The 72,089-nt window shown below is 39.5% G+C and overlaps 2 protein-coding genes across 2 annotated transcripts; one reads left to right on the top strand and one right to left on the bottom strand.

Moving 5' to 3' along the window:
* Nucleotides 1-21,220: 21,220 nt before the first annotated feature.
* BRD7 (bromodomain containing 7) lies at nt 21,221-36,750 on the top strand. Its single transcript, XM_084270118.1, has 17 exons — nt 21,221-21,362; nt 21,747-21,955; nt 22,722-22,851; nt 23,234-23,291; nt 24,697-24,841; nt 26,108-26,218; nt 27,175-27,359; nt 28,198-28,321; nt 28,950-29,025; nt 29,928-30,035; nt 30,589-30,721; nt 31,636-31,747; nt 32,890-32,946; nt 33,722-33,830; nt 33,974-34,117; nt 35,161-35,304; nt 36,241-36,750. Exons 1-17 carry the CDS (start codon nt 21,314-21,316, stop codon nt 36,303-36,305), a joined length of 1,959 nt encoding a protein of 652 aa, XP_084126244.1. The 5' UTR covers nt 21,221-21,313; the 3' UTR covers nt 36,306-36,750.
* A 3,886-nt stretch (nt 36,751-40,636) lies between these two features.
* On the bottom strand, nt 40,637-71,338 carry ADCY7 (adenylate cyclase 7; the record flags this gene model as incomplete). The annotated part of the gene is made up of 25 exons (XM_084270055.1): nt 40,637-40,783; nt 40,900-41,024; nt 41,600-41,714; nt 42,361-42,468; nt 42,851-42,997; nt 43,683-43,838; nt 44,415-44,496; nt 45,699-45,862; nt 47,855-47,926; nt 49,109-49,246; nt 50,673-50,757; nt 51,363-51,460; nt 52,230-52,302; nt 53,306-53,386; nt 54,175-54,218; nt 55,122-55,307; nt 56,498-56,630; nt 60,611-60,769; nt 61,019-61,146; nt 63,863-63,974; nt 64,284-64,432; nt 66,620-66,769; nt 67,511-67,675; nt 69,722-69,922; nt 71,168-71,338. The coding sequence occupies 25 exons, from the start codon at nt 71,336-71,338 to the stop codon at nt 40,637-40,639; spliced, it is 3,189 nt and encodes a 1,062-aa protein (XP_084126181.1).
* Nucleotides 71,339-72,089: the final 751 nt, after the last annotated feature.

Below are 72,089 nucleotides of genomic sequence, written 5' to 3'. Positions count from 1 at the left end.
AAGTCTCTACCTATTCATCATTATAATAATGACAACTGAATAACATTACTTTATGCTTTGTCATATTTTTGCAGTTAATACAAGAGTGCTTTTAGCAGATTTCTAAAAACTGGAGGAGGAAAATTTCCAGATGTTTATGGGGCATACATTTTCCCTATTCACAAGGCAGCTTAGAAGAAATTCAGATTCACTTAATTTCTTTCTTTTATGAAGTGGAAGTACAGACATAAGAGACTTCCATTGCTGTAAGACCTTTGAAGAATAACTGCACTTAATTTCAATTAAAAATTACTAAGAAAAAACCCAGGCAAACATAAATTAATTAAAACCAGAATTATTATTAAGGCAAGATGAATCTGTGGTCAGTGATGTTTCATGTTTTCAACAGTGGCAAAGAAGAAAAAATATAAATATTGATAAAGTTTGCAGGTAACAATTGATGGAGACCTGAATCATAGCAAGAAATTACGTTCAACTAAAACCCAAATAAATTAAGAAAAGAAAGCCAAGTGTGAGATTTTATAGCTGAACAAATACAGATGGCGATATTTATAGGATGAACTACTCTGGAAAGCAGTAACTCTGAAAAGAACCTTAGGGTCAAACAGGTAGTAGATAAGCCAATAAGCATGGGCTCCCAGAGCCACGCCGCGGCTACAAAAGCTGTGGAGATAGCTCTTCTGGTGTATAGCAAGGAATAATGTGGTAGGCTCATTTATTTTTTAGATCACTAGTGGAATACAGATCTTGAGGACCTCCTTTTCAAATGGATTAAATACTCAATCACTCATCTCTTCTTTTTTTTTCTTCCAGAGGATAGCTGAGTGTTCCTATTTTGAAGAAAGCAAATGAAAACGCTCTATAAAAGGACAATCGTATTTACAAGAGAAATACATGTGATTACATGCTTGAAAGCATTGAGGAATTCTGTCTTTTTGGCTATTTAAAAAAATCAACATACTTTCACCAGTAAAATTGGTAAAATAGAGCTTAGGATGTGCTTTCTTTAAATAAGAGCAAAACAAGTGAACCAACTTATTTCTCACATCTCCAGTGCAGACCAGGAAGTGTAAGAGTCTGCTGGGCAGTCATAGAACACCTGATATGTTCGTCTACACAGAATACTGTTGGGCAGGGAGGTTACTACTATATACAGATCTAGAGGCTTCCCTGTTGTCAGGCAGATTGTTGTTGAGAATTTTAGGATGCTTAGAGTAGTTAATTAAAGAGAAGTGCTGGGAGCATTGCAAGGCTATAAATTCCTCCCTCATAGCTTATGGGGCTCAGTGCTGGAACTTTCCATATGTCTGTTTTTAACTGTCATAAACTTGTTTTGACCTTAATCAGCATTTTAGGCTAACATTAAACAGGAAGGGCAGAGAGAGAAAAGCGGGAGAGAAGTTAGTAGTCAGAGGCTTGCTATAAGATATATATAAAGCAGATCAGCACTCCTGATTTATACATTGCTGTGCTAAAAGATTCAAAGCAAAGACCACATGACATTTTATAATCTAACTGTTCTACAAGAACATAAATTAATACACATTTTGCAATCAAATCAGCATGCACTTGAAGAACAGGTTTGTTGTATCTGTAGGTATCAAATATCATAAAACACATAAATTAACGAGTCTGTAGATTATTAAATGACAGTTGAGATGCCAGCTTTCCTTTTTTTATCATGGAAGATATTCCCAGGATCTGTGACATCTGTGGTGGCTAATCCCCCATAGAGAAACTGACATTAAAAGGAATTCACACTGTGGTAAAGCCATACACCATTACAATGTCAGCTATGGTTTCCCAGAGCTCTCCTGGATTCTAGGCTGTGGAGTAGAACAGGAGTGAAAAAAATGACAAGGTTGGTTTCTATATCTGCATTGCAAACAATGCTTTATAAACTGTAACTTCAAACTACTTCACTATGATGAAGATTTCAACGTCTTTCACAAGAAAAATAAAAAGAGATTTCTACATGCCACTCTTCTCACCTGGTATCCTGAATGCCTTTCATCTTTCAAGAAATATTTCCTTCCAATTCCTATCCAAACCATTTTTGGCATGTGAACTATATGAGATTTTTATAATGTGATAAAATGGGAATATATTGCTATGAATATCACTGCAATCTCTCAAAAAAAATTGTGGACTTGACAAATGTATATATCATTCACAACTTTTCAGAGGAAAAAAATTACAAAGAACAAGGAATGAACAAGTATGCTTCATCCCAGGTAGTTGAGAAGTATGGACTTGCTTCCATTTCAAAACCATGTTCTGCTGGTCTTCCACTCCTGACCTTATTCCTGTTCTTGGTTCCTCTCACAAAACCCTCCAATTTAATCACTTGTTTCATTCCATTTCTGATAATGACACTATCATGGTTTTTCTTTACCTATCTCATGCTTTTGGGTTGCAAATCTTATATCTCTGCCTTGCCTCATTCTGGCTTCATCAGATCTTTGCTGAACTTTAAGTCTTTCAGTACAAACTAGCTCAAAGAGTGACTCTTCTTTTTGGAAAGAAAGTTCATGTCATTCACTGATTCTATCATCAGTGTCCCAGAAATACATTCTATATAATCAGTGTAGTCCACATTATTTTTCACTATGACAGGACCAAAGAGAATAAACCCAGAAACTATCTGATCACTTGATAAAGGAGCACTGTTGCAAACTGCAACTTCATTTATCATTTTTTCACATCAGCTGTATATAGCACCTGCTTGTAAGTAGCTGGGGTAGCAGTTGTAAGCAAGCAACTATATGGGACAGACATGGTGAAGAAAACACACAAGTACACCCGAACAAACTGTCAGTAAAAGCAGAACTCCTAAACAACCCAACTGAATTTGCATTCAACATTTGCCTCTGCTAGAAAGATTTCAAATAGGAAGCTATTTCTACTCCATTACTCTTAGAAATAAAACTCCTAAGAGAGATGTGACCTTTAATCATCTCATACAAGGAACCGTAGGGCTCAGGTTCCTTTACAACCTGTCTTTATAGTGGTATGGCAGTAACACCACATATAAAACCATCCAAAATACTTAATTTCTCAAGCATTGCTCATACTTTCCACTAGCACTGAAACACAGCATTCTTGCATCCAAAATAGCATCCCAAAAGTAATACTGCGTATTTTTACTTTGTTGCTTTGAGAATAGGAATTACTGAATATGCACATAGTTTGCACTTAGTCAAAATTACTCTTTTAGAAAAAAAGTGTTTATACTAGACTATATGATAGCAAAGATATAAGAACATTCTATACCATAATATTTACCTCTTATATAAGTTAAATCACCCATTACATTCATCTGAATTGCAACACTGTCCTATCATTATATATTCATATCTCACTAGACCTTCATCTTCCCTTCAGCACGTCAAAATCTTTCAATGACTGCTTCACCGTGCACTGTATAATATCTAGGATAAAAGCATGATTAATTAGCACTGGGGAGAGAGAAGAAACCAATAAAAAAAATCCAAGATAATTAAATACTTAAAAGTTCAAGTTACATCAAAAGAAAGGCTACATTTAATGGAAGGCTGACATGTCATTCTAAAAAAAAAAATCAATGATGTAAATAAAAGACTGACACAATTTCCACTCCCATAATAACCTAAGAAAGGAGACACCTAGTCATTGGTGGTGAATGCTGCAACAACATCAGAACTACAGCTCAGTCCTAGCAATCTCTTTTTTTCCGTATCCTTAGGTGCAACCTACTTCAACAATACTCTGTCCCATTACCCTGAACACTTTAAGCTGTACAAACACAAAATGAACATACTCAATGCTTCTCAGAAATACTGGATCTGTTGAGCAGTGACAGTCACAGTGGATCAGTGGTCCCCGAAAGAACCTGGTCTTACTTCACATAAACACAACAGCAACCCCACACAGAAATACAGGTTCTATCTTCCCTCTGTGTTTTGCTCATTTTTAATGCAGGCACATGATAGACCGCACAAGTACAAACCTGTGAACAAATGAAACTGAAATCAAACACTTCAGCTCCATGTAGAAGCAGTAGTTCCTATATTATCAGATATGAAATCATGTCAGATATCCTTGCACTTATACCCAAATCTCAATTCTATGCAGTATTCCTGGAAAAGCAATACTGACCTAAATGCTGAATGATATGCTTAAATAAAATGAGTCAAAAAGGAGGTAGCACAACACTAACATTCCAAGCTGTACACAAAAGCCTTCCCAAGTTGCCTTCCCAAGTTCTTCAGGGGCATGTAACAGGCATGTATTCAAGCTCTTCAGTGGCTTAATGACTAAAATATTATACTGAAGATCAGGCTGATCCCTAGGAATGGGTTTTTAACCTGCTGGTAGTCTTCTAACTTGCTAGCAGGTAGTAGCAGGTAATTCAGGCTAGCAGGTACCACAGCCATGTGCCATCACGAGAGCAGCTTAACAAAGATTTTTTTCATAGCAACATCTGAACCAGGCAGCAACAATTCCCAACACAGTTTCTGCAAACCTAAAGTTCTAAAAGTTGGGCCAGGTGGAGTGAGGTTTCCTTCAGATTTCAATGTTAACATCAGCCTGAAGATTTTTGGATGAGTCATTTACAACTATATAAAGACAACTTGAGGCAGCCAGAGGCCAAAAAAGAAAGCAGGCGGAGGAGAGTCAAGGACACAGAAAGGAAGGCATGGTAATACAACCCAGAGAGAAAGCTGAAAGAGAAAGGAAGAGAGCATGTGTACTTTTTAAAACAAAGGACCAAGAAAAACAAGCCATGAAATTATCTGCTGCCATTTGATCCCAACCACGTTTACATAAGCAATACTTTATGTATTGTCTGTGAATAAGAAGCCTCTTTTATGTCATACCACATGAAAATTTCTTGTCTAAAAAGAAACAACCTGTAAACTTCTAAATAAGTAGTAGAGCTCTTATACTATTAATATTCTGCGCTTATAAAGTACCAGTTGTCATAAAGAATACTCAGTGTACCAGCAACTCCCAGAGAAACATACCCATTGTAAACCATTCATCAAGTCATTGCATGAAGGATAGCAAGACAGAAATCTACATTTAGCTACAAATAAATAGAGAAGAAAGAAAGAATACAACCAAATTTGCCATGGACACCAGAGATATTGTTTCAAAGCACCCATGTAAGTGCCAAACAATCTACTTCTAAAATATTTAGATAATTCATTAAAAAGAGCAATCTGATCCATCACTGCACCTGCAGTATCTAACACAGAATTCACACTGAGAGGTCACTTTAGCATTCTCCTTCAAGAAAACTCTGTTACCCAAAAGATATAATATGCTCACTCGAAAAATTCAGGTATTTTAGGAACTGCTCACTATCCAGACCTGCCTCTTCCATGCAAACACTATGCAACCTTCCTTCCTGTGCCTTCACATTACATTGAGCCCTAAACAATGGCCTCATCAGAAAATTCCTTCTTTGGTGAACATCTTTACAGCCTCTGCATCATAGGGTTTGGAGTGGCTGGAACTGTTCTCGTAACCTGCAGTGTTATCTTGCATTTAGTTAAACTGAGTGTGTTCTGTATTCTTAGGGAACCGTATTCCACTGGTCAAATAAACAAGATCCAGTACTTCTAGTTACACTGAGCTCTACAGAAGCAGTCCTCATTAATAAATATCTTTCCACTCAAATAATAATCAGCGGGACTAACCTGAGAAGGAAAACTGATGTTATTCAAAACTATTAAGTAGAATCTGTGTTAAAATTAAAAAGGAACACAACAACCCAGAGGTCCAATACAGTTGCCAACATTTTTCCCTTTTGAGTGTCCTCTAGAGAAGGAATCAAAACTGAACTGTAACCAGGAAACCAACATAATAGCATGAACTGAAGTTTCTTTCATCTAAAATGACCCAAAATGCCCTGCTAGAAGAAAAAAAAAAAAAGGGGGGGGGGTGTAAAAGCTAAAAAAGCTTGCCTTCCCACACTATTGCTAAACCTCTGGGTTAAAAATCCATGCGAATCTAATGCAAGGAAGAAATGTGATGAAAATTAAATTAATGTACTTTTGTACATTTGAGGATTTGGAAGAATCCCCCTTTCTTTTGAACATATAAAATGAAAAGATCCACAACACCCAGAAGGCTGTGAATAATTATTTTTACTAACAGGACTGCCAGAAATTTTTAAACACTTACTAAGCACAAGATTTCAAGATTAAAAAAAAAATTAACTTTTAAGTTTTTTCCCCAGATTCTTTTCCTCAACAGACTTCACATAAAGAACTTATTTCAATTTTCCCCTCTATTAAAAATAAATGACATTAATAAAGCCAAAGAGAAGGCATTTCTATTCATCTAAATCTGCAAGGAAGCATATTTATGCAGATGGATGTGGTAACGAACAGTACAAATCATTCAGAAGTGTGGCTGCAGCACTTCAGTTTTGGCCTTCCTTGTGAAGTAAATATGCTTGATTCTGCCCTGTTGACTTGCTGATTGCATAGGTGTCACTCAGTGGCATATTTTCACAGCTGATACAGAATACATGTTCATCTTATTTCTGGTGGACTTTCAGTTACTGAAGCTCTGCATCAGTCAGTGGCAAATGAAGGGTTATGGAACAGAACTTGGAATTATTTATAATGAAAGCCAACAGAGAGCTTAAATTCTTCTGTTGTTTGCAGTGAAATAAACCTAAAGTAACTTGATTTCTAGAATAAATTTGAGTTCTGAATGAATTCTGGCTAAAAAACTCCAGAAGTTTTGCTAACAAATAACTGGAAAAGAGTGTTTTTCCCCTTGTGGGCTAAGTTAAACTCTTCCAAGGAGGCAGCTTTTAACTGCTCATAAACTAGAGCATTCCTGAGAAGAAATGGGCATCCTGTCCATTTCTGGTTTTTTCTCTACCAGTCAGCAAATAATACTATTGAACTCAGATCTCGAGAACATGTCAGTGTGAATTGTGAAATCCCCACCTAAAGACTGACACAAGAATACAAGTATTGGTTTGTAAAACTTGCTCTCAGAGTATTAAAAAACCAGAAGCTCAGAAGCTTGGCTGCAGTTCACAGAATAAGGTTTCTTGGTTTAAGAAAAATAGCATAAAGGATATGGTCAACGCATGTCATGATATGTTTCTAATACAAAATGGTTTGAAATCTACTAACAGAGCCTATGAGAAGTCTACCCTTATCTCAAGGTGTGAATAATCATGCATTTAACTGAAAAGTTTCTTATTTAATTGGCTGCCTGCTAGCTAAAAGTCAACGCACTGACACCCTTACTTACTTACTAAGCACACCCTAGCCCAGTGCAATATGTATTTTTTTTTCCTTTGGTTATAAATGTAAAGGTTCCAGATATCTAGCTTATTTATACAGTAAAACATGCAGAACTGTCAGTGAAGTTACCAAAGAATTAAAGAAAAAATGCTTGTAGTCAAGAATAGCCCATGCAACTCCTTCACTATAAAATGAAAAGTACTTGAAGGACATTCAGGCCAACTATTCACCTGTGTAAACCAGATAAAAATATTGGCACTCTCATCTGGATTTCAATTCCAAATTTACCCTAGAAAAACAATTACTCTTTTTTTTTTTTTAATCAGTTTGTGAAGATGTATAAAGAAGCATCCTTGATAAAATGATACAGTTCTAATAGAAGTCTGAAATAGCCTGGGGAGGCTGCTAAATATGTCCTTGTGCTAAAGAAGTGCTGTATTTTTGTGAAATGCTTCAACACTACAGAGGTATTGACAGGACCACAAGAGCCTAAGGTAAATAAATATTATTTTCTTTTTGAGAAAGCTGTTTGCTTCGTGTTATCTTCATCCTTAATAAATGCTCAGACTCACTTTATGCATTACACCTTTTTTCACAAAACAGTGCTTATTTTAATCACTTCAGGGGAATACACCATGACACTTCCAAGCAGGCAGGTAGCAAGGTGTTCAGGCACCACCGAGTCAAGCATCAACAAGCAGCTGTAGAACATCTGAATGTTAGTTTTAAAGAGCCATATGTAATCTTCACATATACAAAGAACAGGATAAAACAAGAAACAGTGATTTGTGAATCTAGCATTTCTTCCTGCAGCTGTCCTGAACAGAGTATTTGCCTAAGCAGGAAATAGCAGCAAGAGCAGAAAATGATTTTAAACCAACTGGAATAAAGCTATTCTGCTTCACATTCTTCAGGTTTGTCGCCGTTCTTAACATTTCACAGAACAGACTGTTACTTTTTGTTTATTTTTAGTGTTAGAAGTCTTTCAAGATTATGTACTGAGCAACAATCTAAAATAAATTAATATATTCAGCAAGAGATGACAGAGGAAACATGGTGTAATAAGAGTTTGTGAGATTGGAAGGAGAAAAAAAAATCAGTGTAATTAAAGGTTTCTGTGAGATTTGGGGTCAGACTACACCTTGAACTGCTTTTTTCTCAACAGACCTGCAGCCCCACCATATAGTGTGTGCTTAACTGAAGCAATGTCTGCAATTAGAGGCATTCTAGTCCACCCTGGCTCCCCATCCATGGGGGGCCCCTGACCCTTAGCTCTAACCATAAATCCTCATTCCGCCACTGCTTGATGAAGTTCATCTTCATGGACTACTGCATAAGTACTAACCTCATTTTTATTGTATAGCATACAAAAATACGAATCAAAATACCTAAACAGTATTTACTTATGTAGAAAACATCATTTAATATTGCAGTACACAGAAACCATTAAGAATTCCATGTAAGAAATCTCAAAAATTGCACAGCAAAACTGCACATGCTCCTTTCTCCTCCTGTCCCAAGAAAATAACAGCAAACATCATAGCCAATGTTGCATGTACAATTCTCCTTTTGAATTCTGAACCCCCATGATTAATGTCATGCTAAAGAGTTGAGAGTAGAGGATCTAAATTAGATATTATTATTTTTGTCTGTGGTCCTTTACTGTTTATCCCCAAAGCAGCATGTCAGTTTGTAGTTGACCATCGGGGGATGAGATAGGAAGCTGTTAAAACAGAAGCTGTTGTAAATCTTAGCGGCTCCTACTGTTACTGTGGTTATTCAGTAAAATAGAGATGTGACTGCAACACAGACCAACAAAAAAAATCTGTAGAAACTACAGTTAAATGGTGCCCACAATTTCTGCCTTCATTGCTGCCCTAGTTAGCTGTACCAATACAGGGGACAAACACAACTTCATTTTGGTTCGGATATTTATAGATACATAATATCATTTCAACATTTATCATCTATGCATCCACCAACTGCATAGCTTTTGATTCCTATTCCTTTCTGGCCATGAGGTTGGCTTAGCAATACACCTCTGGAAAACATAGTGTCAGTTTTCACCACATTGCTTATTGCTGTACTAGCATTATTCCCTTCCCATGTTTTACACCATCAATTATGTCAGAATAATAATGAACCAAATCAAAACACAGAATGGCACTGTTTACCTGATGTGAACATGCTCTGAGAGTAAATTAGATGTGCTATAATGCACCTGCATAAAATTCTCAGCATTTATACACATCATTTCGTATTCTTAAAAATATGTAAGTATATAAATGAAGTGTAGTTCACAACAAATTAAATACTGTTGGATAACAGTTCAGTATCCAACAAGAATGAGTTTTTACTTGCTGTGGGAACACCTCTTCTATCATTACTTAAACCTTAATCAATGTTTTGCTACTTTGTCTCATCCTTTCTCATCGAGTTTTGCTCACTGATTTTCTCACAACTGTAACAGAACTTCAGAATTTCCAATTATGTGTGGGTTTTTTCCCCTATTTGTTCCACATACAACAACATACTCAGCTATGGTCCTTCTTCCTAAGCAATTTCAACTTAATACCTTGCAATTTTCCTCCTTTTTTTTTTCCTGGACAAAGTTTGTGAACCAAAATAATTTTAAGCATACTACGCGTCAAGTTTCAGTTGTTATATGCAAACGTGTATCTTTATTTTTATGGTTGCTCAAATGAGTGGTAAATTTAGTCAGGTACAACTGAGATCCTAGTATGTCCTAACAACCACAATGAGATTGATGAAAATTTTATGATCTTGCAGCCTACTGACTAAAGCACTCATTTAAAATAGTCTTATAGATTTTTGTTCTTTCACCCTATTAAAAGCCAAGCATATAAATGGGAGGAAGAAACTGAAGTAATACAAATTAAATAGGAACATCTTAAAATTGTATTCATTAGCACTTCACTTAAATATCACCTAAATGATCTCATTCAAAGTGTTTTTGATGTTAACACCTTTAATCATTTTGCACATCCAGCATAGATTCTATGACATTTTGATTTCTGTGTTCTTAAAAACAGCAACAAGACAAAAAAAATTTAGTAAATATTATAATAAGATATTGATTTTAATGTAAACAGAAAAATTAGTAACCTGATTAGTAATCAAAACATTAAGACTAATAAAAGCACTATAAACTATATCTTATTTTATCCTGTAATTCTTCCAAATAATGTTGGTTTATAGCAGTAAAAATAAGTATCACAATGTGCTAGATAAGGACCTTTTAGGCTGATTAAATAGAACCGGTGCTATTTTATCTTTAAAACGCCATCAGACTCACAAAGAAAATACTCATTAGCAATTTGAAAACCATGTTATGCTACACTTGCATTTAATAAGGTAACAATTTACATTTATGTAGTACCTTTTATCCCAAAGCAATTTACAACTTACTGCCAGAGATTATCACTTCATCTCCAGTGAAACCTGGCAACTGTGAAGTGTTGCTCTGTACTATAAAGCAAGAATTCTGGTAGGTAACAATAAATATATGGTTTTGGTTGAGTAAGTATGGCTCTTATATTTATGCCTCCAATTAAATCAAGCAAAAATGTTAAATTATTTTTCTGAAGTTCCATTGCCCTTTTTATCTAGCAGCAACTTGCAAAGTGAGAAAAGGTTTATAAAATGCAGTAAAAGATTTGTAACACCCCCTTACAGATTATCTGAAACAAACATTTCCAGCAATATCACTGGTCCAGCCAGGACTCTGAAAGTGCCATCTGATGGTTAAAACTTCCTGAACTGTTTCCAATGTATGTCTCTGGCAACAGTACTTAGGAGTAGCTTGAGATCAGAAGCTACATTTGGAAATATCTCTAACAGTCAGATATTCAATAAATACAAGTTTTAAGAGGGAAAAAAAAAAAAAGCTACACCAAGCGTGAAAAAAAGGCAAGAGTCAGGCTCTTTCCACTAGAAAACTCATATTACCCTAAAATGAATCTAAGTTGCATGCTTCCATTATCTGTTCATTTACTCTCAGAAATATTTATTTTCAACTTTACCCTGCATCAACAAAGATGAAAAACTGTTCCTTAAAAAGAAAAAAACAGCCAAAACCCACTCAAAACCCCCCCCAAAAAAAACCCCCAAAACCCTGAAAGCAGGGTAAAAAGCAAAACATAAGCTTAAAACTCCAAATGATATTGTATTATTCCATCCTCAACACCCAAGACAATGTCCTTCAGAGAAAAAAGTGCTCAACGTCAAGATGTAACAACTTCATGTAAACTTCATGTAACCTGTTAACATACGCAATTTTTAGAATCAGTAGTCTACTTTGGAGACAAGAAGACCACAGAAGGGAAAAGAGAGTTTACAAAAACCTACAAAGTCCATTGCAGTTCCAAGATCAGAATCTGATTCTTGCCACTGGGTCTAGAAAGTGCTGTAATTCAGTTAACCTTCTACTGAAGGAGGAAACAAGCAAATCCATGCAACAAGAGGCAGATCTCCTAAGAACCTGTTGATGACAGAACCAGAAAGATCTCTGATCTGATTGATTTCATTTCATAATAATAATTACGTAAGGATCCTATGAATAGCAGCCATATGGTTGTTTTCATGTTTCAAATTAATAGAAAAAAATTAGTAAAGCACTAATTGATCATCTACTGTGAAAAGATTTGGAGAAATAATTCAAGCAGCAATGTGAAAACCCTGTCAGAATAAATCATAAAGCATGCATTTCCATATATAGCTCAGAGTGAGTTCTTCACACAGTCTGACAAGGCCAGTTTGAATTGATCACATCCAGTTCTTCACAGACACTCATGCATAAATACTTGGTACAACAACACTAATGAGCAATGACATAAGGAATTCAGGTCTAACTAGACTCCATCAGAACAGTTACTTGCTTAAATCCTTAAACTCCTTCCCCCAAACCCATGAGCAAATGAGGGTTGTTTTTTTTTTTGTTGTTAATGGTGATAAAAAAAGTTATCATATAGTTGCCATTTAGTGCATTTTGGGGTTTGTTTTTTTTTTTTTAAATCTCCTTATAGAAGAGCAGCATAATAAAGAGAAACATAATAGGAGTACAGGGGAGCTATGTTCCTCCCCACAGATTGCATCCATCTCGCTTCTCATTCCACATCAAGCTAGTTATTTGCAAAGACTTCAGAACTAAAATATGGTGCAGAGTACCAGTAATCCAGTTTAGCCAGATGAATCTCTCACGGTTTTAATGTAATTTCATTTCCTTTCTGCAACTTTCTGATCCCAGCCAATCTCTTCTAAAGACTCTGTATTCTACTGAGTGGGTTTTGAATTTAAAAACAAACCAACAACAACAACAAAAAAACCCAAACCCAAAACTCCACAAAAACAAACCCAGAAGCTTAAACCAAAAATTCTTAGTGATTATGAAGTAGTAATTTCTAGGGGATTAGAAACAGGTCCTTAATATTGAAATAGTATTATTGTGGTCATGTATAATTAGCCATCTTAAAGGTCAAGAGACCTTACAGTACAATCTGTTTATACTGCCCTCCTCCAAGCTTTCACATAGAGAACAAAATTGTGGAGGTTATCACTGGAGCTATAAAGTATGCTACAAGTTGTGTGTTCCCCATCCATACTACATCTTTAGTCTTTGGTACCATTTGGAAGTTTTGGGAGATAATTTGTACAACATAAGGTGATCAATTATCTGCCACTTGACTTGTTATGGGAAAGTTTAAAATAGTCCAGGTCTAATTTATGTAAAAATCTGTGGAGTCTGAAGGTGTTCTGGGAGAACAAGATCCAGGTTATCATCACCCATACCAACAAACATGTTCAACAACAGATCAACCATCACTGATGTTGCCTGTCTTCTGAAGCACAGGAGTAAACAGGAGTTACTTAAAGTGTAAGTCCCTCCTTACGGCTCTTAACAGTCAACATGTGAAGTTCTCATTTCAACTCTACATTCTGAACTGACAGGGGAACATAACAATATGGTACAGACAAATTCACTTAAACCAAGATCCTGGTAGGTTAGTACCCACTCAGACACCACCCTGGTAACATCTTGTTAAAAATTAGCAAGCACCTACCGCTTCTTTTAGTACTTAGATTTAGTACAATTGTCAAGGACAAGGCTAAATCCTATCTTCAGTTTAAACAGCCCAAGCTTAAATTGTTCTTACATTTAGCTTGATTTCTAGCCTGTAGACTAAAAGAGCCAAACCAAACTCAAGCCAAATACCAGTCAAAACATCTTTATTTTTTCCTTCCTCAATCTGAAAATGAAACTTAACTGTTATTTTGATGTTTCTGTCAAACAAGAATGGAAACTTCCTCTTTTTTCCCTTCATTTTTTCCTTCTCCCAGAAAAGAAAATTCTGAATAACATTTCAGAATAGTTTGACTAAAACTGACATTGCTTAGCAGGCCCCACTTAGCACAGAAAATCTTTACTTCTGGAGGAATTTGCAGAGCAGCATTATACCGATCCTTTCATCCTTACTTTTCTCCCCTGACACGAACACCAGTGCATACAGTATGAATTTTTGTCTCTGTGCACACTGCTTTCCAGACCCTCTGCTATACTGCTGAGCTGAGTCATTTTGCACCTGCCTAAAAGAATTTTGAACTAAAAGGTGATGGAAGGCTGGTCCTTTCTTTCTTCTTATCACATGGAGAAAAATAACTGTCCCCCAACAACCTGATCTTCTACATGTTACCCTCCCTTTTGGTGTTCGCTGCACAAGTGTGCACATCGTTCAGTATCACCACGCACACTCACACGTGTCTTGGGCAGGTGTATGCGTCTGCAGGAGAGTGTACTTCACTGTTGGCACCCATTGCCCCTGCTTTCTTGCCACTTCAAGATGTCTCCCAAAGCACTGCAATGCCACAGCTTCTCCCAGATTTCTGAGTCATGTGGGAATACAAAGATTTGAGGAGAAGCTGCTGCACCTGTTGTGAATGTGAGGGACACCAGACTCTAGCAGATGAAAATCAAAACTGCCACTAACGGCAGGGATCCAGATTCCACGTGGCCATCTTAATTTTTAAAGTATAAATTTACCACTCTGAAATGGTTCAAGAGTTCTGAACCAACTAATAGACCATCAATAGTTTGAACACAAACACCTGCAGCAAAAGCAGAGCTAAATCCAGAGCTTACCCTAAAAAATGAACTTGCCTACCTGGTTGAAATTAGAGAACTTCAAAAAGTAACTGTTCATGATAATGGATTGAATTGTGGTTAATCAGGTAATAAGCAAATAAAAACGGTCAATTAAGCACATTTCTTTCTCTTGAATGTGTCAGATTCAGTTTCCTTTGCATATTACACCACCAAGTGGCCTAATGCTCTTATTTTTTTCCTGTTCACAATGTTTCCTCTAGAGATACCCCAGTACACAAAACAAAATTAAAAAGCTGAACTGCTACCTAAAATAAAAAACTAACCAGAGCATAATCTGAGAGATTCACCCAGACATTTGTATTAAACTTTCTCATATTACAATTTCAAGTTTACTACAAGTGCAAATTTACTACACATCTGAATTTTATTATCTATTCCTCCTCTTACAGCAACTTGACACTTGTTAGGAAAAGGTTGATCTCCACCTTTATTTGGGTGATACATGTATCTAGTGGAGTAGTCTGATGCACCTGCTATGAACACAGGCATTTCAGATCCTTCATTAATTTTAGAATATAGTATACGTAATTAATATATGTACTCGGGGGGGTGGGGGGAGTTTTAGAACTTCAAATGAAGTCTAGCCAAGCAAGTGCATCAAGAAAATTCAGAACAGACTTGTAGTATTTTCACTGAGTAAGCAAAGTTTACAGGTATGTGAAATGAGCAGGACTGCACATGAGTGAGGGCAACGGGGTCAGAATAAATACAAAATATAATTTGGTTACATCTCAAAAAAAAATATTAGGTTGCATCAATCACATAAAATTAGACCTCAAACTTTTCATCTTCATTTTTAAAGCCCAATCTTGCACTGCTACAAGATGGCAGGGCTTTATCTGGAGATCTGCTCCATATTAGGCAACATTTAACTCACCATTTAGACAATGTTGAGCTAGAATTTTGATGTTAAAATAACCTATCCCTTAAGCCATCTCACTGAAAGAATCTTATTAAGAGTCAAGTACTCCTGCAAGCCTAAGAAGACGCTTCATTCAATATGATTATAGCAAATGCCAAGCAAAACCTTGGACCTTGCTGTTTCAAGCACTGTAGAAAGACAGCAGCCAAGCTGCATGCAGCAGCCACATTGACTTGAGCTAAACATGTATAGAAGTAGAGCTACTTCCCTGCTACCTGGCTACAAGCATACAGCAATCACAGACGGAAGCTCCTGTTCCCTATTTGTTCCAGGAAGTCTACTCAGTGATAGCTGCTGCCCTAAACAGCTTAGAATAAGCTTGAAGTAGAGGAATATAACTATCACACAAAGTAAACAACAAAGTAAACAGGATGCAGATTTTAACTATACCCACCCAGGTATGCGTGTGTTCAGAAAGGATTAACTAAATAGAAAGTAGGGGGCGAGAAAAAGAGAGGATAAGGATAAAACACAACAGTCACCACAGAAGGCAGTGACAGCGTTGGAAAATGTCCTCTCCCAGTGACATCTCTGTTCCCTGCGTAAATCAACTGCTGCAAGTGCCAAGGCAGGCTTCCGTTCCAACTTGTTCGCTATTCAGGTTTCTCCTTTCGCTCTGATTCTTTCACTTGACTAGGGAGAAGCAGGGATAATGGATAAATCCCATTTTTCCAACCATCTCCACTTGTGAGGGAAACTACATGGGCTCAGGTGAATTGAATCCTGTTTAATTTTCCCAATCTGTGCCGCAGTAGCAGCCAAGAACCAAGGTCATGAATGTTTAAATTTATGCAATTTCATGCACATGTTGCAAAAATTTTGCTACTTTAGTTCAGAACTGTGCAACAAGGTATTTCTTCAGGTGCATAAAATCACTTCACAGGAGTTATTAAAACATGGGAATCAGACAAGGTCACAGAAAAGATATTTACAAAACACAGACTTACACAAATACACACACACACACACATAAAAGCATAATCAAAAAGGTAGTTGTCCATATTTACAACATAATTACATTATTGTTATGAAGTTTATTACAGTCTTAAGGATCTTGGGCTAGAAACAGATATTTGCCTATTACCATGAGTAAATGAATTAGGATTATTTTTCTTAGAGAACATAAATTGCCATTTTTTTCACCACTACTAATTTACAATGTGTTGCCAGATGGGACTTAGCACCCCCATAACACACAGCACCTCAGTGCTAAAATAAGAGAAAATGCAATCACAACAATGATACATCCTTTCAAACCAAGGCAGAAAACTTCCATCTACCACACAAGATTTTGTCAGGCCATATGCACATGGAAAATCACAGTATCCCTTTAATACTCACAGAATCAAGAAAATTGTCATATTGAATCTTTCAGCTAATGAATAGCTGATTTAAAAGTCATATATATTAACTACATCCTTTACTTCAGCCACATGTGTTTGGATTATTTAGAAAGGTGTCCTAGTGTAAAATACTGAGTTTAAATCTCCATCTGTCACAAAAAACTGTTTATCCCAGTATTTCTATGCATCACAGACTACAAACCAAACCTGATTATGAAAAACTATCAGTGACTTTTGCATCCCAAGCTTCATGGAAACCTTCTTCCAAAGATTTTAGCACCCTTGCCTCCTGTACTTTGCAGTGGTCTCTGCATCTTTATGCTATTACCAGAATCTACCTACTTGTGCTACAATAGTAATTAAAGCATCAGGTTTTCACCAAGTTTTTTTTGTATCTCTATGAACACACTAAATGATATTTGTTATGCTATATACACACTGACCTAAGACAAACCCACAAATGACTGTGCTGACTGCATGCTTTGCTCAGTGGTTTGGAAAAAAACTATGACCAATTTAAACAATTACATTATTTGGTGTCTAGTTAAATGAGTATACACTGTCCATGTCTCAATGTAAGCTCTTTAAGAGATAGAAGAAGGTACATGTGAAAATACTTGGACATCTATTTCAAAACATTTTTTCCATTACTCTTAGTGGCTAACAATGACAGCAACACATGATATTGTCTCTGACTCCTAAATGCTAGTTGCTATAGAAACTTGACACTGATTAAGATGAGAACCATGATCATTAGAAAATATGCAATGAGCTGAAATTATTAATCCTGCACATTCAACCAACAAGAATGAGACTCTGGATTTCTAATACCAGGCAGTGACAAAACTCTTCACAGGCTTACAAATGGCATTTTAGAAATGATGCCCAAACAGACTTTTTCTGAATATCATACAAGGAAACAATGTGACCTGAAGCAGGTTTTTACATGCTGACAGTTACTGCCAGCTATTTGCTTGCTAACGAAAAGTATTTCAAAGAGCACAGGTAAGCGCTTTCAAAGCAACAATTCAGAAGCCACTGTTGACACAGAGGTTCTTATTCTAGCCCAGCTCTATGTTTTTGCGTACATAAGCTGCAACAAATTTCCTTCTTCCTCTGTGATGTAAGTCTGGAATCCATTCAGTTGACATCTAGAATATCTCTCTTCACAAAACACAGGCGCACTTGGCACACTTCAACTTGCAGTCACAGTAAGCATTTGGCTACTTTATTGCTTTAGCAAAAATCATACAGCTTCAGCTGACATGGAGATCTTTTTCAAAGCTACAGGTAGGCCAAGTAACAATAAGGCTGATAACCTTCCCAGGTGGCAGCATAATATTTTGATGTCCAGAGTAATGTCTTTTTCTTTGTAATTAATATGTTTCTCTCTTTGCACTCCCTCAACCAGAGAATACATTTTGCTCGGAAAACAAGTCTTGCAGGAAGGATAAATTTACTTCATATCAGAAGTGTAATTCTTTATCAGCAACTCCCAAACCCAAGTTCCTCAAACTGAACAGAAGTTTCTGTAACCTTTGTGAAGAAACAGAAGACCTCTTACGTGTTTAGGCTGCCTAGACTGAGAGCACTTCTGCTATGGCACCAAGCACGTGTTGCTACTGGCAAAGCTTTAGCGCTCGTGAGTCAGCTCTGGAAACCACCAGCTTTCACTTGTACTGGGCAAAAGTATAATTTGTAAACATTGTGATTTGTAGTTGAAAATAGCATCTCATTTGAAAAAATGAAAAAACTTTGCTGGAGAACAGGTCCTTTTTTTTTTTTTTTTTAATGGTGATACAACAAATTACATTTCAGGTATTTAAAATGACATCTTTTCCAAGTCATATCCAGCCTCTTCATTGATCTGTAGAGGATATTTTTCCTTTTTGCACAACTGAATTCACCTGAAATTGGAAGGACTGCCCGATCAGGGCTGCGCAGACATAATGTATTGGAAGAAGAGACATGAATAAGATTTTTTTAGTTTTCTTCTGGTGCTACAGATAACAGCAGAGCCAGCTGAGTATAAAGGAACATGGGCTTGTTTCTAAGGGAAGTGACAATACCCAACAGCAATGCTCTTGAACATTGCTGAGAAATGCAGCCTCTTCTCTTTCCAAGCTTGCCCAGGCTGAACTGTGCTTTGAAAGGCTGCACGAGTGCTTTTGTGGGAAAAGAAATAGTGATCTTTTAATTGGAAAGGAGGGCTAGAAATGAGCAAAACTGAAGTGTATTCTACATATGTGTGTCTGCACTAGCAGTTAGGAAAACTATCTTTCTCTGATTCTAGAATCACAGAATCATAGGGGCTGGAAGGGACCTCAAGAGATCATCGGGTCCAACCCCCCTGCCAAAGCAGCTCCCCAGCTCATACTGCACAGACAGGTGTCCAGACGGGTCTTGAATATCTCCAGAGAAGGAGACTCCACCACCTCCCTGGGCAGCCTGTCCCAGGGCTCTGTCACCCTCACTGTGAAAAAGTTCTTCTGCACATTGAAAGGGAAGCTCTTAGTGTTGGCAATATCTCTCATTACTTGTTTGTGTAGAATTCCCTCAAAATACATTAAATTCAAGACAAGACTTTATGGAATTGCAGAATAGTCAGGAAATTTCAGAGTAACAATTGAACAAATGATCTTGCCATATAACATTTAAAAGAAAAAAAAAAAAAAACAACTTAGAAAGTCTGCCAGTCTTCCTGCAGGAATAGAGGATATAGCAACTTTTTTTTTTAAATTCTATAAAACATGTCCTTTAAATATTTACTAGTCTTGTATTTTCTACATGTGGCCATATCCCAAGCAAAAGCCCTCTACCTCTCACTGAAGTATGCTTAAGAACATTCACTGCATATGTAATAAGAGTATTAAAGGATCCAGATGTGAATTAGAAAAACAACTGTGTCTATTATAGCTGAATTTCAAACTACTGGAGTAAGATCAAGCAGGAAAGTTGTGGTTTATTCCAGATCACCACCCACACATTCTCTGAGTAAGTTACCAAATGACAGTAAATCTAACCAGTAAAATGCAAAACAAAGCTGTCACATCTGATTAAATTCCCAGTGACTGAATGGACAATGGACTTCAACTTCTTGAGCGTTCAAAATAAACCTCGTGTAGATGTACAGCCACACCTGTCAATTTCTAACTAACAGCTAGTATTTTCTTTGGCTGTAAAACAGCACATACGATTCAAAAAACTTGAGTTGTACAGGATTATTGTGTGGGAATAAAATTAAAGCTTCTCTTTTGAAATAGACACTGTTTACTTTTGCACTCCAAACTTCACAGGAGTGACATTTCAAGATGAGTAACGGAATAGGTGTTAGCAGAAAACAATACCTGCAGAGTGTTGCTGAAACAGAGATGACTGCAATTTAAGCTATAGCAGCAAATAATTAACAACTTTGAAAGACTACATAATCAGTGCTATATTTAATTTTGAAAACCATTTGCTGGCTTTGACAAGCCCTGCTAGACAAGGCCAATGCATTAACTACCACCATTTCTAGGAGGTCCTAATTTCCGAGTTATTTTTAACCTTTTATGGACAATAAACTTAAGGAAAAGGTAAGTGTATAACCTCATTATACAGGATTTGCTTTCAAGGCTGGCAAGCAAGTTTAGGCACTCAGTCTGTAAGGCTGAGCCTGCCCTAGCTGTCACAAAGACAGGCACAAGCACCTCTGCCACCCTGTCATCAGTACAGACCCGGACATACCCTCCACTCTTCCTCAGGCACATAGTCTCTGTTCTGCGATGGATGCGGGCACAGGTTCTCGCACGTTCGGGACCAGCAGGCCGCCTGTAGCGGCCCTTACCTCGGGCTGAGGGATAAGGCTGGAGCTGTGCAGGTCACAGCCCCGCTGGGAAGCAGGAACCCCCGCGGGCCAATTCACGTCTAGTCAGGTGCGATGTAAATCACACTGTCAGGAAAGGGAAAGCCGGCGCTCCTGGCACCTCTTTTTCTGGCGACACGCTTGCCTCCTGTCACTTCAGCCGCGGCAGGGGAGGTTCTGCAGCACAGGATAGCGCAAACAGGGGTATTGAGGCTAAATCCTGCCAAAGCCACCGTCACACTGCGCTGCCCCAGCGACACAAGGGTGAGGGGCAGGAGGGACAGGGCTGCGGGCACAGCCTGCCGCCGGCTGGGGGAAGGGGCATCTCCGAGGGAGCAGGAGGGGGCTGGCTGGCGGCTGCCTGAGGACGGAGGCGCCTCGGCGAGCTGTGAGGGGGCAGCGCGAGAGCCTGCGCGGGCTCTGGAGAACCAACGCTGCTGAGGAACAGCGCTGGGTCGGCCGCCCAGCGAACACCTCCCCCGGGCTGAGCGAGGCCGGGCACGTCTGAGGGGGCTGCTCACGACAGAAAACCGTCTAAGCTCCGCGCTCACCGGAGCGGAGACCGGCTCCAGCGCCGCGCCACGGCCGCCCACGCCCAGGCAGCTACCGCCGATCTGCCGGCGGCCGCCTCCGCGCCTGCGCCGTCCGCAGCGCAACTCGCCGTACCTCCGACCCGCCGGGGGGTGCTGTGCTCCCACTCGCTTCCTCCTCCCGGGTGCGCGCGGCGGTCTCTGCGACAGCAGCGCGGCCTAGGCGGGGGCCACCACCATGGGGAAGAAGCACAAGAAGCACAAGTCGGACAAGCACCCCTACGAGGGTGCGTGGGCGCAGGGCCGCCGGGCAGGCAGGTCCCGAGGCGGGCAAGGGGCCTCGGCCCTCGCTGCTGCCCGCCCCGCCCTGAGAGCGGCGGGCCCAGCCGGCCCCACCCGCCGGTGCGGTGCGGAAAGTTCGGGGTGAAGCTGAGGCGGAGCGGGGCCGGGGAGAGCGGCCGCCGTGCCGCCGGCGAGCCCGGGGCAGCCAGGGGCAGCCACAGGCTGTGGATTGGCGCCGGGGCTCGGCCCCGCCGCTGTTCGGGGGAGAAGCGGCTGCAGGGTCCGGTCGGGAAAGGAGGGGGGTCAGCGGGAGCCTTTGCTCGGGCTGCGGGCAGAGCTCGGGAGCGGTGTCCGCGGCGCTCACACGGCTTGGTTCTCGCTCCGCTTAGAGTACGTAGAGAAGCCGCTGAAGCTGGTGCTGAAAGTTGGGGGAAGCGAAGTTGCTGAACTCTCCACTGGGAACGCAGGGCTCGAGTCCAGCCTGTACGAAGACAAATCTGAGCATGAAAAACACAAGGACAGAAAAAGGAAAAAGAGAAAGAAAGGGGAAAAACAGGTTCCCGGAGAAGAAAAGGAGAAAAGAAAGAGAAAGGTTAAGGTATGTATTGACCCTAGTGCGTTTCAGCAGGGAAATGCCACACTGAATCATCAGTTAGCCTTTGACATCAAAAGGTGAGCAGTTGAGACTCTATCTTGTACCCTTAAATTAGAATACATTCAAACTCAGTGCATTAGTTGTGCTGATTCCTTGTCTCCAGGTACTGCTATTAGAAAAAAGATGAGGCAGGTCATCTGGAATTTCTCACCTTTAAAAAAAATACCAGCAAGTACAAGAGCTCAGAAAATTGGAGAATAAATTCTATGGCTAAATAAGTTCATTTGTATAAGCCAGAAGTAAGACTTTACAAGTTATTGAAAAGAAAAAAATATATTTCCCTCTAGGGGTTCCTAATGGGATAAGTAATCTTAACAAATGTATTTGAAGCATTATGGGTACCTCTAATTTTAAATTTCCTGACTATTTCTTACAAGTTTTTCTAAAATCTTCAAAAGTCCTCCTAGGGGCTTCACTGGAGGCAATTCTCTGTGCAGAGAGCAGTGCAGAGCCGTTCCTGTCATGCTGTTAAGTGGCTGCCTGTCACATTAAATAATAATAATAATGATTCTGTGATACATTGCATTGTATACCTGAACTACTGTGTTGTCCAGCAGATGGAGACAGTACCTAAAGAATAGGAGGTTTTCAAATATTTACGAACTTTTTTAAAGTATGTGAGGTTGTTTCAAAACAGCCAGAGAGCATTATGTACAGTAATTAATGGTGGGTTTATGGGTTCTCTAAGTTTCTATAACAATCTTTCTAGGAGGATAAAAGGAAACGAGATCGAGACCATGCAGACAGTGAGGGAGAGCAGGAAACGAAGTGTCAGACCCCCATCAGATTGGAGTTGCCACCAGAGAAACCATTGACAAGTACTTTATCCAAACCAGAAGGTAGAGAAACGAAAAGTGAAATGGCTTTTGCTAATTCCAGTTTTCTGTCGTTGACTCACATTTTATTGTTGTTTCTGTAGCTAATGACTTGACATTTTCAGCCAAGTCAGGCTTTTTTCCCATCTCATGGAAGTATTTAAAATTATGTTACCATATACTTCTTTTGCAGAACGCCACAGTGAGCAGAATGTCAAGTAAGGCTGATGAGAGGAATAGATCCCCTCTATATGCTGTGGGCTTTGCACTGTATTCTTTCCATTTATGATAAATTCTCAAGTTGCATCAGTTTTGTTTCATTGATTTATAATGTCTTGGAAGTTTAGTACCTCTTGCAGTCAGTCCTGTTTCACAGCCTTTCTTCTTCCACTTCTTTTTGGTCTAGAGGTGGAGCAGACCCCACTTCAGGAAGCTCTGAATCAACTCATGAGACAGCTGCAGAGGTGAGTGTCTGTGCTACAGGCTTTCAGAGGTATGAAATGAAAATAACATGCAAAGTAAGGGAAGAGTTGTATAAAAACATGGGTGAAAATACTATCGCTCTACAATATTGCTAACATGACTGTTTTAGGAATTAAATAGTATTTTAAACATGCTTTTTTACCTTGAGTTCTCCTATTTTTAGCATTATTTACTATAGTAAGGAAGTACATGCTTGAAAACTTAAACCATATGCTCTTTCTGTCTTACTAACCAAATGTCTTTTGATTACAAGTCAGACTTGTGGTTCTTTCAAGTAGTCATTGGTTTAAGATACTCTTTGTTGACTAAGAAAATCTGTAATAAGAAAATCTGTTTGTCTTTTACAAGGGTGGTTGAAAGGTCTTTCCCTTTACCCATGTCACCACATTAAGCTTGCCACTTTGTTAATGAGTTCTCTGTTAACCTTAAATTTTCAAGACCTTAGTGTGAGTTCCAAGAAACTACCAGCCCTGAAAAAGGGGGTGTGTGTTGGCTACCTTTCCCTGCACACAGAAAGCAGCAGCCACTTCTGCTTCTGAATCCTGTCTTTCAGTGGGAAGCCTCTGTAGGAGCGTTGCCCAGAGCCTCTGCACTGTGTGCTCCTGCAGCACGCAGAGCTAAAGGTGACTTCACAACTCGGTGTAAGACTCCATAAATCACAAGGAAGCCTCAGGAAAAAGGCCTGAAATGCCAAGGGGTTTAATGCTGTAGTAACAGTGAGGAACGATCAGTGTTGGTGTAGAAGGCCAGTCTCAAACCCCAGAGTTCAGTGAAAAGCAAAACAAACCAACCCAGTGTTTCTGGAGGAGATTCTTGCCAGCTGATCAACTAAGGCAGATCTAAGGAGAAAGTACCAACCGACTGTACGTGATTGTAACGCTATTAGACGCACGCAGGAACATCAGTGTATGTCAGGCATCACCAGAAGTCTTAGAAAAACTAAGTGTAAAAACCTATTAACATTACATAACCATAAACACACGAGTTCTGTCACAGCTTCTAGCAACAAACTTCCCCTTGTTAATTTCACAGGAAGTGATGAATAACAAATACACATTCTAAAAGCATTCTTCCCTTGCCTTATTATAAAAGCACTTTTTGAAAAGCAAAAACCTTCAAGAAAGTCACACTTTTTAACCTTCTTGGAATGCAGGTGGTTACCAAACTGTACAGTTAACTTCTAAAAATATGTTTGTAGAACTCTTTTGATACATGGGATCTTTTGAGCCTTCAAAAATGAAAGATGCTGACAGAAGTAATTTCTGGCTTTATGGTTTTGATTCCTTTGCAGCTTAGTCCTTTCCTTTCTACTTAATTCCAAGCTCAATATGTTCTTTGTTATAAAGTTGAAACATAAAAAAACCCTTTCTTTTCATTTCTTAACAGAAAAGATCCAAGTTCTTTCTTTTCATTTCCTGTGACTGACTTTATTGCCCCTGGCTATTCCATGATCATTAAAAACCCAATGGATTTTAGTACCATGAAAGAGAAGATCAAGAACAATGGGTATCAGTCCATAGAAGAATTAAAGGTAGGTGATGATGTAAATTTTACCTATGCTCAATTGACATGAACTCTATTTTGTATTTTATAAAAATATGAAGATGTCAAAAAAAAAAAAAAACCCAAACGGTACTTCTGCACAAAGAAATATTTTTGTTGAACTTTTGCAAACAAATAAGTTCTGTACGTGAAAAAGGAAACACTTCTGGGTAGTAAATATGCATCTCAAAGGCGTGGATGGTTTCAGGGTTTATGCAGGATTAAACAGAACCTGTCAGTTTATCCTTTAGCATGTCTATTTCAGATCTTGAGAATGAAAATGTTAGCATTTCTGTCAGGCTCTCTTTTTTTTTTTTTTAATGCATTGCCTCACAAAAAGCAAGGAGTCTGGTGAATTTATTGGCTTTGCCTGTCTTTTTGCTATTTTGTCATTTGCCTCCTGACCCTTTGTGCTAGCCAGGCTTAGGTAATCATGTAGAGCCACTAGTGGAGGCAAGATGAGCTCAGTCCTGTTGGCAGCAACTGCTTGACTCTGTGCTGTAGTATGTCCAGTGGATTCAAGGACCTGTTTTGAAGGCCTCTAAAGGTGGGGGGTGTTGTTTTGTTTTCTTCAGCAGAAATATTCTTTACTCCTTTGTTGGACTCGGTAAGAACCTGAGAAGTGCAATTAGCAGTTCAAGTTAGGCAGATGTTAGTTAATAGTATAGGATCTATTTTCTTGCACATTCTTCTTCAGAGCTGCAGAACTTAAGAAGAATATTCCCTGCTGTTTCTGGTTCATTTTTCATTTTAACTTCGGTCTTTGTAAATAGCTGTGAAGGTGACAAAACCTGCCTACCTGTAGAGTATAGAAGTAAAGTCTCTAACCCAGTCATTCAAGAAATGAACTTCAAACAAACATACAATCCTTTTCCTTTATTGCTTATACTGATTTAGGTTTAAGTTGCAGCTTTTCTCTTAGTAAAGTTAGGTTTATTGTCTGTATGTTGCTTCTTTTTGTTCTTAATGACTGCTGATTGGTATGGGATATGGGTAACTTTAGCTAAGAGGACTTCCATAAAACTTCCAAATTACAAATAGTGAACACAGGAATACTTTCAGGGTGTTTACTGGAATGCTAGTTTTGAGACTTGAATTTACATACTTTTTTTCTGTTTAAATTTTTCATTAATTAAAAGTGTTCTTTGAAGTTCTTTATCCCTAAAGCTCGAGACATTGCATTTACAGCAAGGATTTTAATACAGTATATTATATCATTTTAACTTTCATTCCAAATTAATTAATGTTTGTACAGGATAACTTCAAACTGATGTGTACTAATGCAATGATTTACAACAAACCAGACACCATTTACTACAAAGCTGCAAAAAAACTGCTGCACTCAGGGATGAAGATACTTAGCCAGGTAATACAAAACACAGAATAAAATATTAAAAAACATGCTTCTTCCTTTTTTGACCCTTCTTTCATTCCCCTTTTACAAGAGTTTAATGAAAATTCATAAAAACTTGCTTAATATTTGTCCAATGTTGGCATATTTGGATATAACTAGTATGTTGTTGTCCTGGTTTCAGTCAGGATGGAGTTAACTTCACTTGTAGCAGCGGATGGAATGCTGTGTTTGGGAGTTAAAATGAAAGCAGTGCTGATAGCACCCTGATGTTTTTAGTTGCTGTCAGACAGTCAAGGACTTTCTCAGCTCTTCGTATTTCTCTATTAATGAGAAAGGAGGGGCGAAGCCAGGACAGGTGACCCAAACTGGCCAAAGAGAGTATTCCATGCCAGTTACGTCCTGCCCAGGATATCAGGGGGCTGATGGGAGGAGGAGCGGGGCAGCTCTGGGACACGCGATTCTTGGGGGACGGTCGGGTTCCAGGACGGCCTGAGCTGTGGGTTCGGTGAGAAACTGCATTGTGTATCAACAGCTTCATATATTTCTTGCTCTAAAGTCCTGTTAGCATTGTTATACTGTATCTTTCTGCTATTTTAGTAAACTATCCTTATCCCAACCCACAGGCCCTTTAGTTTCTTAGTTTTGGGGTTATTTGCCCCTTCCTTTTCCCTTCCCTTGCCTCTCACCCCCCCTTCCCTCTTCCCCTGCTCTTTTCCTTTAAGGAGCAGGCAGCTGCGTGGATCTTGGCCCTCAGCCGGGGTAAAACCATGGCAGTTGTTTTAAGACTCATGCCTTAGTACTGCTACCAGATCAGTTATATTAAATGCAAATATTTCTCACATTTGATTTTGTAAATTGCCTTTATACTTGCTAGTAGAAGAATGAACTGAAGTCAAGTCATCCTCTGTGGGTAGGTTAGGAAAAAGATTCATTGAAGTAGCAAATAAAAGGATTCTGGTGTTTTTTAGGAGAGAATTCAGAGCCTGAAACAAAGTATAGAATTCATGGCTGACCTGCAGAAGACAAGGAAGCAGAAGGACAAGATGGAACTGCAGCAAGCTGGGGAAGATGAAAATAGTTCTGGGAAAGACAAAGGAGAATCTGTGGATGGGGATGCCAAAGCTTTCAAAACACCCAGCAAAGAACACAAAAAGTGAGGTTTTATCTCGGTAACAATTAATGTTCTTAAAACAAGATGACTTTTAGGGACCAGTGGGTTTCTCTCTGGTACTGCATATATGCTAAGATATCTCCATCTCAAGGGAGCACTACTTACATAAAGTGTCCTTGTATACCAAAAATAGATAAGGCTAGAATATTTTATGATAACATCATTTTTTTATGCAGGTAACCCTGTAGTGCTCATTCACACCATTTCTTACTGCTTATTTTAGTGTCAGTTTGACAGGAGTAGTATTGTTCAGGGAGAGTTTGCAAACAAGACCTTTTAAAACATTTTGGTACAAATAACTAGCCAATTCCAAGTACTTTTTTTTTTTCTTTTGCATAGTAGCATTTGAAACGTGTAAGTACCTGCATAGCTACAGGATGTATACTTCTAGAAATACCTTTTAACATCTAGAAATCCCTTTTTCAACATTCTGAAATGTTAGTGACTTTCATGTCAAAGATCTGAAAATACAGATACTAAAAATCAGTCTAATATTTTATTTTACCAAAAACATCCTTGTTAGTTTTCTAAGAGCAATGCATAAAGTCTGGCAACATGCTAAAGTAGGACATCAGTAGGGCGGAAGGAAGCTAAAGAGATCTTTATAGTTGCTAAAATAAAGCATTTGCAGATTGATCTTTGTCACACATTCTCCCTGTAGATGAAATACAGTCATATGAAGTGGTGCTCTTGTTTGTTTTCTCTACAAAACCAGCTTGGCAAAATATTGTCTTCATTCTCTCCTCCTACTTAGCCAATTGGTGTCTGTTGAGTGTGTCCCTTAGAGGTAGTAACTAAGTTGTGTGGGCTTTATTCACAGGAAGGACAAAGATCTGCTTGAAGACAAATTGCGGAACAACAGCTTGGAACGGGAACAAGAGCAGATCGATCGCATTGTCAGGGAGTCTGGAGGAAAGTTAACGAGGCGACTTGCAAACAGCCAGGTAAATCTTGGGGTGTTTGGTAACTCTTTTCATAAACAGGGCTTGTTAGCATGTCAGTTGAAACTCAGGGTATGCTTTTACTACAGTTTACACAACTTTACACAGACTCAGTTATCCACCTAACATTGTAAGGTTAAAAAACAAACAGGTGTATGAGCTGAATGCATGCTGCACTTCATCAGCAGAGCAAGTTCAGCTTATACTTTCAGAAATTTCAGATAAAATAGTAGAAAAAGATTAATAATATGAACCTCAAGAAAATATCTTAAATCTGACCTGCAAACCTCCCCCTCCCCCCCCCCAGTTAAATTAACATTACAGGAGAAGGAACACAGCTTGGTAACAGCAGGCCCATTCCATTTTCTACATGAATTACATATTTTATCTCTTGGCCTCTGTAGAAATGCCAGTACTTACCATAATTTCTTCATTCTTGGGGCAGCGCAACTTTCACTGTTACCTAGTGAAAATACAAAAGTTAGAGCAGCACTCACTTCTGAGCCTGACTGATCTACCCAAACCTGTTTCTGACCCCTATAGAGAGTTTCAATAGATGTTTTTATTAGATTAAGGATCATGAATTCCAATTAATTAATAAGTAAATTAAAATAGTCTGGCTTTATTTCAGTGTGAGTTTGAAAGAAGAAAACCAGATGGTACAACAACTCTGGGCCTTCTTAATCCGGTTGACCTTACTGCAGGAGGTAAGCAGACACAGTTAGGGAACAAGCCACTTCCACCCACCTGGTCTGCTGCTCTCTTGCCAGGGCAGAGCAGCAAATGCTGGCCAAGAGCCATAGGCTCCAGCACTGGCTGGCCGGGACCTGGATTTAAAAAGCTGCAGCTGAGGAAGCACATGGGTGGGGCCAGTTGGGGCTCTTGTTGGGAGCAGCTGGAGGGAGCCCTCCATGGCTGTGGCTTCTCCTTTCTGTCAGCTGTTTGTGGGAGCTGCTAGAGAAGGCTTTTACTGTTGAAGTAGTGCCTTTTGGAGCACATCTAGAACCTGGAGTCCCCTGAGGCCTGGTCCACGAACAGAGTGCAGTGTCTGCTGACCCAGAAGGTCACAGATGTGTCAGAATTGGTCACAGGGAACTGTCTGGGTCCCAAATGATTTTCTCATGTAGGCACCATCCGTGTAATGGCACTAGCTAAGAGAGTGCAGTTGCCTGACTGCCAACCTGCCAGCTCCCTACAGAGTTGAACTGACTAGGTCTAGAATAGACAGAAACCAACCTGAAAACTTAACTTCTTCCTCTGCCTCTGTGTGCAGTTGGAGATGTCAGCAAGAATAAAGAAAGCATAGTCTTTCATGTTAAGAATCCAGTCCTCACTAATGATATGGCCTCTGTTAGGGGAGGACAGGAAGGAGGCAGACTGATAGTGAAAACATTTAGGTTAAATCTAATATATTTAACACTTCCTCGGTCAGGATTCATGTTTAAGACTACATATGGTGTCTAGTATGAAGCATTTAGAGAGGAGAACACACTTTGAGAGTTGTACCTGGTTTATTCTGAAGTTTCTGGCTCTGAGTATTAAATTAGTTTGGGTATCTTCCTATGTCCTTTCACCATGCCTTCAGTATTTCTGTATTTTGATATTGTAGAACCAGGTTACTGCCCTGTAAAGCTGGGTATGACAGCAGGAAGACTTCAGTCAGGAGTTAACACATTACAAGGGTTCAAAGAAGATAAAAGAAACAAGGTTACTCCAGGCAAGTGCTGTCTTTTTTTCCTTTTTTTAAAAAAATAGAAATTCCCCCTTCTTACATAAACAAAAATACATTGATTTCATTACCAGCAGGGTTTTTTGATGATAAAGCACATTATTGCATGTGTCTATCACACAGCTAAACAGCACATCACAACATCTAGCTTAATTCACACATAGAGGAGGGGAGGCATGTTTAATAAAACGTGCATCTACATTGAGAAGAAGAGCTGTACCAGGCAGATGAAGGCTTTTGCTGGCTTTGAAAAAGCCTAGTGGGGTGCCTGAGAACCTGTTACTGGCAGGAGACTGAGCTTTTACACTGTGTGAAGGCATACAGTGTTGTTGATAAAGCATTTGTAAATAAAACTGCATTTGATGTAGATGTTACAAAAGGATGTTACAGTGTGAACAGATGGCACTCTGTGAAGTTTGTTTTCACTGTAAGAAATAGGGTCCTAAACATTTCTTGTTGGGGATTGTTTTGTGACTCTTCCTCAGCTTTGTGTGCTGCACACACATCAGAGACAGTAATTAGTCCTGTTGTTACTCATTAGTGACGTACTTGAACTACGGACCCTACAGTTCCTACGCTCCAACGTATGACTCCACGTTTGCCAACATCAGCAAAGAGGACTCTGACCTAATCTACTCCACGTACGGGGAGGACTCGAGTCCGGGATCTTTCAGGTACTCAAACAGCAGGGATGGTACAGCTTTCATGTACCAGGGCACTTACATGCAGCACTCTGCAGTGTGGGTGAGGTGCTTGCTGTTGAGCGATGTCACTACTCTACAGCTTACTGGGGCTGCTTGTTTGTGTTAACAAATACTTTGTGCCTGTCAAGTGGAATTGGCCAAGACTGAAGGATGCTGATGCTACTGATACATAGGAACACACAGTCTAAAATTTAAGTATGTGTACAACTAACACTGTAGGGCTCGTGTCCAAAGCCAGAAGAATATTGAGTGGTACAAATGTTTACACATACTGGGTTTCTTAACTCAAATGTACTTAATTACACCTAGAGTGACACATCTATGTTAATGCCAAATACTGACCAAATACTGTGGTCACCGGGGGAGGCTGACTCCAGAGATAGCAATTACTGATTACATTCTTAAATAAACTGCTTCACTTTGATATTATTTACTAAAGTAAAAATAGATAATTCTTACTGTTTTGACTGTTCTTGATTATAAAACTTAAAGTTTTTAAACTTTCAAAAGTTTTTAAAACATGAAGTCCTTTTTTTAATAACGATCTCAGAAGTAGAATACAGTGGTATGAATTGACATGAAATGCGGGGATACTTACATACAGTGCAAACATTAAGTGCTTCTGCAAGTTTGCCTTCAGTTGACCCAGCTGCCTGAGGCAGAAGGCTTTTCCTAGCTTTTCAGTTTCTGTTAGGAATCAGAGAGGGTTCCTCAGCAGCAAGAGGTGGGAATAATTAAATTAAGGTCAAGAGATCATTGAGATGGAACTCTGTGCTTCTTGTTGAGTATTCTGTGCTGTATGGGCTGGTTTGACTTCATGTAACTTTTTTCCATGTAATGTTTGGTATGAAAGTAATGACCTTAACTGTCTTCTGGTCTCTTAGTATTCATGAGTTTTTGATGAAGTCACAAGATTATCCTTTCTTAATGGCTGATAGCTTGCTCGATGTTCTGACTAAAGGAGGACATTCTAGAGCTCTCAGAGAACTGGAAACGGTAAGGGTGGATCTGTGAACTCCCTGGTCTTTGGTTTTAGGACACAAGTTAGAAAGCTGGAGAAAGATGATGCTGAGCCTATTGCTGGGTTCCCTTGTAATTGGTAAAACGTGAAGACACATCTTTGTCTCCAGTGAATGGATTGTCTGGGAAGGGATTATTCTGACTTGTTAATTAGCAAAATTGAAAATTAATGAAATACTTTTGCTCATCACCCATTTTTCTGTCTGCTCTCCCACTCCCATTAGCACTAGGCCTGTTCCATTTAGTAAGAAAATAGTAATAAGCAGTTGTTTAGAAACGAGGTGATCACAGATGGGCTTTCTTGTTTCCATGAAAAGTTTGTCATGCTCCAAGCAGCCACTGTTTAGTTCAGGAGAACTGGTAACTAGCTCTTCCCTTTACTTGGTGCAGTGTTTTTAACCTTAAACTTGTGCTATGGAGGAATACTGAACAGCTGCTCTTAAATTCTTGGGAGGTGCCAGTGCCTGTGTATGCCCAGCACGACTGGAGTCAGAGGGCTGATGTGATGGTCTTAACTCAATTGACAGTCCACGAGTGAGTTGAGGATCTGCACAAGGCAATTCCTGGTTACTGACAGATTTGAATTGAATTTCACATCAATAAAAACTACTGAAATAAACAGATCATAGTTACTGACTGATAGATTGAATACTGGTTAACTAACACTTGCTCATGGATCAAAGATCAGCCTTTAGCCCCAGCTCACACCTTTCCTTAGCATTACTAGTTTAGCTCTTCCCAGGGGTGACACTGACTTAGAGCAGCTACTTAATACAGCAACTGTTAAGAGAAACAGAGTTAGTATAGAAACAGAACATGACAGCCTCTACCTGCCCTCCTTTTTCTTCCTGCCCCGGGAGATAATCTCTGATGTGACATCAGTGGGAAAAAGTATGTGGACTTGGAAAGAGCAGTACAATGTGTGCTGTTAGAATGCATTTCAGTACAATGAGTATCTGAAGAACGCCCCTGCTACTTTGTAACTTGGGTTACAGCCACAGCTCATCATGATACTGTATTTCTACCTTTCCTGAAAAGTACTGCAGTTTGTAAGGCTTTACTTTGAACTCAAAAGATTAATTTTAACACCTTCTTTAAAAAATCCTTTCTCTTTTCAGCCATTGGAAGAAGCTGAAGGCTCACAGGAAAGAAGTGATGCACTAAAAGATTTAAAGGTGAATTTTTTCCCTGTCATCTAAGTGCTGTAAGAAACCTCTCTAACCACAGTCACAAAACTGCCTGTAACTGGAGGGCCTGAACAGCCATGCTAGGTCTTTGGCAAGCTCTGTGTCTGCACTGTGTGATGCAGGCAATTGGAGAGTAAGAATCTCAAAGTCTTAAGACTGTATGTCAAGAGAACTGGAAGAAAATGGTTCTGTATTTTCATTTGAAATTGTTTAACCACGTGTTAGATCTTGTGTCATGCAGCTGGGGTTGTTTTATTCATGTCTTAATCTGATTTAGTTTAACATGAAATAGTAACAGAAGTGTAAACTATCCCATGCTACTAGTTGTCTTTGAGAGGTTCTCAACTACCTTGTGCCTCTACATGTCTCAGTGCTTCTCATGGAAAGCAAAGCAGTAGCTCCAGAGAAAGAAAGGGCTTCTCTTCTGAAGCTTTCAGCTGCAGCTAGTTCCCAGGTCTTAGCCAGACTTTGGTTTAGGTGAGCTCAAGGAATCATTTTTATTTGTGATGCTCCATCATTTGTGCAAGCCCCCAGAGGTTTTGGCAGATGCCACTTTCTGTCTGAGCGTGAGGCAGACTAATCACTGAGGCACTGTCCAGCAGTGAAAGTTCCCAGGTCAGTTTTCCCTCTGCACATTCACTTCTTTTGTAGAGCAGACTATTTTTAATTAACTTTGTGTTCTGATTGTCCCAAAACAATGTTGCTGTTTCAAGACTGATCTAAATGTTACCTGAATTATTACTTGCTGCTTTTTTTTTTTTAGGGCATGGAAATTGATATTGCTGCCAGGCTGGACTCTGCTAACGACAGACTTACGGCACTGAAAGCAGTGACCAACTTTGGCATGCCCATGGAAGAGTTTGAATCTGAGGGTGAGTTTTCTTGGTACTTGCCCTTCTGATACGTCTGCAACTGTTTCAGTTTCTCAGTCCCTTCACATAGTCAGCCTCACTCTGTTTTGTATCACAGTGTAAGTAATTTTATTTGTATTGGTACTTTTTTCTTCATTAAACAGAGGCTGAAATCTTCCAGAGGAAACTTGATGAAACAACAAAGCTCCTGAGAGAACTCCAGGACGCTCAGAATGAACGACTAAGTACAAAACCACCCCCTAATATGATTTGTCTTCTGGGTCCGTCTTACAGAGAGATGCACCTGGGTAAATACACTTTTTTGGTCTTTCTGGCAGAATTTACCAAGTCACAGCTTGTAGCACCTCCAGGAAGGACAAAGGTTTAACAGTTACGGTGCAGAGCCCAAAGGATTCATTGGTTTGTGCATGTACAGCCAGATGAAAGGTTTGAGCAGCAGTTACAACATTTTCTCTCTATTAGTTGATGCCCCTAGAATCGATTTGGAGCTTTCTCTCTCTGTGCTGCGGGCAGACGATAGCCTGAGGCTTCTAACTCCCTCATTCTTACAATGTTCAGTGTTACCAACTTCTTATTGTAAGGCTAGCTGTACTCCAGCTCGCTCAAGTTGTCAGTCTAGTTTATCATACCAGTTAACACCAAACATGCATTCTTTAATAATTTGAGCAAAGCTGCTTGTCTCACTTAGAGGGCCTGTGTTAATGGCCGCCTTCCAAGGCGGGACTGGGAGCAGGGGGTCTGTTTGGCCAGTAAAATTAACCTGTCCAATATCAGCTACAGTGCCTGTGGTCTAAAATAACCACCTTGCTGTGGTGAGATCAGTTGCCTGTTACTGGACAGACACTGCCCAGTTGGGGTTGTACCAGGCTGAAGCCAGAGCACATCCTACCCGTTCATAGACACGGTTGTTACTTACAGCTTCCTTCTTGAAGGAAAACCACAGCTGTGGCTGGGAGGAGTCTCTCTAGTTCACAGCCAAAATTAAGCTCCCCATCCCAAAAGCCAGGTGTGACCAACACAACTGCTGTGTGGGTGCCACCACAGCCCTCCCAGCTGCTGTATTAGTGTGACCCAAGTGTCGTTAACTTACCGTTAGCACACAGTGTTTCCTGCTGGCAGCCAACCTTGGTCAGGTTCCTCCTGTTCTTAGGCATCTCTTTCATAGCTCCCAGTATGTCTTGAGTGATGTCACACTCAGCTCTCCTCCTGCAGAAACATCACTTAGCATGGTTCCATCTGTACAGTAATTAAACTGTTTACGGGGTGATGGGGTCGGTTTGGCGCTTTTGTGTGTATGTGACATACCAACACACACACCTCTCTCTTCCAGCGGAGAGAGTGACCAATAACCTGAAAGAACTCGCACAACAAGTGACTCCAGGTGACATTGTCAGTACATATGGAATCCGGAAAGCAATGGGAATTTCAGTTCCTCTACCTGACACAGAAGACACCTGGGTAGATTTGACAGAAGGTGAGTATAAAAACATGTGTTGTAGGAGCTGTTCAAGGAAAACAAATCTGCATCTGCAAGTCATTGGGCTGGCTGGTGGTAGAACTTGGCAGTAACTTAGTTCCAACTTCCAGTTCCTCTCCCCTTTATAAAACTCAGTTTCTGTTGGAAGGCTGCTGTGTTCGGTCGCAGCCCAGAATTGATTTTTTGGATGCAGAGAGTTGTGGTTCAGCTACACAAAGTGGCTTTTTACCATTCACCTTAGAGCAGTGCCCAAGGTTACAGCTCAGCAATCCATTAATGTTTAGCTTTGCCCTTTGTAACTTGTGAAGTTACAAGAGAAGAGTTTAAATTCCTCAGTTGCTAAAGCAGGGACATCCTGCTCCCTTCTTTGGCTGTGGGCTCCTGCCACTTAATTGGGGCAGCAGCAGCACTTTCTAAGTTGACAGCTTCCCCCTACTCATCCTGTTGCAGGATAAAGGGACAGAGACGTGCCAGGACCAGCTCTGCTCCTGGTGCACAGCAGTGTAAAAGCACACCCAGAGCTTGTGTTTGTCCCCAGTTTTGAGGCAGGTAAGAATCACTGTCAGGAAACCCAATTCACAGAACTTTGCTTTATAGAGCAAACTTTGGTTTATAGAGTGCAGCAGTCAGGATGTTACTCAATGGAAAGGGCAGGATTACTGCAGGAACTTACTTTTCCTGGAAACTGCTCAAGAAATTCCAATTTCAACATTATTGAGCAATTTCCTTTTCATAGCACTGTAGAAGAGAGGCCAGGTAACAGAACCAACCCAAGCAAGGTCTTCTGGAGAGCTACAGAACATACAGCTCCTGGGGCCTGGCTGCCTGGATAGCAGATGCCTTCAGGAACAAGTATGTTAGGAGTATGTTGGTAGTACACTTGTTTGTCAGCTGCACATGCTGACTGACCTGCTGTCTGTGGGATACTTTCAGACTTTCAAGAACCTAAAAAGACTGTTGCCATCCCTGAAACGGAGTGCAGTCCAGTTGCAGTCTGAAGCTTGGGTGAAGTTTACAGCGGTTTGTTTGATTCTATTGAAGAACCAGATGAACTTCCTTCAGGTGCATTGGCCGAGCATGTGTATATTGTGTGTTAAACTTGCTGTTGAGTTTTGGAGCTGATGGTGTCTGGAGTGGAATGATTTCTATTAGAGTTACCTCTGCTACATAAACGCACTAAGTTATTTCTTTTCATTCCTTATGATTTTCACGCCCCTCTGCTGCATTTAAGTGTTCCTAGATTGTTAAGTGTCTGGAAACGTCGAATTGTAAGGGAGAACATGCCTATATATGGTGCAGGGACTCAAGTACAGGCTTCTAAAAGCAACATATAGAGACTGTGTTGGAATCTGATTAGGGCAAACAATTGTTAGTGTATCTGGACATACAAGTTTCCCTTTTTAAAATTACTGTGCAGCTCATGAGGAAGAGAAATAAACTTTTTAAGTAAAACCAGTGTGGCCTTGATGAATTAAAAAAGATCAGTTTTAGGCAACTGATGAATCTCCTCTTGGAGAAACACCCCCACCTGCCTATCACATTCTGAAACTCAAGGGCAAGCTGAGAAACACACCATGAAGATCAGGTGAGACTGACAAACCCCGTTAATACTGCACAGTCACCTCACATAGATGATTTTTCTCATTGCTTGGTGGTATTGCTGCACAGGACCTGCACAAGGGTTTCTGGCTTGTGAGAAAGGAGCACGTGGCTGGAGAGCTCCTGGCATTGACAGCCACTTGCCTGTTGGCCAGAACTGCAGCCAAAGCACCTCTGCAGAGCTGGCACCTTGCAGGGATCAGCTCTTCCCTCTGTGCCTCACTCCCTGCCACACACTGGGGCAGTGCTATACAGAGCTTCTACCACAGGCCCCTTAACGATGGGCAAGTGTGCTCCTTGTTTAGCCCATGGTTCCTGTACAGTCATTGGCTCAAACAGGAACGACACCCCGTGTTTCAGTTCCACCTGATCAGCAATTGCTCACGGGCGCAGCAGCATGGAAACGCTAAAAGGAACTTAAAGGCAAAGCATAATCATGAACTCCTTCCTCTACCCCAATCTTAAGGCCAACATCAGCCCCACGCTCCCTTCCTTCCTCTCCAAAAACAGTTTAGTGTTTACTTAAGTAATTAGGGTTTTACTTTCACAATTCTTAATGCTCATTCCAACAAGGTTGAACTATCAGTCTGGAATATTCTCAGCAGTCCCAGAACATTTCTTAATAAAGTCACCACTAGAACTTTTTCACAGTTCCAGGTAATTGCACCTGAAATACTGCTCCAGGGAATTATTTTTTTCCATTAACAGTTGAGTCACGTTCATGCTACAAGAGAAGACAAGATGCACAACAGCTGTGCCAGCCGTATCATACTGACTCACGCCAGCATCCCCTTTCCAATCACTTACCTTTCATATGGTGCAGCAGAAGACCACAAATGAGAGAAGACAGTATAGAAATTATCCTTTAGTTGATGAACACGAGTATGCCACTCCGTATTTTCCACTTACACACATTTTTTAAAGCAAAACAAATACTGAGTTTATGAACAAACCCATCCCCATTAACTCTACAGGGGTGTAAGAAGCACCCCTCCTGTTCATAGGAGTCCGGCAAAGTAACTGCAACACCAAACAAGTTTCAGGAAGTATTTTATTGAACTGTAAAAACAAAAGTTTGTTCTTTAAAATAGATTGCTAAGTCAAGACATTATTAGCTCTTCAAATTAGATACAGTGCCACTTTTTCAGAGTAAGGAAACAATAATGCTGTAAGGAAGAGTTTTCTAACAAGGTTATTTCCTCAGTCTTAAATTTCACAGTTCTCTTGCAAAAGGACTGCTGAAAACAACTATCTAAATAGAGTTGCTTCTTCTGTTGAACTTGGTGGTTGAAGATAGCTCTATTACATGGTTCCAGTTCCAACACACGTTAGGAAGTCACCCTCAGATCCAACCCTTCTCGTTGCACAGTGTTTCCACCCCTTGCCCAGCACACCAACCTCGAGTGAGTGCTCCAAGCGCGTAATGTCCTTTTGAAACTGAAACCAAACCACCTTCTTCCAGTTCAAAAGCTACAGCTCTGTACGCCACTGCTGTACATGAGGTTAGGTTGGAGTTATGCCCAAGCAAGTCAGTAGCCTGACAGGCAGGATAATGTAAACAAAAGCATTTCCAGATGCCACTGCAGACACCGAGTTTCCTTTCACAGACAGCTTCTAGCTACAGCCTAGCAGTCTGCGAACAGAAACACTTCAGAGCCAGCGCTACCTGTAGGCGCACTGCACCTTCCAAATATATTCATGAGGCAAGTAGTCACTTCACCTAACATGTGACATCAAAGAGCTGAAAGGAGCCTTTGACACGTGTGGTCCTCACAAAGCAATAAATATCTCAAAATAAATGCTTGCCGAGCATCCGTCACTACAAATACACAACTTACAAGAGTAGCAGATGCTGTTTGAAGGGTTATTCAACTACAACACTGACAAGACACCAAGTATGAAACTTCCTTCCTCAGCAGAGTCCATACGTGAATGAGACAACCTCACACAACAGTTCTCTAAGGTGTGGAGGCTTACTGCACACAGTTTTGACCTACCAAACTGACAGAGGCTACAAGCACAGTTTTTAATCCACAGTTGGACGATATTTAGATTTGTTCCTGTCTTGAAACATTAGTCACTTCACCTTCTAGGGAAATTACACAGTAATTAGGAAGCGGCAGTGGTGCATAGGACTGCTTGTCAAACACTTTCCCAGTATGCTTTAGTACTAAACCAAGAAACATTAGTAAATGCTGCTTTGTTTGTGGCAGTTAAGGCTTAACAAAACAGACGTTGGCCTCACTAATGACAGTGCTATTCAGTCATACCACACGTGCTCTGTTTGGGGGGAACCTGTCCTCAGTCAATACCTGTAACTGGGCACATGATGTTAGCCTTGCAGAGTGCTATCATCTCCACCAGCAGAAAACAGATTGACTGCAGTAAGTAGAAATATGCTAACTCAGAAATGAGCAAAAGCCATTAACAGCTTAAAAACTTCAACAACTAAACTATCACACAGCAAGTCAAGTTCTGTCATCTTACTAATACTCTACACATACTTTCAGCGCTGAGGCTCAGCTGAAACATTTCCATTATCAACATGTTTTTCCATACACCCTTTTGCAACCTTCAAACCCAGTTTGTTTCCTGAACTGCACTGGCCTTAAAGGGTACGGGAACCAGGCAGTGGCTGGTCAGACTAAAGAGACAAGAACAGAAAAGCCCTGAACCCACCTCAGAGGCAGTTCTGCTTACACAGTACCTGTGACTGTTTCTCATACTGCCTGATCAGTTCTGTCCTTGCATTTCCAAACAATTCGGAACAGATTTTTCTGCCCTCCAGAAGTGCCCTGGAGAAGGCAGTCAGCAGGAAGTCCTGCTGGGTGTCAGCGATCCCAGCTGTCAGCCAAGCCTGTCTAACCCAGTGTGTGGGTGAACTGCAGGTGCTCAGCACTGCTCCAGACCGTGGGTGTGTTTTGAAATTTGAAGCCAGAATTTTAAAAAACATTCTCTTCTGTGACTGTATAAAATGTGCACGCAGCTACTCAACACACAGGCACAGAAAGACAAGGAAAACATGTCATAATGTAAACACTGAGCTAGATGAAAGTCAGTTCTGAACAGCTGTTGGTCATGAAGATACTTGCATAATAAAGGTATTAGTGTGGAGGAGGCAAAGATAATTAAAAGCGATCTGATACCCTGCCATTAATTCTGTTTTTCCAAAGGAGCTCAGCACAATTGTCATATCGTGTACTTGAGTTTACTTGCGTTCCTCTTCCCATTGTTCAGCCATCTTCTGCTGTGAAGTCTGTCAAGCAGTAAAAGCGGGTTAGGCAGTGCCCAGCGCTCGCACGCCCGTGGCAAACACAATACTGTAAGCAGGGGTGTCAAAGAACGAAGCAGCGGCATGTTTTAAGGTGGGAATGAGTTCTACAGTGCATCCACAGACGCCGTGACTGGCGCGGCAAAGACTCCCACAGTGCAGGTAAGGAAAGGAACTAACTGGAAATGCTTCATGGCAATTCCAGGCAAACCCTCAGATTATTTCAGGAAGAGGCAGTCTCTCAGACTGGCAGTTAGGTGTCTTCTAGAGACTTCTCAGAACTTCTTTCAAAATAAAAATTTCTTAAAAAAAAATCATTCTCTTCTCTTGAGATGTATAAGAAATAGGAATAGTACATATAGGTTTTTAGAATAAAGTCCTTCACATAAGGAGGGAAATTCTAAGTCTTCACAGAAGGGAGGCAGTTTAAAGTCTGTTTTGATTAACTTCATCACAGCCTCAGTTCAGTCCCATTCCTTGGAATTTGGCAGTCTCGGTGCAAACAAAATAAGTCCTCAGTTCTCCTTTGCCTTTGACATTAATGAGTCCCCTACATTCACATGAATATCCCAACTCCTGTAGTATTTTACTTGTTTCTTCTGTGACCTTTGTGTGAAAAGAATTAGAAATTCTTGTTAAATTCTTTCGATTATTCACATTTTTTAAAAATCTGTAACCAATTAGAAATAATTTCGGAGCCATTCCAAGGCTGCCCTGTTTACCTGGATTTTCCCAAGCTCCCCTGTGCTCTCCATTCGGCTAGCCACATTAACAGTGTTGCCCCAGATATCATACTGAGGTTTCCGGGCACCGATCACTCCAGCAATCACAGGGCCATGATTTATCCCTGCACAAACAAACATGTGTGTCATTACTAAAGTAGGAAGTTACATGAGACCTAGCTTCATTGTTAGCCATAAACCATGTACTTCAGGGAAAAAAAACCCAAACTTCGTCCTGCAACAGGTTTCTAGCAATCACTGTTGCCCCATGCTGTAAACCTTGCTGCTGAGGCTCTGGAGATGTGAAATGACTCATTCGCTATAGCACGGGACGTCCAAGAAAGAGCTAGGGCAAAGTTCATGCCAAAGCAAAATTCTTCCTTTTCTCCCTTTAGTATCTAGAAACAAACATTAGTATATACACAATGCTGTCTTCAGTCAACAGTAATAACAGAGTACCTCCCTCTTCATCCACACCTGTGATTTGCTCCAAACTCATCCAGCGATCGGAAGAGCCCGCCCACCAAGGCGCTCGGCATATATACAAAGTGCCTGGAGACATGGCTGCCCCAGCTGCTCAGCATTCTGTAACAACCCAGACACCGCGTTCAGGGCAAACGGCAGCCCCACAGCACTCAGCCATTTACCAAAGTCATCTCTGCAGAGCTGCCCCTCCACCTGCTGCACACACTGAACTCACCAACACGTAAGCGGAAATTGTTGAAGGAATGTCGGTTGATGCCGTCCAGTTTGCTCATCAAGGCAATTCCATATTCCACCATGATCCCAATGTGAGCGTGCTGCCTCTCCTTATCCTGTGCAGTCCATAACACATTGAATGATCAAATCCCAACACAGAACATTCAACATGGACTTAAAATGCCACATTCAATTCAGCTGGAATGACTAGGAGGTTGTACTATTACATTTGATTACAAATTTATGTCCTTTAGGCCTCCAGATTTCATTTTACAGGCTCTGTATGTATTGCACACATGCATCCTAATGTCATTCAAGAACCTGCTACAGTGAAAACAAACACAGGCACAGAATCAGGTTTTACTCTTTGGGGTAACAAGCAGTTTCAGATTTAGACCGAACATGGCATTTTGTGCCAGTTCTCAGGTATCACAAGCAGCCTACTGTCCAATTCTGAGGTGGCCTGTTCTCTGGCTTCCCTATTAGAGCTACTCTGTTATGCATCTAGAGGCGTAAAGCTACTGGAATCGAAGATTAAAAGCCTATAAAGTCTGCTGGGGTTACATACTTACTGCCTGCTTAGGCAAAAAATGGAACTAGGTGAATTGAACAGGACACAACACAATTTTATCATCTTTTTCCACATTTCAGAAAGTCACTCTTGGCAATTTACTTTCTCCTGGATATCACATTACATTTTGTTACTCTGAAACACGCCTATGTACACACACAATGCCAAGGCAGATCTCAGAGACAACGTACCTGGTTGTTCTCTTGGCCTGGCGTGACACTGAGACCAGCTGCTGCCATGTAAGTGCTTCCAATGGTTTTTATTTTTTCAACACCACTGAATTTAGGTTTTAACAAGAGCTGTTTGAAGGAAAACAGAGACTTGAGACCTTAATGCTGTATTTCACTGTGGGATCTAACCAGAAATCTTACACTGTCTACAAGCATTAAACATCTCTAGGAATACTATCAATCACATGAAGGCTAGATAAGAAAGAACAGTTTCACAGGTTTGCTCTACCTACTCATAGGAGAAACAGAAGCGCTGAAGTACTGAAATAAAGTCCTGAAATTCAGGCCTTGCAAACCACACTACTAATGCATCAGATGATGGCAACTGAAAAACCCCATCAGATGGGACTGTATCTTCCAAGATTGCAGGGCTGAACTCAGAATACTGGTTCAAGGTAACAGCCATTTTTCCCCTTCTAACCCAGTCCAGTTTTGCCAGAAGCTTAATTACCTCGTCAAAGTCAGCAATGATTTCATTTAAGAGCCGCAAGCATTCCAGGCCTTCTTTATTGACATCACATTCAGTATAGAACACCTTGAAATCCGGTACCGATGCAAACATGACACAGACACAGTCGTAAGATTGGTGGTACCAGTCCTACAGGAAAACAGTACATTCACACACTGTCAGCAGTCACCTTCTGCCACAGGCATTCGAAACTACGATCACTGCTTGTGACCAGTGCTGAAACGGCAGCTTTCCCATGACAGCCACCACAGCCCTTCACTGGGAGCGTTTTACCAGAAACATGAAGGAAGTCGATTTGCCTGAGGAAAAGCTGCAATATCTACAGATCTCCAAGATTCTCATCTGTGCTGGACAGCGCCGGTCTGACGACACCAGGGCTGTGAAACCAGCCCCATCTGTTCCGCTGACACGCTGGCGGAACATGATAGATGTCTTAAAAGTAATTATCAATGAACTTCTCACTGTGGTTGTGACCAGGGAGATACTATCTGCTCCTCAACTCGCTGCTTTTTAAAGAAGGCCTATCTTCTCCAGTACAACACAGCCCATAAAGTAGTAAATCCTTTTTAAATATTTGCCAAACTCAAATCTGAAGCCAAACTACCGACTCCAAAAACAGCTTTCAGAGACTGACACTGAAATTTCACATTCTTTTCAGGCCATCTGGATAGCAGATTCTTGGGTGTATGAAGGTCTGGGGATACAAACACAAGGCAAAGCCTGCAGAGCCCTATAGTTGTGTGCTTGTTAGCACAGCAGTCTATGTCACACAAATCCAATCTACTGTCCTTCACACAGCAGAGACTAAACATACCTCATTTCGTTTTTCACCAATGAAATAGGCAGCAACATGGGCTGGAAGGACATTTTCCAACAAAAGCCTGTTAACATTTTCCATTGTTTCAAACTGTTCATGCTCTTTTTTAAACTTATTCTTCCACAGACAATCCAGTCGACAGTAATAGTCAATCTGCAAAAGCACCAAACAGCATAAATTAAATCCATATAGTATCTCACTGAAACTTATTAGCCAATTTATTAAAAATATGTAGTAGCAATGAAAGTTTCTTCAAGGCCTTTTGAGGCTGTGGTTATTAAAAATGTGCTTTGAGGATGAAGGTCCAATAAAATACAAAACAGATATGAATGAATGTCATTTGGGTACCATCAGGTGTGTTTGACAAAATGAGATTTTAATAACACAGTGATTACTTTTGAGTTACTGCCTTGATTTATAATAAATATTGGCATATAAATACAGATAGATCCAAATTGGAAGAATGTGGAAGTTCTGACTTCTGTCATGCAAATGCTGTTGAAAAATATTAAAACATTCTCATCCTCTTACAGTAAACATTTCTGCATTATCTATAATTAAGAACAATAAGTACATTCCCTACAGCTAAGGGCAAAAATATAAAAAAGATCAAAAGATACACGAATTTAGTGCAAAGTTTCAATGAGCATTACTTTTGCATTTTCTTTAAATCAACTTGCTACAAGTGAAAGAACTAACTATCTAAAGAATTGCTTTTTAAATACATACCTGTTTTGCAAGTAAAACTAGGGTTATGTAAAACAGAACTAGATATAAATTGGTCATTGTCCTTGGCTCTTTGACGAAAAGCCTGAAAACAAGAAAGCAATACAAAGTCATCTGTATCCTTTGGGGTTGGAGGTGGGGGCAGGGAAGACAAAAGGCGCAGCAGAAGAGGGAGTCCCTGTCCAAATATATACCCCCTCCCCAACTCCATTGTTCATTTGTGTCAGTGGCTGGCTGGTTATAGATTGTACCCTAAGAGCAAGAAAGCACTGCAACACAAACCTCATTTCAGGTAAAGACAAAGCAGTTGCTGAAACTTTGTTAAGTAGCTATTGCAGTGAGATGTTCCGGTAAGCATGGCTTTGTCTTAACGGGGCCAGCTTAATTTCCACTGCACTGAGCTGCAGCTTTCCTCCCTACACTGCCCCACAGAAACACAGCCAACAAAACTGTGAGGTAGGAAAAGAAACTTGCTTATTTGTGGAAGGAAAGATGACACCAAATAAAAACCTGACTTGCTACAACAAAGACAGCATTAAATCACACCTGTATGCAGTTCCATGCAAATCAGCGACACCACTCACATTTCATTGTGACATCAGTCTGTCTTGCCACATCTATTAATTCTCTCAACTGCAAACTAAATTCTCATTATATGAATAGCCTGGGATTCAGAGGCTAAATTAAGAGCTCATTTAGGCTTTTTTAAGCTGTGCTGACAGCTCACAGCCTCTGCAAAGTAAGTTTATCCTAATCTTCAGCTATGAGACTACACTGAGAACCTGAGAGACAGACAAGTGAACAGTAAAACCCTTCTACATAAGATTTCCCTTAAAAATTTTAAGTTTCTTCAATTAGATCGGGTAAACTGCTGTTTCTTTTCAAAATATGTCCAGTTAGGTAAGTAAATGAAGAATTCACTATCCCATTACTAGCAAGGTCTTGCAAGCACAGTGTGAAGCATCACATTACTAACAAGGCTTTTCTTCATAGTTTAACAGATCAACCTTATTATGAGATTAATACTTTCCCCCGGTCTTTAATGTAAGCTAATCACCTGGAGAGCTCAGAAGCCATATTACAGAATTTTTCAGAATACACATATGGTCTAAGATATGGTCTAATATGAGGAATAATTCCATGCCATTAACTCATTAACTTTACAGAAAGGTATGTAATGCCTGGCTCACTGGAATATTGAAATACCAGAATTATTTAAGTGTCCAAAAATCTAACCCCTCCTTTAATGAACCATTATTGTCAATTATAAGAAATTTTATACTGCACCTGGTACTGTTGCTTAAGAAGCTCAAGTTTTCATGCGGAAGGGTATTAAAAATGATGAGGTATACAGTCACAGCAATGGACAGGAGGAGAACTTTGAGTTCGAAGCTCATTTGAAGAAACACTGAGCAAGCAATGAACCCCAATATGCAGCAGTAAGCATAATACTGTAAAAGAAGAATTTAAAGAGCAGCTGCATTATTCAAGCTTTATGCACAAGAGACTTTCAAATCATAGCAAATGCTCTATATTCGTGATCACTGTAATTTAAATAGACAAAATTACAATCACTTGTTAAATACACTTAAAGCTTTATTTTAATGGCATTAAAAGGTTGATACTTTTAGTTTACTCTTTTGTTAAAGACAAACAAAAATATTTAAATAAGAAGCATCACACCAATGTAAGCAGTGTCAGATAAAAACTGAAGAGTGTTGAGAACTTACCTTCTGCAGTCTATTAATTTAAGGAATTTATTTAAAAATTCATGACTAACCTAAAGCAGACTGACAGTCCCTGGCCCAGGAACTCCATCACTGTGGTCCTACTTTTGGCAGTGCTCCCCCTTTGTAGCTGTAAGCAGATACCATGTTCCCATCTCCCACACTTGGAACATGTGAAGACCGTGACTTGTTCTCCAACATTAGACACAGCTCCTTCCTAAGAACTTTGATGCTAATCCACACTATCAACCTAGGGCCACTGTTCAACAGAATCCCTAAGAATCTCCCAGAAGAGTCACAGTTCAGGCATGGTGTCCAAGGTCAGCATGCAGCTGGGAGCATGAAAAATGTCAGGTGGCAAAAGTGCATTCTGCCAACAGGATTGCTCCCTGCAGGCACGGGAGTAGGATGCTGAGCTAGCACACTTCAGTGACAAACAACTCCAGAATCACCCTAGCTTCTGCTCCTCAAGAGTTTCTGTCTCTGTGTACAGAACAGTTGCTCACCCATAACAGCACAGACCTACCTCAGAGCTGAGTGTTTCTTTAGCTAAGAGACTCTTTAGCTAGAGTCAATGTTTCTGCTGAAGTGATTGAGATCAGGACAATTCACAGGGCAACTCAGGATCAGAGCACTGCATTGTACCAACTGTTATCCTGAAGGCTTTGAGTCTAACCTGGAAAATGACTACTTAAGTGTTATAATCCTGAAGCCAAACCTCTGAAAAGAAACCACTATAGTAGAGATCACCTCACAGGACTGCTGCCCATTTGAGCCCAGTCTATGCAATACTTTACTGGGACACGTGCAAGTACAGCTCTCATCTCTCAGACTCAAATGCAATCATTATCCAGTTCTATTGCTTCTTCAAAGTTTTTCCAAGTTACTTGTAAGTCTGAAAGTTCAAAAAATTGCAAGCCCATGGTTTATTCAGCACAGCTACAGCAGCTGAAATGTCTTGATTTCACAAAGAAGTTTTCTGCTGTCAGAAAAAGCTGTGTTTTATACTGCAATAGAACCTGCCAGCTGTCAGTAATATGTACCACATTCAAAGATCTGGGTTTAAAGTAACACGTTTTCTCTACTTACATTTTCCTCAATGCAGGCTTGAGTTGTGTTTCCATAAGGCTGATTTACAGACATGTAAGAACAGAAAATTATCAGATGAGTATAAGGTGTACTATATATGTGCAACTTTCCATTTGCCATTAGGACCTGAATGAAAGGGTCCTCACACAACCTGCTGCACATTGTTCAAAAACATGTTCATCATCTAAAGGGGCAGCCAGGGGACAAAGAACCATCCCAAACATTTGGATGATCTCAAAATAGAATGTTCTTTGGAATTAAAGAGATAAAAAATGAAACCCTCAGAAATAATCCTTTTGTGTTACTTGCAGGGGCAGACTCTATCCTTACAGAAATGCTAGAGAACACCTTTCAACCATGCTGAGTAACCAAAGTAGCCAAGACTTCACATTTATCCACCAGTACCCCAGATTTTTGAAAATCTGTCAAACATGGACAGTAAGGCCACAGCTAATGACAGAAAGTATTCAAAGAACTGCCCTGTGACCAGAGTAAGCCTTTGTGTTCAATGATTTAAAAATTTTATCTTGATAAAAAGATATAAAAATGCTGCCATCCATCTATATTACACACCATCCAAGCCTCATTTCATTCTCATCTTAAAAATTAAGGTGGTACTCTACTCACATGGGTGTTATTACACAGGTCATTTGATTCAGTCCAGTTTGAAGATTGCTTAATTTCATGAATCTTCATCGACTGTGGGAGAACAAAAATAGAACAAAGAGTCATCAACAAAACCACCACACAAACCTGTTTGTGGGTTGTCACGAACTGTAAGGTTTGTCTGCATTATACAATGATCTGGTTGCCCTTAGTGGTACTGCAATATAAATGTTGTAAGATAATGATATCCCATATAGTTTGGTTAAAGACATATGCACACACAAGGCACAGGGGAAGTTAAAATTGCCAAGTTTTGGGTTTTTTCTTTTTTAATTCTGTGTGAAGTTTCACATCATGGCTATGCTAACTGGCACAAATGTGGTTCTGCTGTCTCACTCCCCAGTTTCACAGCTGCTGTTCCTGTTTTCTTTTAGGCTGTCTCTGGTGTTGTTCACATGACACCACTGTGAGTCAATTCAAGGACCTAAGCCAGCAGGAAAAGAACCCTACAAAGGGAAATTAAGCATTTTCTGCAATATAGGTTTCAGAATAAACTCCCCATGGAATCAAAAGAATAGCAGATTGAGGACATGGGATCAGAAGGGCGTTATGTTTAGGAGCCAGCTATCAGATCGGTTTCGCTGTTAACATGGTACATCACATAAAGCTGCTTTTTTTAAAAGAAAACAAAGCAGCAGCAGAGTGTGTTCTTGAACATGAGGTTACTCCAAAGGTAGGTACCCCAGGTACAATACAATACTCAAACTGAAGTTTATAGACACATTCCGTTTGCATCTTAGTCTAGCAGTAACTACCCACAATGTCTCTAGTTTTAAAAGAGAGTTCAGCTGTGGTCTTCCCTCCCCCATCTCCATTATTACTAGCTAGTGCAAATAGCACAGTGAAGAGTTTAAAACTTCTACCCACTGCAGCCAAACACTTACACCCACACAAAAAAAGTGCAAGGCAATCTTTGTGATGGTGGTCATAATCAACAGGAATTATAAATGCCATCTTGAAAGGAAGAAAAGGTGATGTAAAATAGAAGTCAAGTACTATCACACAAACTTTTAGTTCTACAAACTGGTTGGTTTTACTTTTAATGCTTTTTTACATGGCACTGTGCATCATCCTTGTGTAAAGCAATACATGCTGCAAATCAGACATGAGGAAAAGCAGCAAAAAGCCAGGTACTGGATGAAAAGAACACAGGAAGCTCCTGAAATTGTGGCTGTTACAGTAAGTTCATGGAATAAAGATAATGTGATTACTTACCAAATTAAAAATGGCTATAGTCAGCAAGGCACCAATAGTGATGAGTGCTAAGGGAAGCCTCAGCAAGGGCATTGTTTCCACTTTTTCTGAGACAGCAGACAGATGGCGCAGGAAAGGCCACTGTTCTGAGCAGCACTTCTGTAACGAGAATTAGTTTGTTTCCCACTTCAATATGTGGGAAGAAATATTTCTAAATATAAAACACTTTTTCTCTGTGGGAGAGTGTTGAGTCCTCCTCCTAATTTAAAACCCTGAATCCAGTCATTCAGATTAAGTACCTCATGCCTTTCCACAACTGACACTGGAGATAGAGTTTCCTTATTTCAAGGGGGCTGCATGCTAAGATTTTCTCACTTTCTGCTTTAAAAATACAAGATTGTGATCTGATTGAAAATTCCAGAGAAATATTACTAAAAATACAGTGACAACCTATGTTGCAATTTTTAGTTATAGATCTGTAATGTTATATTTGGCACTACATTTTCAGATGCCTAATCCAAACAATCATAGAACAGTCCCCTTCCTTGCCATCCTAACATGCTCCATCTGTTGCTACAGTGAAAAACACCTAGTAAGGCATACAGTTTTAATGACTGCAAGCATTATTCAAGGATGCTATACTAAAACATTCCCAGTGTAAAACTCAAGTCTGATGTAATAGCAATCTGGGAAATTTTCTTTTTCTGTTCTCCATGTGTTTTTACATACCTAGAAACTATTCAAGCAGACATATATATCTCTCTCTCTCCATAGATGTATATATATACACACACACACACAGAAATCTATCAACTCATATTTATAAAAAATACATGTACATAAAATCCATACATGATAGCTTTACTTTTAATTAAATCATAAAACTCTATCCCATGTACAGAGTACACAACTTGAGCCTGGCTCTGTATGAGACTGTTTCTTTCTGTGGCAGTTTTATTACTGTCACCACTCTGCAGTAAGGTGATGGTGGCATGTTCTCAACAGACCTCCAGAATTCCCACTCCCTCTTGTGCTGTTTCCCTCTCCCACCCCTGCTTCTGGGTAGTTCTTGGCCCTGAGCCAGGTATTCTCTGGTTTGTATCATTGAATGCTATGTCACTTTATAATACATTTAATAATGCAAAGGGAAAGGAACTACAGATGCTAAGTGTCCTAATTTATGTAATGGTGAATTTGGAATTCTAACAGCTATGAAATTGTTGGCAATAAATTATTCATATTTGTAATTTTCATGGGGCTTTATAAATGATTATGAAAAGCTAATCTTGCATTCAAACCTTTTGTAGCATTGTTTCCAGTATAGAAACTACCAGGATTTACAAGCAAAATTACTATTAAGGACATGCATAAAAATAGATGTATTTTGGCACCCAAATGATTGTGAATTACAGTGACAATTTTCATATGTGAAAATCTGTTTCAGGCAAGGAAATCATCTGGTAACCTCAGGTCCAAGGCTTCTGTAGCTCCTAGTGAAATTAACAGCTTAATTCACCATCCTACAGACAGAACAAATTGCATCCACCCACTTAGAAAACTGGAAACTTTTTAAAAACAAACTTACCACACATTTCTCAGCAAAACACACAAACAAAATAAGTCCAATGATGACTGCAACAATGCCAAAGGAAATTCTTTGTATTGCAGTACTAAAGAGAAGAGAAAGCATTAAACAAACCGGTGTTAAATGAAAAGGAGCATTTCAAACCACAGGTCAGGCTAATGTTTGCTAACAGTGTTTCTCTGCACTTAAAACAGAAATTTTCTTCCAACAGCACTGGATGACCATAACATTGCACAGGTTACTGTTGCTCTGTTGGCAGCCTGAACCTCTACCCCATGCGTAAACCACATGGAAATTGCACTGCAACAGCCATGAAAAACAAATATGCCATAAACTTCAGTATTGCCAGACATCTGCTTTCGCGGAGGTCTGAGAAGCAGCTCAAAGTTCTCTCCCTGTCTCTCTACTGACAAAAGGATCACTGAGAACATTTTAACCAGATAATCCCCTTTGTCTGTTGCTCACTCGATGCACTTACAGCCAAGTGTTCTTATAAAATTATATATTTCATGTGACTGATCGAGCAGAGTATTAAAGACACAGTTTCAGTTTACTTTTATACTGATACCTAAGCCCGTGCACCAACAACATGAATGCACTTCTTTATTAAGGTGTAAATTACATGTTTATGAGTTTCAGTTTAGCTATTGTTTAATTTGAATTATCAATGACTAAAATACTGACACTTACTTTTCCATTATTGATACCTGTACCAGAAATATACACAGGAACACAAAACCCGCACATGCGAAGTAACTCTTCAGTTTCAGAATAGGAATGGTGCGGTACTGAAATACAGGTTAAAACAAATATTAAGGATAATTCCAGGGTTTTTTACAATTCCATTACATTTTTGCAATGACACATATGCAAACTTACACTGTACTATTAAAAATATACATAGAGCTAGAAGAGAACAAAAGAAAACACCAAATAGAATTCACTTAACATCTGTACAGAAAAATAGCCCAGTCCAGAGGATAATTTCAAACCTAGAGGGAAATTTGCCAAGCATGGAAATCAGCACTTCACAGATGCATGCAGACAAAATCTGTACAGAAAGCATGTACACAGAAGTACATCTAAATTGCATATACACAGACATCTAACCATATACAGTACACCACAGCACAGTAAATTAGAGTTCTTCAAACAGAAGTAGTACACTGGACCCAACAAGTAACAGTATAATAATTAAAATGTATATACTATACAACCACAGAAAGCAAAGTATTTTCATTTTGGATGCAGAAATACTTTTTAGTTTTGTATAAATTCCTCACATAATGAAGCTGCCAAACTCCTTAACCCCTTACAGCAAGAATTTAAACACAGATTAGAGACAAACTCCTTTAATCTATAGAATAAGCATTCTCAAGGAAGAATGACCAACTCAAATCATGGTATCTGCTTTCCATTAATTACCAAAAACTTATTTGGATGTGCAGTCACCTCCTGAATCCAGTTTCAGAATGAAAACACAGTTTCAAATAGATTTTTGTGCTGTTCCGAAGTGCAAAATCAAAGACTGAAAAGGATTATTTTACTCTTACCAACCTCTTTTTCAAGGCCAGGTTCTGCAAAAATTGGAGAAAATCCTAAGAAGTCATCAGATCTGCCACACCACGTACTGCATTGAAGAGACACGCGTTACAAAACGTACCCACGAGGCCAAGGAGAGCTTGCAAAAACACTGTCCTGGGTGAGACTCCACAGTAGACTGGCTGAGAGCGCAACCCGTTTTACATGCATTCGGCAGTTCTGAAAGGCTTTTATCTTTATGTTTCATAGAATAAGACAGTTACCATTCTAAGTGGCAGACAAGCAGATGCAGAACACTCTCACAGGCAGCAACACCTGCCAGTTACATGCAAAACGCAACCCCAGACCTGCCCTAAGGTTTACAACCAAGGAAGTATAACAGCAAATGTTAGAGATGGCTCATAGCACCCAAAAGCTTCCCCTAATTATCGGGCCTTTATTAGGAATAGCAGAAGTACAGTGATAACAGTCTTGCTATAGATGAGTTTTTCTTCCAGAGTTCACTGCTTTCCATTTGGTAGGAATTTAAATCCTGTATTTTAAAATTAAAAAAACCAAACTGACCACCCATCACTGCCTGTGTTTCTCTGCTTTTGAATGCAAAAATAGTGCCAAATGCACCCCCCTTGCTGCTGATAAACCTTCACTAAACCAGACACACAAGCAATTTTACTATTACCTCAGAACTGTGTTTTGAATTTACACATGCTTTTGTTGAGAAGTGCACTCATTTTAATAAACAGAACACAAACATTAACTTCCATCCCATCCTACACTGCTGTTGGGCTCATTACTTCCGACAGTCATGAGAAACAAAGCAGTAATTTTGCAATTTCATAGTACTAGACCTCATTGAATAGCTAGACTAACCATTGGCTTCTTGCTATAATAATGCAGTAATAATCTCATCACATTCAAATTAAAACCAAGAAGGAATTAACACAAGTAAAAACCAAACAAACATCAAAAAAGAGCAAGACAAAAATCATAGTAAATTTCCATTTTTGAGAAGCAAATTTTACATCTAGACTTAAAACTGAGATGCAGATTACTCTCAAAGAAAGGATGAAGAAAAATAATACACTACATACTTAGTTGAACTTAGGCCCTCAATGGTTGACATCATTTCATCATAAATATCTTCTTCTATCCTTCCCTTCTGAGATGAATTTCTGAGAAGGAAATTAAGTCCATGTCACAAATGCTATTCAGACCATAGTTTCTTAGCACACAAATGGGTAAACTACCAGGGAGAAGTTAGACAAGAATGCTCTGAACTGATAAGCATACACATCCCTAAGCACCTACTGAGCACTTCTCTACTTAGTCAAATCACCCATTATTTAAAGACAGTATTTTGACAAACTAGGAGAATGTTTCACAAGTGAAAATCACCCACTTTAACTCAGTGGTACAGGTACCATCTTAAGCATTTCTACATGTAGTGCCAATGCTTTCTTACACTGCAATGGCATACATTAATACTGCTAACAGAGACATATATTGCAAGATACAATATAGATTTACTTACAATATTAAACTGTTTTGTAGGGATTTTAACAAAACAATAATCTAGTATCCAAGTAAGAAAATTAAAAACTGAGCTAGCACAAGTGGTTCCAATACAAACATGGACACAAAGTGTGAGGTGCTTTGATTTGTTTTCCACTGCTCCTCAGGTCTCTTACTTCCCTATCCATTTCCATCCTGCTACAGCCCATAAAACAAAATGCAACCTGACTGAGGGGCCAGTACGATGAAGTTCGTTCTAGACTCTGCTGGCAATAACAAATATGAGCTTGGAAGCTTCTTAAAGGCCAAAGATTTAGCTTAACCTTTCCAGTGCAGAAATACCATCCACCCAGTGATTAACTACCCAAAAGACCCCGTGCCTACAGTACACTGAATGGCAAACTGAGCACAGGGTGATGTATTTTAAAGAAAAAAGTACTTGACAAACCTATCAGAAGTTCTCTGGCGCCCAGTGGAACACAAAGGTATATCCTGAATCACATAAGGAATTAACAGTAAGTTACACACTCAGCGAATGGCAAACAGCTATTGAAAATAAACTTCAAAAAGCTGCCAAAGAGGTTTGTAAACACAAATAAAAATGAAGAACCACTCTCAAATAAAAAACCTTATCAAAATCAACCCTTTCCAGCAATGTTTTCTTCTTTAACAAGCGAGCATTTTCTGAAAAATACTAGAAAATAATTGAACAGACCTTTTCCTCTTCTTTTCCTCACACACTGAGGTAACTAACATCAGCAGTGGCAAGCAGGCTGGGAACCATTTCCACAAACCTGAATGGTCAGATACTTAATTTTAAATTTACTTCAACTATCTGTTCAAAGGGAGTAGCACCATCTTGCTGTGCCTCCAGAAGCACACCTAAAAGCATGCACATCTCTTTCAGCTGTCAGGAAGGCCAGATGGAAAGAAAAATTAGATTTCTGAAGTTCAAAATCTTCGAATTCTTAAGAATTGTTAATATTAAAAATTCTTTACTGATAAAATTCTGTTGGCAGGCTGAGCATGAGGAGAGACTATTTTCTATACATTTTAAGTAAACGTTGAGTGCATCTGGAGGCTGGGATAAACTGTTTTTTCCAAAACCACATGTAGCAAGCAGGACCACAAAATGGAAAAGTGTCCCCCCCAAAAAAAAATAATTTAAAAGTTTGACTTTGAAGACTTGCTATAAGTACAGCATGCTCAAGACTGGCAGAGTTTGAATACTGTTAAGTTCTCATAGAAATAGCAGATACCCTCTTAGTTCTATGTATATATTTATCATCAAGAGTAACAGCAGAAATTCAGCCATAAGAACCACGTCAGATTTCACACCATAGATAGAAGGGGCAGGTAGCAACGTAGGATGACAATCAGTACTTCAGACCTCACCTTTCTCTGCCTTCCTTGTGAACTTGAAGAGTCACTGCTCACACTTTCCCTGTGGTTCAGGTGGGCAAAGGGCCTGGCTGCTCCCCAGGACTCTAAGTAGCGTGTCATCCGAACAGAGGCTCGCATCTTCAGCCCATCATTAACTCTTGTTTTAGGGAGATGATTATTTGATATGCATTGTTTGGACTAACAGGGGAAAAAAAGAACCAAAACACACTCATTTAGAAAACATGAAATGATAAAAATTACAAAGAAATTTTGCTCTGTGTACCTGAGTAGTAATTTGGCTATTTAGTAAGACTCTAAACACAGCAATGCATCAGCCAACCTTGATTCTTTTATCTCATTTAATTAACACAAGCTAAAGCAAATTATGACATAATGAATTTGCTCCAGCTGCCTTTACAAGCCTTCACTTGTAACACTAAAAGTTTATTTACAGAGACACAGGAGATCACAGGTTCTTACGAACAGATACAATTTCCTTGCAGTCAGCACAACATCAGGGGAAAACTATTCCTAATTCCTGAGCTAGGGTGTATCAAAAACAGTGGTTAGGAGAAGATCCCACAAATTACAGACTCGACATAAGATTATATCCCTATGTCACAGGTGAAGAGTCAGGCACTATGTACAGCAATGCCCATGTGCATCTAAAAGGAAGCTAAACTACAGAATAAACTGATAGATCAGCTGGTTTTTCTCTAAGTCTGCAAGTGAGCAGGGACTATTTTAACAGACTTAGGTGCTCATTCTGAGAATATGTGCTGTGCACATGTAACAGGGGCTTACAGTGTTGTGTACATAAAACATGCAACAAAGGTAAGATTTGGCTCTTGCTAATTAAAAGTGGCTCTACACTGTTGTTTCTTTCCTTCCTGTATTTTGTCATCTTCATTCTTTTTTCTTTTGAAGTATTTTACTCAGCAACCACAAGCCAATTCATAAAAACAATAGTCCAGGTCCTTGCAGGCTCTAAAGGGGCAAGCAACTTTACACCTTGCGAACAAGGTGAATCTCCCATCTAAGGAAGGAAGGAAGATGATGTCAGAAGCTATTTTACAGGGAATATTTTATCTGAAAGTGGCCACACAGTGCATCCCACCTTTTGACTTGGATTTGAGACACGCAAGTCACATAAATGTGGCTCACATAAGAGGTTTCAGCAGAACACTTCTTACATTCACGCTAACAGACACGGCATAAAACAGTAGGATGCACTTTCAGATCTGCAGTCCCAAATCCAAGCTGCTCAGATGAGTCATACCTTGCTTTAATTCTGTTTCTGAATTAAAAAGGTGTATGCTCCACAGATACACCTATGTAGGTAAAATGTATATATTTGAATAAATATATGTTTTAAAACATACACATACCCTTGGATCAACCACCAAGTACGTTTTGATATTCATGGACTGAAGGTAAGGATCTCGCAAGTGTCCGTTCCCTTCTTCTACTTCATAAGCTTTGCCTAGGTGATTTAACGTTGCTTCAGTGATGTGAACACGGCTGAGAAGGGGAGAAAGAACAAGAAACCCAAACACTTACGGAAAGGTCACATTAAGCATTTCATTTACATTTCAATGGCCACAGCTGACATTTCTGCTTTTCAGCCATCTTGTGCTTTGGCAGCCAACTGCTAAATCCTCCGGCACGTACAACCACATTTTACTGCAGTTCTTCATCTTTCATAGCAAGTATGCTAAAAAACACTTCCTAGAATGAGATAGCATCAGCGTAGAATTAAATGGAAGTCAGCAGACACACATAAGAAACAAGAAGCAATGCGATCAAAGGAGATCTGATGACTGACAAGCCAGACTGAGAGGCAGGTTGTTTCAGATGGTGAGAGCTGCAGGGAAAGCTCACATACAAAGCACAAGCAAGGACTGTCTCACACTAGAAATACATGAGGAAGGGAGGAGATAGTTACAAAGTCTGGGGGAAAAAAAGTGGAAAAGGTTTTCTGTTAACTAGGAGGATAATTCTGAAAGAATTACCAGTCAGAGTTTTTCTGACTAAAGCGATGAGAGCAGAGCGTAACAGCAACAGCAGCAACAGACCCCTAAGGGGAGCAGCTAGTATTTTTCTGTACCCATTCACACTTCCCCTTGAACATTATTTAGTTCAGTATCCCAAATCATGTATTTCTGTATAAATTACAGTAATATCTTTCCATGGAATTCCTCAACAAGCTAACCAAGTGTGTTCATAAAATAGAATGGGGGGGGGGGGGGGGGGGGTCGGGGAGAAAATGCTCTTTTCTCATTGTTCATTTTCCCACAGCTTTCCTCACTTTCCTTGGCACAGAGGGGTTAAGCACTCTGCTGTCAGTCCTACAACCAGTCAGCACAGAGCTGGGAACAGAACATTTCCAGAATGGAAGCTGACAGCATGCATCACTCCTGCCTAACTACAGACAGCAAGGGGACTGCTGTCCTATCTGCCTCTACTTCCTTACACCTCACACAGGTTTGCCTAAAGACAGCTTAAGCCAAGACCTGGAAACCACTGGCTTCTCACAAGGAAGAACAAAAATCTCCTCAATCCTTTTGGAGTCAAAAGGTAAGAATTTTGGAATACAGAAGATGCATGTTTTTTTGTTTACTGGTAATTGTCTCAAAAGACTGGTTTTTATTAGCTACCTTGATGATGCAGTTCTGCAATCGAGGCAAACCTTCAGATCTGAAATTTTAAAACTTGCTCTAAAGCATCATTTTCTCCCATAGGGACTGGGGCATACTGGGAATACTGGGTCCGTATTGAATGAGCTTTAAAACAGGCATGCACTGCAGCAAGTTTTCTGTGGTTTTCCACTTACCTCAAGGCAGTACACATTTGCTCTCTATGCACCATTTTCCATCTTACCAAGTTTCCTCTCCCCTCTTCCCCATATCATACACTGCCTTAGTACATTTCAGATTTTACTTCTTTCCATTTAAATTACAATGTCAATGACTTCTCAGCAGTTCCTAATGCTCACTGGATTCCAGGATCAGCACGTAACCAAAAGCTACTACGGCTAAAACTGCTTCCCAAAGGCAAGCTGTAACATGCACTACTGCACTTCCCATGCTAGCACAGACCACTCAATCTCTTACACAAACAGGCCTGAGGATAACATATTTCCATCTTTCCATCATATACATATTAGAGACAATTGGTCACAAAAGCAGTTTTAACTCTGGTTTTGTGGCAGTCCTTTCTGTTTTGCTTTTGTATGACACTGTTACGAATGCAAATAATTTCTAAAATCAGAATATGAACAAGAACACTCTGTCAATGCAAAGAAAACATTAAAAAAGCTAGAAGTTTTCCTGCATCCTTTCAGAATTCTTTAGAAATTTCTTCATTTACAGAAACTCAAAATATATATATATTTCCTATTTTAAATAAAAACCTCAAACTGCTCCTACTGACAACACTTCTGCTTCCAAAGGAATAGAGCTAGCTGACATTGGAAGAGAGAACCCCAGACACATCATATTTCCTCAGTGCAGGAAACAAACAGAACATAGTATTTGCATAACGAATAGAAAACCTTCCTCCCTGTGAGGAGTGAGTGCCAGGCATGTATATACATAGGAAGTGTTACGTGCAGTGTTTCAGGATCAGCATGCCAACCTAAACTAGCTTTATTCTTTAATGTTATCAAACACAAGCACAAAGAACATAATGAAACAAAGTTTTCAAGATTAGGCAACAACCCTAAATGTGATGAAGAAAAGTGTGGTACACATTCAGTAATATTGTTTGCTGTACTAACAAAATAAACCTTCTAACTCTGTATTCTTACTTAAGCACGCTGAGTCAACACTCTAACACACTCGATATGGTTGGTATTGCAACTGTCAGCCAAGCTCCAATTAGTTTTCTTGCTGTTTCAGTGACCAATGCAAAGAAATAATTTTATATTCATGTCCCCTTATGCCTTTGCAGAAATTAGTTTTTAAGTTACAAGCATATACCTAAAAGCTCTCTGAGGCACACAGTGTCACTGGTTAGAATCACTTTGCAAGAGACACCAATACTTTAATGCTTAAACATGTTATTTGAAAGGAATTCTAATGGTATACTAATTTGCACAGACTACCAAGAATCTAGAAAATCATGGTGTCATTTGGGAATGGAAAAAGTGAAGCTCTTAATATGGTCTATTTTGGTGCACACTACCAAAAAAATGTTTCTTAGCTGAATTCTAATCCCCAAATTCAACTTAGAAAATAGGAAAAGTATACTTTCCTAAATGAGGAACATACAAAATGCTAGTGTTTTTTAAAAAACATTTGTATTAGTCCATTTCAATGAGCATCTTCAAAAAGGCAACATGAATATCAACCTCAGACTCAACCCTCTGCACTTCTGAGCAAGCACATGGCAAGTCACATCACTGCCCTGCCTCAGCTCTTTCACTCAGGACTAGTTACTTTCCTTCCTGTTCTGGCCATGACAACTACTATACAGAGAGAATATGCAACAACCAACAGCTTCAGACTTTCCATACAGCTCCAGACCTTCCATACTGCATTTTAATGTTCGAGTTGTGTTTTCTTGAGGGATGATAGTGGTGAATAAAGAGCTAATATAAATCAAATGGGACTGATCAACACATTAACAGAATCACTAGGTGAATATGTAACTTTGCCTCATCAACCTAAGCAGAATCATAGAATCATAGGGGTTGGAAGGCACCTCAAGCAATCATCGGGTCCAACCCCCCTGCCAGAGCAGCTCCCCAGCTCATATTGCACAGACAGGCATCCAGATGAGACTTGAATATCTCCAGAGAAGGAGACTCCACAACCCCCCTGGGCAGCCTGTCCCAGGGCTCTGTCACCCTCACTGTGTAAAAGTTCTTTCGCATGTTGGCGCGGAACTTCCTATGCTCCAACTTGCAGCCATTGCCCCTTGTCCTGTCTCCACAGACCACTGAAAAGGGGCTGGCCATTTCCCCCTGCATCCCATACTTAAGATATTTATAAACATTAATAAGGTCTCCCCTTAGTCTTCTTTTCTCTAGGCTGAACAGTCCCAGCTTACTCAGCCTTTCCTCATAGGGAAGATGCTCCAGGCCCTTAATCCTCTTTGTAGCCCTCCTCTGGACTCTCCCCAGGAGATCCCTGTCTTTTTTATACCAGGGAGCCCAGAACTGGACACAAAAGTAGCATATCCATTCTTTAGTTAAACTTAAAATTTAATTAATTCATGTTGTGCACAGGCATAATACTAAGTCAACATAATGCAGTGCTGAAGACACACAAGTTTCTCTAACGAACGAAAGGTCAAAAAGCAGTCACTTACCTAAGAATACAAGTTTACAATTCATTGAAAACAACATCAAAGTATTAACATTTTACAGCTCTAGTAAGTAAACGTTTGGCCTATTGTCATCATCCCATTGTAAGAACATGGTTACAAATTTCAGACTGATAAACCAGGATAACTAAAACCATGATAAAAGTAAATTAGCACCACCAGGAAAGACTCACCCAGGTACACCTGCAGACTCCATGCGGTTTGCTAAGGACACGTCATGCGACCAGACATCGTACTGCCACTTGCGGAGGCCGATCACACCACACAGCACGTTCCCAGAGTGAATACCAACCCTCATGTTGATATCCACTCCTGTGGCTTCTCTCACCTGCCTACAGAGGGAAGACAGTATTAGAGTAGAAGTTTCACTTTTGATTTTCTCCCCTCCTCCTAGAAGATCTGTTAAGGTTCAGTCTCATTACTCACTTAAGTGCAAAGCCAGAAGACAAACTTATGACTGAATGTGTAACTACCCAACTGTAACCAATGAATACACTTTGAATGTTGGTAAGATCACTAATAACTTCATTCAGTATCTTCATAGCCTTGATACACTGAAAAGTGTTCTGTGCTATACTTACTTGATTGCTTCACACATGTCGAGTCCCATTTTAACACAGTTCCTGGCATGCACCGGTAAGGACACAGGTAGGCCTGAGACACAGTAGTAACAGTCTCCCAGGATTTTTATTCTCATGCATTCATTCTCCTGTGAAATTACAGCAAACATATTTAACAGGGAAAAATGAATTGCAAGTAGGCTAATGACACCAAAACTAGGACTTGTCTACATCAATTTGAGGAAGCCAGGACTCATTCAGTCCTTGTTGAAGCAAAACTTCCTTCTCTTTTCCCACATCCAAATACCTGGACACTGGTCACTGGAGGGTAACAGAAATGACCACTTCAAGCATTTCTGAAATAAAATGATCTTACTAGTTTCTGATGTTACTCTTGGTACTGTTTGTCACGGAATTTACCATCTAAGGGATGAAATCTACTTGTCTATATTTTACTCTTTGTCTTCATTAACACCTGAATTACAGCAGCCTGTTAACCTTTTCCTCAGTTTTTGTATAGCAGCCTCATAAGTAACATTGTGCAGTGTCATAAAACATGCATGGAATTTAGACAGAAATCAGGAATTTAAATGCTCAATCTAATAGCTTTGTAGAAGCAAAATGGTTTTTGTTTCAAATAGGACTGAAAGGGAAGCCAGCACAGACTCCCGTTTGCTATCACTCATAAAAAATCCCCAGCCCTGCAGTACTATTGGGCACCAGAAAACTTTTTCCTAACTGTGCAACAGAGGATACTGCTGCCCATTACTGATGGGGAGAGGACAAGGGAAGAGCAAAGAGCTCCTTACAGTCTTTTGTTAAACCATTACTGAAGAATTTTAACTACAAAGCATGTGAGCCAATGCTAATTCTGAGAGGCTGTGTAGTGTTTGACTGTAGCAAAGACGTAGGCTGTGTAGTGTAGGCCGCCTAGTGCTTGACTGGTGAGTAGAGATGGCTTAATGTAGGCCAGCTGACACTTTCAGCTGCCAAACCTTCCTTGCTGTGGGAACAGCCCAACAATAATTCAGTCATCTCCAAAATCAGCAGCAATTTATGAAACTAATCTGTTCTGCCTCATCAAAGTCTTCAGAGATCACTCTCCACCAACTTAAGCCAGGCAGGATGTCCTGAGCATTACTGCAAGTGACAAGATTAGATAACCCTGTGTCTTAGTTTCGGAGACCAGAAAGGGGAATAGAGCTCTGAATGAGAGCTGTTAGAATTCGATATCCAGTTCGGTGTCCAGGTTAGCCACTGACTTTTATTTGGCAAATTGGAGCCTACAACGTTTCCACAGTATGGAAAAGATGACTGAGAATACTGCCCAGCAGAGCAAAAATAACACAAAAAGCACAAATCTCTTCTTACAGCTCAGAGTTGCAAAAGACCTTGACTCACTAAATCCAGACATTTTTTAAACAGTGCAATTTGCAGACAGGAGTGAGAAATTAAAACACATCCCTCAAAATCTGGAATCTTCTATTTTTGTACCTGAGAAACAGTTGGAAAAAATGACCGAATGTCTTTAACCTCAGCTTCCACCATGGTATAAAAAGCTTGTGGCAACTCAGATGACAGGAATGTATTCTGTGTGTTCTTAATAGCTGCTTCACAACAATACAATTATACTCTTAATTGCCTGTACTTGTAGTTTTAACGGCAACTGAATTAATATAAATACAAAGATTAGCAATCTCATTTAGTCAAACAAAGATTCACTAGGACTTTAGATGGGTTTTCATCAATTATATATTTATTCAATGATATCCACAAAGGTTTAATTAAAGCAATTTCACTCTACTATATTAATAGTTTTAGAGTTCTTCATGCTTTTTCTGGAGATTTTTTAGAATGTCACAAAATGAAGACTTTTCAAGTTTATTCATATTCCAATTTGCATTACCTATATCCAAATACAGTAAATTATGACATCAAATTGACATCTTTAAACCATGGAAGTTTTGATGTCAAGACTGATGCTGCCTTTATGCTTTACCAAAACACTAAACTTCCAGAAGCAGAATCTGGGTTGGCATTTGGGTTTTTCATGTTGCATAGGATCCAACAAAATACAGCATTTATCTTCCTAAAGCCATGTTTACCTCACAATATTAAGATGAAAAAAAATTAAAAATGAATAGATATGACAGAATGTATATCCAAGATTAGAACTGGTTTTATCGGGTAACAGAAATCATCACACAGAATGAATCATGCAAACATGGATATGGTGCAGTCCCCATGAGAATCTAAATCTGAGAATTTAAAACCTGAGTTTGTTATTACATTTGCAAAGAAATTAATCTGAAGCAGCACTTGGAAATGGTAAAAACTACTGCCAGACAGAAGGGCTGGTAGTGAGGGTATGTCTTAATAGGGACCATTTTTATCTACTGCCCATTCTTACACTTTTCTGTAAGCTTCTATTACTAATTATTACTCCTGACCTGAAGAACTCCTTGGTCTGATGCAGTATGACTGAATTTGTGATGTTAAACGTGTGCCTGAGAGACCTCCATTTGTAGAGCCAACAATCATCCTTCTAACTGAACAAAGCAACGCTCATCAGTAGAGCTCATATGCAGTACCCCTTACAGCCCTATGACCATAATTTATTGCCATCTGACAATTCCCTGAACAATACAGGGAAACCTCCAGACTAAAGAACTGGAATTACAGTAACAACTTGCTAAATTTTCCATTTTTGTTTTAACATGATTTTGTTAGTTAGCTTTCAAGCCAAAGCAGTCTTCCCTTCCTGACTTTAGAAACACTAACACCAACTGCCTTCTGTCTTGCAGAAAAGACTGTTTTTCCAGTGGTGGCCTTTATCCCTATTGCACCACAAACTTCAAGACATACCTTTGCAATCTGATCAAACTTTCCAAAGAGTTCATTCAGCATCACTACTAGCTCCTTAGGAGAGCAGTCACTGGCAAGGCGAGTAAATCCTACAATGTCTGCATAAAGAATGCTGGAGAAGAACAAAAAGGGAAAAACAACATAATCAAAATATGAAGGTATGTATCTTCCACAGCCAGCTTGAATATTAAAGTGCATTTAACAGAAACCATCTGTCTCTTTGGAAAACAACTCCAGAAAAAAGGGCTCAAGTATCTCAACTGATTTAGAAGGTAACACATCAGTTCAAGATGCATTATCTTCCCACAACAGAAAAGCTCACTTCAGCCTGAAAGTTTACCTCCAAACTTTTATTTTACTGCTTAACATGCACTGTTAAGAATCAGTAGCCTATATTTATACAGTTACAGTTTCCACTTACCTAACATTTTGATGCCTTTTTACGTATAGGTTGTGGAAGTTTTTGTCATGCATTTGCCTGTTGTCATTAGTTTCCTTTAGTCGCTCTATGATTGCTAGTTTCATTTCCATAGAGATATGAGCTGGCAGTATGGATAAAAGCAAATTTTCCTAAAAGCAGAGGGGGGAGAAAATTAATGATGGAAAACTCTTAACACAGTAAATTTGAAACTGCAGGATTTTAGTGACTGCAAGAAGGAATTAAAGGAAAAAAACTCACAAAACCACCTTTATTCAAATAGCTTTTGAGTAATACCAGGTTTACAGAACACTTTTACATTTCTGTTTTCAAAGTCACTGATTTTACAGTTAAGGAAGGGTGATGCATATTTTTTATTTTGTTCCTGGTGACCTAGATGTGACATTTCTCTGTAACCAAGAAATACAAAAAAATGCAGTACTCAGTACTACAGTTTTTGGATAAATGAAAGCTTATTTTGTTCACCAATCTCAGTGTTATGTTAGCATCATCTGATATTCTATAATGAACAGTCAATGCGGTATTAAGAACCCTTGTGAATTCTCAAATGCTGGAAAAGCAACAACAGATACAAAAGTGTTGACAACATGCTGCTATAGCTTAAATAAACCAGGAATTAATGTCACTGAAATGAAGGCTTTTGAACTGAGCAAGAACACAGACCCTCAAAAAACGACCTAGAAGCACAGCCTTCTGAGACGGGCTACGCTGCTGGGGAGAAGGCAGCAGCAAGAAGAGAGCACTTTTAACCCAAGGAGGGTTCTACCACCCCAGAGACAGAGTGACCACAGAAGAGGAAGTGTTGCATGGAGCAGCTACGAGCAGGATCTTTTTCAGATGACTCGCCAGCAAGGTCACATTGTGTAACTGAGTATAATGCTGGCCCTTTTGAACAAATCTTTTCCCCTCTTCCTGATGCAGCAGTACACGGATGACAGTAAGGTGCCAGGGCTACTTAACTAGTGCCTGCCACAAAAAAAGAAATGTCTTGGGATCAGAGTGGGAAGAGGAATCCCTGAGCATCAAGTACTAGACTAGAGTAGGTCTAGACAGCAGTTTAGTTGGAGACTGCCCTCAGAAAACAGAAACACCTTATTCCCTCTCTCTAGCATTTTAATACTAGGAGAGTCAACCTTGAGGAACAATTTCAACTGACAGCAAAGCCCCATTTAATGCAACAGGACCATCTGAGGCTGACATATTATAATTTTCAAGGAAGTGACGATGAACCCTGAACTGCATTTCTCACATCATTTTGACAGATTAAAAGTGAATGGCAAGAGGAGACTTAAAACTGTTTGCCAAATTATACCATAGATAAAGAGAAAGTCATCCATAAACTCAAGCACATCTACACTTCAAACAACCAACCATTTAAAAAACAAAACAAAAAACCCCACAACCCAAAAAAATCCCCCCAAAGAAATCCCATCTTTCAAAGAATGAGAACACGCTGCCTGTTTAAACTTCCCCAGCTGCTGCGTGGAGAAATTCTTCCAGGACTTTCATGCAGATTTATCATCTCATCTCACTAGATTAGTATCAGAGGACAGACCGCACTTGCAGTGTGGTATTTTCTTCTTCTCAATTTAAGTCAGTCACTTTTCAGCCCCTTCCTTTTATCTAATAAATTGTGGGCAGAGAACTCTGTACACATCACTGGAACTCTGTTCTTAACCCTACATATACCAGGATAAGAGAGGAAAGGCACCCTAGTTTCAGCTTTGATACTTCACAATCCTTTCTCAGTAAGAAATTAATGTTCCTTGTTTATTCTTTAAATGCCACTGGAGTTAATGGAAATAAACAATGTCATACTCGAACATTGTAATCTATTATAACTTTTTTCCTCCCTCAGGCTCCAGTTTTCTCCTTCTAGCAAAAGAAAAATAGTTTGAGTCATAAGAAAATAAAAGAACAAATAATACTTTGTAATTAAAACAAAAAATTGTGACGAAGGGAAGCAAGAGACTAACTGTTGAAATGACAAGTATTTTTCAGGGCATTAAGGGCATGTTCTTTTAGGTTACCTTGGGCCTGTCCCAGTAACATTTCATACAAGGAAAAACATAACTAAAATAACTGGCAATTACATTCCCGTTACAAGTACTGGCATTTTCATATAGACAAGCCACAGAGAACAGCTTCCTCCCTTTAGCTTCCTTCTTTTGTTACAAATGGCAAAGCTTTTATTTTTTGCCCTAGGTGGATATCAGAAAGATTGGACCTTTTAACATGTATTAGTCACTAACCTTATAAAATGATACAGCCTTTAGAAATTAAAACAAGCACTTTGTAGCATGAATTAGTTCACTCACTTGTTGCCTCTTTTCGATCTTCAGCTTCATGCGGACCTGGATGCACTTTAGCGTGTACCGGTACAAATCCCAGGAAGCCACCTGCATCTGCCGTTTGTGAAACGCACCCATCAAGTTACCACAAAGGAAGATGATGACATTCGCCAGCAGCTGCACAAGAAGAGAAACATTTACCTACTGCAGATACCAAGTCACTGATACTTCACCAGTGCACATACTCGTCCTTTAAAAACCATGAATCCCGGGCCACCTGCCATCTTTCCCTTGCCCAGCCACACGCTACACCACAGCGTTTCAATGAGCCCAGATGTGCCTGGCAAACAGATGCTAACAGTCACTGTCACGGGCATTCCTGTGCACACATACCGCAGTATAATGAAGCAGAAGATTCTGCTCTATCATTTAACATTTATTTGCAGGCACCAGCATTTAATTTAAGGAGAAACCAGTCTGTAAACTCACGCATCAGCGTGCTGTGTGAAGCCTGACACACACCTGCATCAAAAGAGCTGGGGTGCTCCTTTGAACACACCCTGTTAATAAGTGCTGGGAACTCTTACAGCACCCAGTAGCACTCCCAGGCCCTGTTGACTCCCCAGGGCAGCAATGGCCCTTTTGATCCACCCTGTAGGCAGCATCAGATGAAGTTAGGACCATCTGAAATAGCACAAACTGGGAAGCATGACATGACAAAGTTTGTCATATTTGGAGTGATTTACTTTAAAAATTCTCCTCTTCCACATAGGTCAGAAAACTGATGAAGAGAACTGCACTTTTATGAAAAGCATGCAAAACACATTTGGAACATCCAGGTGGAAGTTTGACACTTAAACAGGATTGTTATGCCAATATCAAATGGTTATACAACTAGACAAAGTAGTATCTCCTTACCTGAAGTAGAAAGGATTCCTTATTTTCCTGAGAAGTCAGGCTTACCACAATGCTTAGAACAATAATATGGGAGAGAGCAGAAAGAATGCCAATTACCACGGCACCTCTCATCCCAAAGGGCAGCATGGTATAAACTGTGAAGATTATGAATAGAAAGAACGGCACCTTTGGAAATGGAGAGAGGGAGACAAAGACAAAAAAAAGGCAAGAGAATCATACATGCACATTATTAGGTATCTGCAAAAAATCACTACAGAACAAGGAGGAAAGTAACGAGTCTTGATCATTCTCAGACTGAAAAATTAAACATCAGTGTTTCAAAAGCACAATTTAAAACATAAGGACAGTGGTAGACATAAAAGCTTTCAGGGAATTAGCAACTATAGATTATAGATAGGAGTTTAACATGACATATCACATTTAATTTTTTCTTTCCTTACCCTTCATACTTAATTTGTCCGTTACAGTTGAAGATGGACCTGGTACATCACATATCAGGAACAGTGTGTTTTGCAAGATTAGCAACATTGAATAGAATCAGATTTCTCACCTTCTCCAAGTTATTATTCTAATTTGACCATCACCTGATCACATGTGGTTACTCCATATTTGAAAAAACCCCAAAAAATCCAACCAATACTTGCTCATGCTGACACAAGAGGATGAATAATCAATATTGCCACAAACTACATATTTAGCTGCACAGATATTACAAAATGCACAGTGGTGTGCTAAACTGCTAGGGATCAGAAAGAAGGTCTATAAAACTCAAATCTGTATTTATAGATTTATTATAGTGTTTAGCTCATGTATATGGAAACTAACAACCCTGATCAGAGGAAAATATTGCAGGGCTTCTGGCACAGCTCCATCTCATCACTGAAACTCAATTCAGGCCATCCAGACATGAGCTTCCTTCAAGAAAGCCTCAAGACCCAGACTACACTAAGTGTTTTACCCAAATAGGTTGCTCGGTTGGGATACCAATGAATAACAACAATATTAAACAAGAAAGGTTCTATTCAACAAAGTTATTCTTTTCATGTTCATGTCTACTATTTTGACTGGACTAAAAAAAAAAAAAACAAAAACCTACACCTTTTTCTGCCATATGTACAAACCCTGTCACACAATGTTCTCAATGCTGTGTAATAGCTTTGTAAGCATGGACAAGCAAGGGTCATACCTGCATTTAAATAGTAGCTTTAATTAGTGATAAATTAACAACTTAAGATAAAATTCTGAAGTGAACCTACTCACTTCTTTCTAATCTGAGGTCTCCTTATATTTTAGGCTTTAAATAAACATTAATGAGCTATTAACACATGCCAACACCACAAGACATCAGTGTGCAGCACCGAAAGCAGCAAAACCAAATCTTGCTTCGTTACATGCTTGTCCTTAAGAACAACAAATTTTGCGTTTTTCCTAAGGTTATAGCTTCTTCCTGCAGTTAAAAAGTACTGAATAGCAACTGTAAATGCTGGATCCAGGCAATAATACAAGTCATATTTTGTTTGTTTAACTGCTAATTTGTATCTATCTTTATTTCAAATAAAGAGGGGAAAGGGAAGAGTCAGTAAAACAAGATAAAAAGTCATTTTTATTTAATTAAAAGCTCTTCTGTTTACATTATGAGAATTTAGGAGGAGTTTCCTACAGATTATGATATTTTTGGCATCATGAAATTGCCAGTCTTCTGATCAGAGATACTAAGCAATGAACTTTAGCCACACCCAGCTATGCCAGGATGTGTCATTAATTCTTATTGTTCACTTCACCTCTCCCACTGATTTGAAAACATGCTCCCTAGGGCACACCCAGCTCTAGAGTCCTTTACACATTTCTTGAACACCACTTTGACCCATATAAATTAACATAGCAAGAATTATTAAAGAAGGTCTCTCAAAGATTAATTCATAATAATTAAGATTCTTGTAAAATCTTAAAGAAAAATACAATTTGATTACAAATTAAAGATGCAATTCCTACACAGACTTATGCCATTACCTGATTTTCTCAGCTTGAGCCATATTTTGACTAAAATAAAGAATATAAACTAAAATTGACTATAATAAATAGCGAATTCAGGAAAGTGAACCTAAAATATCAAAACTTATGCAGTTATAACATTCAGAAAAAACAAGGTACAGGCATTCATATAGACTGACTACCAGTTCTATACAAGTACTTGAAAGAAGATAAACATACCTGCTCCCACAGTTGATAATCATTTCCTTTTTCAAAAAGAGATACATATCCCACAGTTAAGAAGCAAATCCAGATCACAACTCCAAACAGCGTTAGCCATCTCCGAAACAGGGATTCAATACATAAAAGTAAATACAGGACTGCAAATATGACAAGAGTAGCACATACTGCAGTAATGAAGGCAAGATGATCATGTGCTCTCTGCAAAAGCAAACCAAAGTGTTAGGTTTGGTCTAAATGTCCCTTTCAGGAAAAAAAAAAAAAAAAAAAGAAAAAGAAAATGCATCTAAACTATCCTGAAAACAGCTTATATAGGAACTGCAGTTAACATATTTTACAGCTAAGTAGTCAAGTTGTGGCAGCATTAACACTTTCTGATATTTACATGTAGAGTGATAATATAATAAACACTATTATAGATACGCAGCCTACCCAAGTTCCACCATTATATCCCAACCTACTGGGTTTGATTTTGTTTTTTAAGCTAAATTCTAACTCTACCATATTGTGCAATGCAGATGTAGCCAAAGAAATCAACTTAAGGAGTCCAGGTTTTGCTAAAAAGGAGTGCAACAGCTCTTCTCCTAAGTTTTACAGGAGAGGACTTTGACTATACAAATCATGTTGATGCTTCCCTCCTTTTTTAAGAAATAAAAGCTAATAGGAATAATGCAATTGGTAAGGTTAGATTTCTTGCTAAAGAGAGGCTTAAATATCATGAAGCACAGTAATTGGAAAGCGGCGTTAGAAGGCAATGAAGGATTGTAACAGCTTCCTTATTACCTTTTTACAATATTATCTTTAAATCAACTCCCCTTTTTACCAGCTGTCATCCGGACTGGCTTGTAGAACACTTACTCTCTTTACAGAAAACCATATTACACAATACTACAAAAAAGTCTTTAAGTTGCATCTTTCCTACGCCTATAGGACCCCTGTTCTTTACTAACAAGTGATTCTAACTGAGCACTGGGAGATTCCTGTTGTGTTTGTATTTAAAAAAATAAATAATAGGGATTAATATCTACAGATCCTTTAAAATAACCTTCGGAATCCATAACCAATGAATCACTGTATTATTTTACATTTCTTAGATTAACTGTAAAAGTAAACTATGAGAATTGCAGGACATTTTAACTTACATTCTTGACCCTTCCTTTGCACCTCTATTACTTATTTACTATCACAGCTACCATTTGGCATATATTATGATTTGTTCATAATGTATAAGGAAGAAAGAACAATCCTTATAGCAAGTGTATGACTACACTGTCTCCTCTCTACCCTGTCCCTCAAAAAACACACACAGGATTACATACACAATTACTTCATTTTTTTCAACTTTGATACCATGTGGCTCAAAAAATTTATTTATCCAGAAATGTTTTATGTGCAATTCCTCATCACCTTTGAAAACATCAAACACAAAGAAAAACATATACTCACCTGAGTGACAAAAAAGATTATAATTAGAGTAGTCCAGAAGATGATTGCAATGAACAGCAGCAACAGCAGGAGTGGATGCTGCTGGCACGTATAGCAGTACTTCTCATAGAGTGGGTCTGATATCCTGCAGTCATCGTTTTCATTGAAGAAGTATTTACCTTTAGCTGGCATTTTCTCCCAGGCTGGTTACTATTTCTCTCAGTTCCCAGTGCACACAAGATGACACAGCTGAAGCTACTGCTTCAAAGAGAAGTTCTGTCTTTTGGCTGCTGCCTCTGCAATCTTTAGGCACACCAAGTAACCCACGTTCCCGGATTTGACTTCTCATGAGCAATAACTTCAGATTTCCAACGCAACCAAAAGCACGAGATTTAGCCTCCCCAAAAACACAGGCAATTCCTCATTAGCTCAATACATGAATCTCTAGATCAACTTGTATTTGTACAGACAGGAGTTTTTGGCAATGGGTTTTTTTTTTAATTATTATCTTGCAAGTCTCCAGTTCCTTTCTGCTCACTTCCTGGGATGAACCCTGTAGAGAGACAGTATTATTAAATTAATGCACTCAGTTAAGCACACACAGTGTTCCCCAAGGGGAAGGAAGGAAAAAAAAAAAAGTAAATTCCTTAAACTTCCTATCTACATGCTCTAACCAGCAAGCAAAAGCAGTTTCTTGCTGGTGGGATGGAAGCCCAGCAGCTCCGTGCCTGGGCAATGCTGCCCAACAGCCACAGAGGCAGCACTCGCCAACGGCTGCTCTGCACTCAGCACTGCACCTTTCTCTAGCAACTGAAACATCTTCATATGAAAAATAACTAAATTTATTTGGTTTCCTTTTGAGGAAATTACATACTATTCAGTTACACGACATGCTCATGGAAACTAACAACTCTTTTGAAGTGACCTGCTGGTCTATGTGTGT

This window comes from Gallinula chloropus (genome assembly GCF_964237585.1).
Source record: "Gallinula chloropus genome assembly, chromosome: 13".
NCBI classification, from domain to species: Eukaryota; Metazoa; Chordata; class Aves; order Gruiformes; family Rallidae; genus Gallinula; species Gallinula chloropus.
The sequence above is the reverse complement of the archived record's forward strand: the minus strand, read 5'-3'. Positions and strand labels throughout refer to the sequence as shown.

What these genes read in the sequence shown, in the direction of transcription:
- BRD7 (XM_084270118.1), top strand. Translation starts at nt 21,314, where the DNA reads ATGGGGAAGAAGCACAAGAAGCACAAGTCGGACAAGCACCCCTACGAG. An exon ending in TACTTTATCCAAACCAGAAG is followed by an intron (nt 22,852 to 23,233) that starts GTAGAGAAACGA and finishes TTTTTGGTCTAG; the next exon opens with AGGTGGAGCAGACCCCACTT. An exon ending in GGAAGAGTTTGAATCTGAGG is followed by an intron (nt 33,831 to 33,973) that starts GTGAGTTTTCTT and finishes TTCATTAAACAG; the next exon opens with AGGCTGAAATCTTCCAGAGG.